General features: G+C 39.7%; 1 protein-coding gene and 1 non-coding gene across 2 annotated transcripts; both read left to right on the top strand.

Moving 5' to 3' along the window:
- The first annotated feature begins 42,394 nt into the window (after nucleotides 1-42,394).
- Nucleotides 42,395-42,500, top strand: LOC122003103. The gene has a single exon (XR_006117775.1). It is a non-coding gene; the product is annotated as a small nucleolar RNA R71 (small nucleolar RNA).
- A 7,111-nt stretch (nucleotides 42,501-49,611) lies between these two features.
- Nucleotides 49,612-50,219, top strand: LOC121999509 (60S acidic ribosomal protein P2B-like). Its single transcript, XM_042554180.1, has 2 exons — nucleotides 49,612-49,871; nucleotides 49,939-50,219. The coding sequence occupies exons 1-2, from the start codon at nucleotides 49,784-49,786 to the stop codon at nucleotides 50,217-50,219; spliced, it is 369 nt and encodes a 122-aa protein (XP_042410114.1). The 5' UTR covers nucleotides 49,612-49,783.
- Nucleotides 50,220-72,089: the final 21,870 nt, after the last annotated feature.

Raw genomic sequence — 72,089 nt, 5'->3', positions numbered from 1 at the left:
TGTACAGTTTTGCATACCATACCTTATAGGCATCTTTTTAATATAGGTATATTGTGAAAATCTAAGAATGCCTCTTGAACGAACACGATAGATCTGTATGTCTAAAACAAATGATGCTTCACCTACATCTTTTATTTCAAAATTACTAGATAGAAATGACTTGGTTTCATGCAACTAACCCTTATTATTGCTCGCAAGCAATAAATCATCCACATATAGAACAAGTATAACAAACTTACTCTTACTGAACTTGACACATATGCACTGATTAATAGGGTTCTCTTTAAAATCATATGAGGTAACCACTTGATCAAATTTCTGGTACCATTGACGGGATCCCTATTTCAAACAAAAAATGGACTTCTTTAATCTACATACTAGGTGCTTTGAGTTCGAAGGCTCAAAGTTCTCCAATTGCACCATATATATAGAATCCTCTATGTCTCCAATGAGGAATGTAGTCTTTACGTCCATTTGGTGTAACTCTAAATCATAATGAACTACAAGTGTCATGATTACCCTAAGGGAGTATTTCGCCGACATAGGTGAGAAAGTCTCCTTGTAATCAATGTCTTCCTTTTGAGTGAATCCCTTTGTAACAAGATGAGCCTTATACTTTTTGATATTGCCTCTTAAATCCCATTTGATTTTAAAAATTCATTTACATCCAATGGGCTTCTTACATTTAGGAAATTTAATAAGTTCCCAAACATCATTGTCTTCCATAGACTCCAACTCTTCTTGCATAGAGTTAATCCACTTTACAGGGTTAGAGCATTATTTGACTTCTTAGAAAGATGTAGGTTTACTTTCCAACCGTATGTAAAAATCATACTTTTGGAGATAAATATAATCATAAGAATTCGTAGTTCTCCATTCCCTTGTGGATCGCCTTAAAGACACTGTGTTTGAGGTGGTTGAGGTACTTGCTCATCAATATGAGGTAATACTTCAATTTTAGTGGCAACCTCCACCAATTACATTAGAGATGTCATGGGAATATCTTGGTTCACTATGCCAACTGGATGTGTGATACCCATAATGTATGGTATGATAACCACACCACTACTGATCGCACTAGTAGTGATCACAGGAGGATTGTGAACGTATTCCTTAAAAGATACTTCCCTGACCTTATCACTTCCACTATCCTCAATGAATTTGGTGTTTCCAATTTTGAAGAAGGATCTATTAGAGGGATCATAAAATTTATACCCTCTTGACTTCTTAGAGTAACTTATAATATTACAGCTAACTGTTCTTGAGTTCAGTTTCTTTTCATTAGGTCTGTAAGGCCTAGCTTCAGCTAGACAACCCCAAATGTGTAAATGCCTAATACTTGGCTTCCTACCTATCCACATCTCGAATGAAGTTTTAGTTACTGACTTACTAGATACTCTATTGAGTAGGTAAACTGTAGTCTTGAGTACTTCATCCCATAAAAACTTTGGTAGAGAAGTGAAATCCAATTTGACATTCTTTTAGGGTATCATTGCGACATTCAACGACACCAATTTGACTGGGAGTACCATGCATGGTATACTGAGGCATAATCCCACACTCAACAAAGTAATTTGTAAAAGGTCCTGAACGTTGTTCACATGATCCATCATATCGACCGCAATATTAACCTCCACGGTCAGATCGGATGACTTTAATTTTCTTACCTAGTTGAAGGCCAACTTCAGATTTAAAAATTTTGAACATGTCCAAAGATTATGACTTCTCATGAATAAGGTATAGATAGCCAAATTTGGAATAGTCATCTATGAAGCTAATAAAATATGTGTGTCCATTCCAAGATGTCTTAGAGAATGGTCCACAAATGCCCGTATGTATTAGCTCCAAAATGTTAGCACCCTTGTTCCTTTTGTTAGCAGTCTTTCCCTTAACATACTCTATGCAAACATCAAAGTTTGACATGTCAAGAAAATCAAGAATTTCATGTGACATTAACCTTTTTAAGTGTTATTTGGATATATGTCTTAAACGCCTATACCATAATATGAAAAATTCTCATTGGTCAATTTGTGTTTCATACCTACACTATGCATTATTACATTGTCAACCGTAGGAGTAAAAGTGTTCAATTTATAAATCTTATCGACCAAGAAACCATTACCAACCAATGCTGAATTTAAGAAAATATTGAAAATTTTATTTCTAAATGAACAAGAATAATCTGATTTGTTCAAACAAGAAATTGAAATTAAATTTTATCGAAAAGACGATACAATAAATGTATTTTCTAAATATAAAAAGACATTGGTTCCTAAACAAAGGCTAAAAATACCAATCGACTCAATTTTAGTCTTCTTTCCATTTCTTGTATAAATATATCTTTCACATCAAGTTGAAGACGACTCTCAAGATAACCTTGCATACTAACACTTATATGAGTAGTAGCACCAGTATCTATCCACCAAATGTTTATGGGTACAATAGCCGAATTGACTTCTAAATTAATAACGTTGTGGAGTTTATATTTCTTTACATGCCATTGGCACATTTGGGGCAATCTTTTTATTGGGATATGCCCAATGAGGGTGCGTGCTAGAACACATTTCGTAAACATGCACAGCGGAAAATAAAACAATAATAATTCCTAATTATTACACACACACACCACACACATATAAGGATCTAACATGCCAAACATGATCGCATAATTAAAATTTTACAGAAAGTAAATTTATGCTAGGTATACCTTACGGATGACTTGTAAAGAGAAGGGCATCAACCGTAGAGACATTGTCAAACCTCGCCTCTATTCATATCTAGGCTGAGCTCCTTAAGACAACTCCTTGAGTACAAGCCTCTCCTTCAGAAGTTACTAGCCACGAGCGAAGAAGAGGGATCAAGAGGAAGAAGAAGAGAAGCATACAAGGGAGAGTTTTCACCCTTATGGTGGTTACGACATCAAGAGGGAGCACCCTCTTGTTGGTGGTGGGAGAGAGAGGAGAGGGAGAGGAGGATTGTGTTTCCAAAAGCCAATTAACCAAATAATGAAACTTGTATCTAATTCTCTCTTAATTACATCTATATATAATCCTCTATAATAAGTTAAATTAGAAAGCCCAAATCCAACCCATTATCCCTTAACCAAAAATTAGTCTATTAACCCCTTGGAATGGTTTACAAGTAAACCAAGTTGGTTCATGACTAATTTATGATTAAACTAAATATGGTTCAACTCTACCATAAGAGATGTAGCCCATCCATGCTTCCATTATGATAAATATTTCTATATTTGTCTTATGTATGGTCCAACCAAACATTTATCTCTTGATATAAGAATTCTATTCTTTAACCTATTTTATGTCTTTTAGAGACTCATTAGTGCGTGTGACCCAATAGGTTTCTGGTTTATCTTGACCATCCATAATTAACTACTTAATTATAGAATGATCATAAGTGACACATAGTAGTACATCATGATCTCCAATTATCCAGAAAATTATAGTTGATTTTAGAACCAATTCTAAACCCTTTAGCAGCTATAGTGAGTCGTGCCTTGTTCCTTTCACTCATCTTATACCCACTTGGTTTAGGATATGGTCTATGTGTCTGCCCCCACTAGACTGACTATGTCACACCTGAAGGGTGCTGGAATTCTGTTTTGTTTCAATTTCTATGTACAAAAATTATACAAGAACAGAACTTTTCCTAGCAACTTGCATGTTCGATCAAATATGTGTTTGATCAATCAAGCAAGTTCTTGAATGATCAAAGTACACCTTGATCGAAGTAAAAGATCGCTGGCCTCTTGTGTTGATATTCCAAAAATGATACAAAGAAAACTAACTAATTACGCAGCGGAATTAAAGAACTAGTTGTACCTTTTGTTTGTAGCTAAAGACCTCTTGATCTTCTGTCATATTCCTCTCCTCTTCTTGGATGTTGTGTGGGCGACGATCTACCAAGACAACACCACCCTCATTCTCTTCTCGGTTTGCAAACCGCTGGCTACAAAAGGAGGCTCTAGGATGGGACACCTTCTAATCTTCTTCCTCTTCTTCCTCTTCTCTAAGCCGCTGGCCACTAATGGATTGCTAGGAAGGGGCGTCGACCCTAGCTATGAGAGGAAGGGGGCGTCGACCCTAAGCAAGGAGAGGAAGGGGGGTGTCGACCCTAAGCAAGGAGAGGAAGTGGGCGACCCTTCCAAGGTGAGGAAGGGGCGGCCCTAGCAAGGTGAGGAGGGGCGCCGACCCTAGCAAGGGAAGAGGGGCACCGACCATAAGGAGAGAAGAGGATTGTGGAGAATTAGAAAATTAGGTTTTAAGAGCCACTACATACTCCTTTTTATAGGCTTGCCGTCGGTTACAAAGAAAGAAAATAACAAAATTATGTTTAAAAAAATCTCTTTTTCTATAACTGAATTCTGTTTAGAAAAAATCTCCCTTTCTATAACCAAGTTAAACCAAACCAAGTTAAACCAAACTAAGTTAAGTTAAACTAGACCAAGTTAAGTTATACCAAACCAAGTTAAGTTAAACTAAACCAAGTTAAACCAAATCCAGTTAACCCAAACCAAGTTATGGATGGGTGGATGCGAGGCTTTATATAGAGACTATAACAGGGACTTAAAGGAGGAATTGATTTAGGTCTCTTGATGGGCTTGAGCTTCCTATGTTCGACCCGAACACCTAACTCAAGTCCATCAATAATAACCTATACCACTAAAGGGTTATTATTGAGCTACCGCACCAATCCCATATTATAATATGGGCTTCTTCTTATCATGATTACGTTAATCTCCCCATGTTTAAGATATCGTATATCCGTTAATTAAATGAGTTACTGACAACTCAATTAATCAACATCTGATTCCAAGAGTAATACCATTCAACTTTATTATCATGCCAGACTAAGTCCACCTGCAGGGTTTACATGATAATCCTTACGAGCTCTTCAAGGAGATATCATTAGCCTAAATATTTAGGACACAGTTTCCTTCTATAATCAACAACACACCATATAAATAATACTATCTCCCAACTCATCGGGTCTATTGATTTAACGAATAAATCTCACCTATTGATAAGTTAAAGAAATAAATACTAAGTATACGTGCTTGTTATTATATAGGGATTAAGAGGACACATATCTATAACAACAGAGATTCTGTTCTTTTATGTAGTTAGTACAAATCAAACAACCTCAAATGGTCCTACTCAATACACACATAGTGTACTAGAGTAATTTTATAATCAAGACAGACTAATACGAAATTATACTACAACCGTTCCAATGGTTTGTCCCAATCCATCTTGGTTGTGAGCTACTATTTATAATTTATAAGGAACCGATAATATGATCTTCTGTGTGACACCACATGTAACGACCACCCTTCTTACTATACTATACTACTCTCTAAGGTGACTCTTACTTAACTACTAACTCTACTTAACCGGTATGATCGAAACCACGAAGAGTCTCTACCGAAAAATTTTGACAGAGTCTCCCCTATACCGGTGACCATAAATTGAGATACAAACATAGTATACATCAGCCACAGGCGGCTGGAACATTTATCAAACACCCACGCAGTTAAATAAGTATCAAACACACAAATATCTACTTACTAAACTAAACTCATCCTACATGCAACCTAGAACAAGAATAAACTTGAATGACACGGAGTGTAAAGTACAGTCTCAAATGTTTACAATAACTAAAATGCGGAAAGTAAAAAAAAAGAATAAGGAAAGAAGACTAAAGGAACTCCTTTCTAGTCCCAAGACTTTCATAGTCCTGACATCACACATCATCCGCGCCACCTTGTCGTCTTCCTTTATCTGCAGTAAGAGGAAATGCAATCTATAAGCAAAATGCTTAGTAAGCGCTATCTAACTCACAAAATCTCGATATTCATGTGAATATATTGAAGACTAAAACTGAATGTTAAAGGAAAACTACTCATGCTCATCTACTAGTAAAAGAAACAAACATACTGAAATGCTAAACATGTAAAGCTACTCATGCTCAAAAAATAGCAAAGAATAGTAAGCTAATCTAAATAACATGCTAGCATAAAAGAAAACTCAATTTGCTGCTTTTAAAACAAAATGAAACTTATTTCATTTGTTCTAAACTTATTCTTTTATTCCACTTGTTTAAAACTTTTACTTTAACACTTTTATACTTGTGTGAAACTTGTTTTACTTGTTCAAAAACTTATACTTATAATACTTCAAAATAATAATCAACTTTCTTCTTGGCCCCAGGAGTAGTACCATCTTATGCGCGTTCCCTAATAGGTTGGGGTAGCGAGTCACCAATCCTAAAAGAGCAGACCTTGGTCTACCAGGGCCAAGACCTCGGAATTGGACACCTGGATTTGTTTAACGACAACCTCGGATGTCGTGTACTAGCCTCTTAAATAAAGTAAAATATCTTATTATCTTATTTACTTCTTTAAATGCCTTGACATTTTAATAAACACCTTGTGTGCCAAAATCCCTAAAGTCTTGACTTTGGTATCTACTTAAGGCCTTGACCTTTTTCTTTCCTTTCTTTATCTTTCTTATACTTGTTAATACTTCTAAAAGAACGTCTCATATAAGATTGATCTCAAATACTTTAACAAACCAAAATTGAATACTTAAACAAACTAAAATTGAATGCTATAACTACTAAAACTGCTGTGCTTGAGAAGTTCCAAAACTACAGTTTAAACAGAAATAAATCTGCATACTATGCTAATCAGAATTATGCATGTTAAGCTAGCAGAAATCTGCATACTGTGCTAAACAAAACTGCACTATAAGTTTAACGAAACTGTACTTGAAACTCTAAAGAAATCTGAACTATAAACCTTAAAGAAACTTGCACTATGAGTTCTAAAGAAATCTGCACTGCAATGCATATTAAAAATCTACACTAATACTTAATAAAATCTGCACTTCTATTAGCAATAGAAAACTACTCATCTAATAGTAAAAGAAAATCTTCTTGTGCCCAACTAATAACAAAATAAAAATCTACTAAAGTTTGTATCCTATGTAAGGCTCGAGCATCATGTGTTGTCCCCAAATTTTGGATAAGTTTGGCAATGTTGAAAGATGTAGAGGAAATCAGATAATTGAAACTTCTAGTTGTCAAACCAAATCAGATAATTGAAACTTCTAGTTAATACATTTTCTCTACATTAGAACACACGGATATACAGATCTTGTGAGAATAGCAACTAGAATTGACATGAAATCGCAATGATGAACAAGCCAAAACTGTCAAGAACAAAGCAGAAGAAGATATGTTCATCACTTTATCTAGCAACGGGTTAGCGTCCTGCAGATAGAACTTTCAATGTGTCGATCTATAGCCCACAAACTAAAATTATATCATTATGCCTCATACATCTTCATGCCGTATAAAAAAAAAATTCACAGGACAAGAACTTCATGGTAGCAAACTCAAAATAGTAACCTTTACTACACGATTCAAAAACAAGGAGAAGCAAAATCCGAAAACCAGAATACAATCCCCTTGTTCAGTGGCACGGTAGGAAACCAACAGAATACTCCTTATGCTTAACCCTTCCATGTTCTTCCTTTGAAATCTCACAGCAGCAATCATCTAAAACAACAAGATGGGTATAGAGCCACAACAAAAACCTTCACTGAATTACTAAAGCCACGACACAACCGGAAACAACGGAAGCAATCAAATCTCAAAACTACTCTAGGGTTTTCAACAAACTCCAAAAGGAACAAGTAGCTAACAAGAAATCCGAACTACTCCTACTGCAGGTGATAAAGCGCTTACATTGCGTTCTTAGACTCTCTACCGGAGGAGAAAAGGGCTTCTAGGGTTCGGATAACTCTAGTTTTCTGGCCTCTCCTTGCGCCTATAGCTTCTTCTCAGTGAGAGGATATTGGGAAGGCGAAGAGCTCTCGGATGAACCTTGGCTGGCCGTCGGAAAACTATGCCCTAGCCGCGACTTTGTTCTTCGCCCGAGAAGTCGCCGTCGGCTGCGCGCAGAAAAAGGAGAGGAGAAGGATTCTGATCGGGGTAAATCAAGCCCTAAGTTAAGTTCCTCTTTTATAACTCAATATTCTGTTAACCTCTTTAAATAAATTTGCTTCCCTTTTTAAACAAAACCGGCCGCGTGAACACTTGGTCAGCCGGGTTTTGACCGAGCCAAAGGCCGCAGGTTCAAATCCCCAACCGTGCCTTTTATTCCCCTTTTATTTTCCATTCCCTCACTGCTTAAATCTATTTCGTTCCATATTATTTCACAAAACATTTGCGGAACAGTTGGCTAGCTGGATTTGGTTAAAGTCGGGTTCGGCTAGAGGTCTCGGGTTCGAATCTCGACTTGGACATTTTTTGTCAAGACTTCTTTCGTCTAGTAAAAATACCAAACGACCTCCAAAAATTGTATAAAAATACTCTAAAAATTTATAAAAATCTCTAGAATATTTCTAAAATAGTTCTAAATATTTTTAAGAACTTTTAGAACTCCTAATGAGGAAAATTAGGTCGTTACAATCCGCCATACCTTATAAAAAGTTCGCCCTCGAACTTAGAATAATTCTGGACAGTGGGTACTTGTTAAATTTGACAAAAGAAATTGACACAAAAGAGTGGGTAGCCCCAGTATCAAATAAGAAGATAGCTTAATGCTAAAGGGGGGTATTTGACCTATGACTACCGTGGAGGCACCGACAGCTTCTTCCTTAGTAAGAGAAAATACTCTGGCATCGGTTGGAACGGGTGGGGCTTCCAACCTTCCCTGACTGAGATAGGGTCTCTCTAGTAATGTTGTCATGTGATGTAACTGTGCAGGCTTGCCTCCATATTGCACTAACTGTTGTTGAGGTGCCTTAAACTTGTTAGGACATGCTCTAGCTAGATGTCCTTCTTGGCCACATGAATAACATCCGGTTGTACCTAAAAGACAGGTTCCTGGATGTACTCTTCCACACTTAGGACAGGGAGAAAACTTGGTCTGCTTGTTTGCTGGACCTTCCTCTTGGCTACCTCCAAAATTCCATTGTTTCCTTTTGTTACCCTTGCCCTTCCAATTCTGATCACTTGACTGGGGTCTCTGATTCCCCACTGTCTTGTCCTTTATCTTGTCTGGCTTGTGTTGCTCTCGTTGTGCCTTGATGCTGTTCAGATAATGCTCAGCGACTAATACTCTGCTGACCAGCTCTTCGCCAGTCTGAGGCTGGTGTGTTCCACTACTCACATTAAGTGCTATCACTGGTCTCAACATCCTAAGCATCAGTCTGACTCGTTCCTTCTCCGTACTTACTAGCTCTGGGCAGATACGAGCTAGCCTGTTGAACCTCTTGACTGCTTCTTCCACTGACAGATCACCTTGTCTGAATTCTATAAACTCCTTATAATGCTTGTTGGTGATTCGTTAATGAAAGAATTCTTTGTAAAACTCCGTCTCGAAGTCAGCCCAGTTCATCTGATTGACTATTCTCTTGCTCTTCACTCTCTCCCACCACATACGGGCATCTCCAGATAAGCAGAAAGAAGCACACTTGACCTTCTCGACTTTTGGCCAGTCAAGAAGCTCCATGGTGCTTTCCAATGTTTTGAACCAAGCCTGAGCATCCCAGGGCTCAGTCGTGCCTGAGAAACTTTCTGGCTTCAGCTTCAACCACTGTATCAGGTAGGCTTCTTGTCTTCTAGGTGCTGTGGGGACTCCCAGAGCGGCTGGTGGAACCTCAGTCACTACTGGAGTCTCCACATTAATAGTTGGAGGAGTGGGAGGGACTGGCTGCTGATTTGCCATCAGATTGACAATTACTTGTTGCTGCTCCGCCACTTGTCTCTGGAGTTGAGCAACAACTTCAAAGAGATTTGGTTCAGCTATTCTGGGCTCTTCGTTCTCCTGTGCTCGGTCCTCAGTACGAACGGTACAGGGACGTCCTCTTCTTGACATCTAATTATGTAGGAGAGAAACAAAACTAAAATCGTCTCTATTCTTCCTAAGCATATGTATCCAAACATAGAAAAATAAAACAAGAATTTTCTTCTTACTTAAGCGCATATAAGCAGATACTCTATACCGCAATTAATAAGCATAAAATAAAAATTAAATACTTTCTTACTTGAAGACGGCAAGGATGGTGCTGATGTGTGATGCTGGAGAATGAGAACTGCTCTGATACCAACTGTAACGACCACCCTTCTTACTATACTATACTACTCTCTAAGGTGACCGTTACTTAACTACTAACTCTACTTAACCGGTATGATCAAAACCATGAAGAGTCTCTACCGAAAAATTTCGGCAGAGTCTCCCCTGTACCGGTGACCATAAACCGAGATACAAACATAGTATACATCAGCCACAGGTGGCTGGAATATTTATCAAACACCCACGCAGTTAAATAAGTATCAAACACACAAATATCTACTTACTAAACTGAACTCATCCTACATGCAACCTAGAACAAGAATAAACTTGAATGACACGGAGTGTAAAGTACAGTCTCAAATGTTTACAATAACTAAAATGTGGAAAGTAAAAAAAACAAGGAAAGAAGACTAAAGGAACTCCTTTCTAGTCCCAAGACTTCCATAGTCCTGGCATCACACATCATCCACGCCACCTTGTCGTCTTCCTTTATCTGCAGTAAGAGGAAATGCAATCTATAAGCAAAATGCTTAGTAAGCGCTATCTAACTCACAAAATCTCGATATTCATGTGAATATATTGAAGACTAAAACTAAATGCTCAAAGGAAAACTACTCATGCTCATCTACTAGTAAAAGAAACAAACATACTGAAATGCTAAACATGTAAAGCTACTCATGCTCAGAAAATAGCAAAGAACAGTAAGCTAATCTAAATAACATGCTAGCATAAAAGAAAACTCAATTTGCTGCTTTTAAAACAAAATGAAACTTATTTCATTTTTTCTAAACTTATTCTTTTATTCCACTTGTTTAGAACTTTTACTTTAACACTTTTATACTTGTGTGAAACTTGTTTTACTTGTTCAAAAACTTATACTTATAATACTTCAAAATAATAATCAACTTTCTTCTTGGGCCCAGGCGTAGTACCATCTTATGCGCGTTCCCTAATAGGTTGGGGTAGCGAGCCACCAATCCTAAAAGAGCAGACCTCGGTCTACCAGGGCCAAGGCCTCGGAATTGGATACCTGGATTTGTTTAACGACAACCTCGGAAGTCGGGTACTAGCCTCTTAAATAAAGTAAAATATCTTATTATCTTATTTACTTCTTTAAATGCCTTGGCATTTTAATAAGCACCTTGTGTGCCAAAATTCCTAAAGTCTTGACTTTGGGATCTACTTAAGGCCTTGGCCTTTTTCTCTCCTTTCCTTTCTTTATCTTTCTTATACTTGTTAATACTTCTAAAAGAACGTCTCATACAAGATTGATCTCAAATACTTTAACAAACCAAAATTGAATACTTAAACAAACTAAAATTGAATGCTATAACAACTAAAACTGCTGTGCTTGAGAAGTTCCAAAACTACAGTTTAAACAGAAATAAATCTGCATACTATGCTAATCAGAATTATGCATGTTAAGCTAGCAGAAATCTGCATACTGTGCTAAACAAAACTGCACTATAAGTTTAACGAAACTGTACTTGAAACTCTAAAGAAATCTATATTATAAACCTTAAAGAAACTTGCACTATAAGTTCTAAAGAAATCTGCACTGCAATGCATATTAAAAATCTGCACTAATACTTAATAAAATCTACACTTCTATTAGCAATAGAAAACTACTCATCTAATAGTAAAAGAAAATCTGCTTGTGCCCAACTAATAACAAAATAAAAATCTACTAAAGTTTGTATCCTATGTACGGCTCGAGCATCAAGTGTTGTCCCCAAATTTTGGATAAGTTTGGCAACGTTGAAAGATGTAGAGGAAATCACATAATTGAAACTTCTAGTTATCAAACCAAATCAGATAATTGAAACTTCTAGTTAATACATTTTCTCTACATTAGAACACACGGATATACAGATCTTGTGAGAATAGCAACTAGAATTGACATGAAATCGCAATGATGAACCAAGCCAAAATAGTCAAGAACAAAGCAGAAGAAGATATGTTCATCACTCTATCTAGCAACGAGCTAGCGTCCTGCAGATGGAACTTTCAATGTGTCGATCTATAGCCCACAAAATAAAATTCTATCATTATGCCTCATACATCTTCAAGCCGTATAAAAAAAAATTCACAGAATAAGAACTTCATGGTAGCAAACTCAAAACAGTAACCTTTACTACACGATTCAAAAACAAGGAGAAGCAAAATCTGAAAACCAGAATACAATCCCCCTGTTCAGTGGCATGGTAGGAAACCAACAGAATACTCCTTATGCTTAACCCTTCCATGTTCTTCCTTTGAAATCTCACAGCAGCAAACATCTAAAACAACAAGATGGGTATAGAGCCACAAGAAAAACCTTTACTGAATTACTAAAGCCACGGCACAACGGGAAACAATGGAAGCAATCAAATCTCAAAACTACTCTAGGGTTTTCAACAAACTCCGAAAGGAACAAGTAGCTAACAAGAAATCCAAACTACTCCTACTGCAGGTGAGAAAACGCTTACATTGTGTTCTTAGACTCTCTACCAAAGGAGAAAAGGGCTTCTAGGGTTCGGATAACTCGAGTTTTCCAGCCTCTCCTTGCGCCTATAGCTTCTTCTCGGTGAGAGGATCTTGGGAAGGCGAAGAGCTCTCGGATGAACCTTGGTTGGCCGCCTGAAAACTATGCCCTAGCCGCGACTTTGTTCTCCGCCCGAGAAGTCGCCGTCGGCTGCGCGCAGAAAAAGGAGAGGAGAAGGATTCTGATCGGGGTAAATCAAGCCCTAAGTTAAGTTCCTCTTTTATAATTCAATATTCTGTTAACCTCTTTAAATAAATTTTCTACCCTTTTTAAACAAAACTGGCCGCGTGAACACTTGGTCAGCCGGGTTTTGACCGAGCCAAAGGCCGCAGGTTCAAATCCCCAACCGAGCCTTTTATTCCCCTTTTATTTTCCATTCCCTCACTGCTTAAATCTATTTCGTTCCATATTCTTTCACAAAATATTTGCGGAACAGTTGGCTAGATGGATTTGGTTAAAGTCGGGTTCGGCCAGAGGTCTCGGGTTCGAATCTCGACTTGGACATTTTTTGTCAAGACTTCTTTCGTCTAGTAAAAATATCAAACAACCTCCAAAAATTACATAAAAATACTCTAAAAATTTCTAAAAATCTCTAGAATATTTATAAAATATTTCTAAATATTTTTAAGAACTTTTAGAACTCCTAATGATGAAAATTGGGTCGTTACACCACACACCATGTTATCTACAATATAAATTAAATGGACAACTGCATTGACATATATATAAATATAAAATGCAAACATTTGACCAAGGTGATTCTCATTTCAAAATATCTCAAAATAGATGTTCATACAAAAGCTAGGCTTATAGTATACATCCCAACAATCTCCCACTTATACTAAAAGACTATGCAGCCATAAATGCTGCCATACATCTGATTCTCATCCCCTCAACATGCCTATCAAAAGCTCTCACCGGAAGGGAGTTAGTGAAAGGATCTGTCAGGTTATCTGCTGATATAATCTTGGCGACAACAACCTCTCCTCATTTTACGATGCCTCGTATCAGGTGGTACTTATGCTTAATGTGTTTACTTGCCTTATGGGCTTTTGGTTCATTCGAATTTGCTACTGCACCACAGTTATCACAATAAATTATGATAACTTTGGGCAAAGTAGGCATCACATCTAAGTCCATCAAGAAGTTTCTAAGCCATAAAGCTTATTTGGCTACCTCAGAGGCTGCCACATACTCAACTTCCATGGTGGAGTCTGAAACGCATTTCTGTTTAACACTCCTCCATGCTATGGCTCCATCTCCCAAAGTAAACATATACCCCGAGGTTGATTTACTACTATCCCTATCTGATTGGAAGTCCAAATCCGTGTAACTCATAGAGAGCAAATCATCTGCCTGGTAAACCAGCATATAATCTCTAGTCATTTTCAGGTACTTTAATATATGCTTTATGGCAGTCCAATGTCTCGGTTCTGGATTACTTTGATATCTGCTAACCATGCCCATGGCAAAATAGATATCTGGTCTCATACATAGCATCACATACATTAGGCTTCATACAACCGAAGCATAAGGAACTGCCTTCATCTCCTCTATCTCCTTTGATGTCTTAGAACACATCTCTTTAGATAAAAGTACTCCATGCCTAAAAGGTAGAAAACCTTTCTTGGAGTTTTTCATGCTAAAATGAGCTAAAACCTTTCTTGTGATAATTTTGGGCAAACCAGGAATCACATCTAAGTCCACAAGAAGTTTCTGAGCCATACAATTTCTTTGGCTACCTCAGAGGCCGCCACATACTCAGCTTCCATGGTGGAGTCCAAAACACATTTCTGCTTAACACTCCTCCATGCTATGGCTCCACCTCCCAAAGTAAACACATACCCTGAGGCCGACTTACTATTGTCCCTATCTGATTGGAAGTTTGAATCCGTGTAACCCACAGGGAGCAAATCATCTGCCTGGTAAACTAGCATATAATCTCTAGTCCTTTTCAAGTACTTCAATATATGCTTTACGGCAGTCCAATGTCCTTGTACTAGGTTACTTTGATATCTGCTAACCATGCCCACAGCAAAACAGATATCCAGTCTCGTACATAGCATCGCATACATTAGGATTCCTACAACCAAAAAATAAGGAACTACCTTTATGTCCTCTATTTCCTTTGATGTTTTAGGAGGCATCTCTTTAGATAAAGGTACTCTATGCCGAAAAGGTAGAAAACCTTTCTTGGAGTTTTGCATGCTAAAACGAGCTAGAATAGTATCGATGTATGAAGTTTGGGATAAGCACAACATTCTTTTCTTGCGATCCCTTATTACTTTGATCCCAAGAGTATGTCCACATTCTCCCAAATCCTTCATATCAAACTGCTTGGACAACCATACCCTTACGTCTGAAACCACTTTAACATTATTGCCAATGAGCAAAATGTCATCTATGTATAGTATAAGAAATACCACCACGTTTTCATCACTCTTCTTGTATACACAAGACTCATCCAGATACTAAATAAATCCATAAGACTGGATCACTTCATTAAACCAGATGTTCCAAGATCTCAAAGCTTGCTTCAATCCATAGATAGACCGATTGAGCTTACATACAAGATGTTCTTTGCCCTTCACAATGAATCCCTCTGGTTCCTTCATATGGATGTTTCTTCAAGACTTCCATTAAGGAAAGCTATCTAGACATCCATTTGCCAAATCTCATAATCCATATGAGCAGCAATAGATAAAAGAATCCGGATAGACTTAAGCATGGCTATCGGCAAAAAGGTTTCCTCATAATCGATTCCCTCTTTTTGAGTATACCCTTTTGCAACAAGCCTTGCTTTGAACGTTTCCACCTTTCCGTCTACCCCTCTTTTTCTTTTGTAGACCCATTTACATCTAATGGCTTTTACACCATTTGGTAGTTCTACAAGCTCCCAGACCTGATTAGAGTACATAGATTCTATTTCAGAGTTCATTGCACTTTGCCAAGATGCTACATCTTTATCTTGGAGTGCTTCATCATATGTCTAGGGATCATGTTCATGTTCACCAGGGATCAAGTCCAAAGATTCTCCCAAAAATATGAATTTATCAGGTTGCCTAACAACCCTCCCACAACGACGAGACACTACTTATAATTGTGCATCATTTGTGACACGTGTTGTAATTTCTTGTAGTATCTCATCTTGTACCATTGGTACTAAAGTAGACGTGTCTTCTCTTATTTCCTCAAGAACAATTTTACTCATGGGCTTATGGTTCATTACATAGTTCTCTTCTAAAAATTGGGCATTGGTGCTAACAATGTCCTTGTAATCTTTAGGACTATAAAATAAACCACCTTTCGTTCCTTTAGGATAACCCACAAATAAGCAGACTTTTGTACGTGATTCCAACTTATCAGCGTCTCCCTTCAGCACATGTGCTGGACTACCCCAAATCCGAATATGTTTCAGACTAGGCTTATGCCCATTCCACAATTCTATGGGAGTAGAGGTTACTGACTTAGAAGGTACCAAGTTCAGAATGTACATTGCCGTTTCCAGAGCATATCTCCAAAATGAATTTCGTAATTCTGAATAACTCATCATTGATCTAACCATTTTCATAAGAGTCTTATTCCTTCATTCTGTCACATAATTTTGTTGGGGTGTACCAGGTGCAGACAGTTGGGATTGATGCCAAAGATATGTTTGATTCATTTCCGAAAGTTCCTTTCTCTTATTAGAATTAGTTGATGTGCTATTAATTTCCATTTATTGCTTTATGGGAGTTATTGGATTTAGAGTATTCAAATTGTCAACTAATGTACCAGAACAGATAATTACCCTATTTTTCTTGACAACCACTTTGTCATCAAAAGAAATAGTATATCCATCCACAAACAGTTTAGAAATTGAAATTAAATTCTTTCTAAAAGTTGGTACATAAAGACAATTTCTCAAAACCAAAGTTCTATTCCTATCGAATGATAAGTAGACGTCTCTCACTGCAATAGCCGCCACTTTCGTAACATTGCCCATGTAGACGGTTATCTCTCACTCATATAGTCGTCGGGTTTCCTGGAACCCCTGCAATGTATTGCAGACATGATCAGTGGCTCCTGTATCTACACACCAGGTGCTGGTAGATAACACCGCTAAACATGTTTCAACTACTAGAGAATAAGATATACTTTTATTGTTCTCTCTCCTTCGAGGATAGTCCGCCTTCCAATGTCCAGACTGCTTGTAGATGAAGCACTTGCCCTTTGGCTTCTTCACTCCAGCTTTAGGTCCAGTACCTAGAGATCTATTCACCTTCTTTGCTGAGCCAGCCTGTTTCTTCTTCTTCTTGCCTTTTGACTTAGAAGTAGAAACATTTTCAGCAAAGTGAATCTGAGAACTATGACGAAGTATACCTTCTGCTGCCTGAAGTTTTGTCAGAAGTTCCGCCAATGTATAAGCCCTTTTGTTCATGTTATAGTTCAGGCGGAACTGCTCAAAACTTCTGGGTAACGTTTAGAGAATAATATCGATCTGGGTTTCCCCATTGATTTCAGCTCCAAGGATTTGTATTTCGTTCAAATAAGCCATCATCTTTAGGATATAATCCCTTACGGATGTCCCCTCTGATATGGTGGCTGTCATTAATTTTTTCATCGCCTCTTGCTTAGCAGCCTAATTTTGGTATCCGAAGAGTTCCTTGAGATTGTTCATCATATCATAAGCAGTTGGTAAGTCCTGATGCTGATATTGCAACACATTTGACATTGAAGCCAAAATGAAACACCTCGCCATCTCATCTGACTTTACCCATTTCTTATGATACTCAATCTCCTCTTTACTAGAATCACTATTAAGCACATTAGGGCAGACCTCTAACAGTACAAACTTATAGCCTTCAGCAGTTAGGACAATGTCCAGGTTTCTTTTCCAATCTATGTAATTGGGACCAGTAAGTTTGTTCTCTTTCAGTATAATAGCCAGTGGGTTGAAAGTCATCCTAAGAATCACAAAATAAGTTTTGGTCAATACTCTAAATTTAGAATAATATTGATTCCTCAAACAATGCTATTTAAATTTACCAACACTTCAAAACACCATGAATTTTGCATGCCACATTAGTGTGGACGTATACAAATTCAACATTTGTAAGAGGATGTTTTACCCATTAATTTTATTATATTGTCATCCTAAGTTTATGATAAATAAAATTAATAGTTGGTTTTCCTTTAGTCTCACAAATAATAGAAGTGGCTCCATTGGGGAGGATACTATTAAATGCGCCTAAGTGTATACAATTACTTGATACTTAGTCCATTAAATAGGATTGCACCCCTTCAGTTGGAGAAGATCATACGCTCCTAAATAATTTCCTATAACCATCCATAAAGGAAGTTTGATCTAGTGATCCGCAAACAAACTCATCCGTTGTGGAGGGAGGCATTGAGAGCCAACATGCAAGTTTGTTGCATCACTTACAAACCAGTAATGGAGACCGTGGAATTTATTTACTAATCCCTCTCCCACTTGGTTATTTAAGGTAAGGAATTTTAACCATGCACACACACATCATAGCAAATAAAGCAATAAATATGGGAAAACAATTTTCCAACTATTATAGCCTTTTCCATCACTATCCTCCATGTGCTGCCAACCCTAGCTACTGCCATCTTTAGCCAACGCAATCGGGTCTAGTCGTCGCATCTATCTTGCTTCTTTTTCTGCTGCACCTCTGGTCCACAAATAGTACCATGCCTTGCAAGGATACGATCCGCGACAAAAATTGAATTATATATATATCGATCCTATATTCTACGAAGGAATGTACATGTAATCTAGATCGAAACAAAAATATAAAATCCTAAAACTAATACAACTCCTGCTGTATTTAATACATACAATCATGCACACACATAAAATGCCCTCGACATGTCCGAGGGTCCAATCACACACAATCACATTAGGGCTATAATAGTTGGATCTAGGATGCCTGCAACCACAGAGTTAAATCTATTTGCACATCCTACTATTATCCTGCCTAAAATATGTATGACATATGCATAATTAAACTGAAAACCAAACACACAGAGGCAAACCCTAGCTCTGATATCAATTGTTGGTTGCTACTAGGAATATTATACTGGTTCCCCTATACAAAAATTTTGTACAAGTCTTGAACCTTTCCTAACAACTTATTGTGTCTTTAGAAATTAAATTTGGAATCGTAAATCGAACTTAACATTATTGATTCCAAATTCAACTTATATGTTCTTAGAGGTTTAGCATTGGATTGCAAATGATGCTTAACATTATTGATCCAAATCCACCCATGTTACAAATTCGATCAAATATTTATTTAAGAGATTGGCTTCCAGGTTAAACATGGTGAGGCACTAGGCCTTCTTGGGTATGGAATCATCCACCACTTCCTAGACAAAGTCTTTCAATGAAATTCAATATTTAATCTCCTTATAGTAACCCTAGGTTTAACGAATAAGAATAATCGAATCACAAGATCGAAAAACAAAAGAAACACAAATCGAATCATAAATCCGAAAACCTAGAATCACTAGCCTCTTGTGTTTGGTATTCCAAGATCTAAACAAAAGGATGAACTAGTTATAATGCGGAAACTAATAACTAGTTATACCATTTATAGCTTATAGACCTCACGATCTTCTGTCGTATTCCTCTTCTTATCTCGGACGTCGTGTGGGTGATGATCTACCGAGACGAGAATCCACCCAAGCTTCCTTTTTCTCTAAGCAAGTTTCGGCCACCAACAATCTTCAAGAGATGAAGAACTTTTGGCCACCAACCAAGCTCCAAGGGATGTTAAGAAACAAATCTCCTATCTCTCCTTCTTCCTCTAACAAGATCCGACCACCACCAAGCTCCTTGAGATGAAGATGCCGTCGGTCCACACAAGGAAGAAGAATAGGAGAAAAGGAGGAAGAGAGGGCCGACCACCACCAAGGAAGAGAAGAGAGGAATACTAGATGATATGTTGTGAGGTGAGGCACCTTTACCCTCTCTTTTATATTCCTTGGTCTTGGCAAATAAGGAAAGTTTTATAAATAAAACTTTCTTATATTCCTTGCCAATGTTTAAGAAGGAAAATTTAATTAAAAATTTCCTTATAAACCCTTAATGGCCGGCCACCACCATCTCCTCCAAACAAGGAATGTTTTAAACACAAAATTAAAACTTCCTAATTTGTTTCTGGAAATTTTTTAAAATAAAAATTTCTCTTTTAAAATTTCTTTTATGGTTGATTATAAAAGAAAAGGTTTATAAATTAAAATATCTCTTTTAAAACATGTGGGTGATTACAAAAAGGAAAGTTTTATCAAAAATTAAAATCTTCCTTTAAACTACAAATAAGGAAAGATATCAAACCTTTTCCTTAATCCTTGTAGAAAGCTATAAAAGGAAAGATTTAATTTTAAAACTCTCTTTTAAAATCATGTCTTCCACATTAGGACAGATTTAAATTTAAACTCCCCTTTTATTTTATTTTGGCCGGCCACCTAAGCTTGGGTTCAAGCTAGGGCCGGCCACAACTTGACCCATCATGCCTTGGTTTGGCCGGCCCTAGCTTGGGCTCCAAGCTAGGCTTGGCCGACCACCTTAAGGTGGGTAAGAAGTTGGGTATAAGTGGGTATAAGACTTTATAAATAAGAGGCTACAACAGCGACCGAGAGGAGGAATTGGTTTTGGTCTCCCGATGAACTTGAGCTTCCCTGTGTTCGCCCCGAACACCCAACTCGAGTTCATCAATAATAACTCATACCACTAAAGAGTTATTATTGAACTACCGCACCAATCCTATATTACTATATGGGCTCCTTCTTATCATGAGTGTGTTAATCACCCTGTGTTTAAGATATTGATTGCCCACTAATTAAATGAGCTACTGACAAATCACTTAATTAATATCTAGCTCCAAGAGTAGTACCACTCAACCTTATCGTCACGTCGGACTAAGTCCACCTGCAGGGTTTACATGACAATCCTTATGAGCTCCTCTTGGGGGCATCATCAACCTAGATTCCTGGGACACAGTTTCATTCTATAATCAACAACACACCATATAAATAATATCATTTCCCAACTTATTGGGCCTATTGATTTATTGAACTAAATCACACCCTTTGATAAATTAAAGAAATAAATATTAAGTATATGTGCTTGTTATTATATCATGATTAAGAGCACACACTTCCATAATAACAGAGGTCTTATTCTTTTAAAGAGTCAATATAAAAGAAACTACCTCAAATGGTCCTGCTCAATACACTCAAAGTGTACTAGTGTAATTTTATAATCAAGATAAACTAATACCAAAATACACTACGACTATTCTAATGATTTGTTCCTATCCATCTTTGTCGTGAGCTACTATTTATAATTTATAAGGAACTGATAACATGATCTTCTGTGTGTGACACCACATACCATGTTATCTACAATATAAATTAATTGAACAACTACACTTAGCATATAAATATAGACATTTGACCAATGTGATTCTTTATTTCAAAATAAATGTTTACAAAAGCTATGCTTTTAGTATACACTCTAACACCTATATGGTCCAATAACCCTTGTATGGAGGAACGGTGAAGAAGTGGCCAAGGACATGCTCATTCGGGCTTTGGCAGAGGAACTTCTGCTGGATGGGGCTAAGCGCATATCCCAACTAATGATATTTGGCCAGAGATACCTAAGCGATAAGAAGATAACCCCGATTCTGACTAGACAACGATCACCCAACTGAAGAGGGGGATAGTAGAGACAATGATAGAAAGGATTAACTTGGTTCATAGTGTGAGTCAGTTGCAGGTAGTGATAAACACATTGACAGCTACTGCAACTAACCACCAAATGGAATTGGAGACCGCCACATCCAAGGAGGCGACCATTCGTGCTTATTTTGAGGTCATCCAGAAGGAGTTTAGGTTTTTAAAAGTGGAACTGGGTGCCACTCAAGGGGAGAACAAGCAAGCCAAGGCACTGGTAGAAGCCCGACAATGTGATTTAGAGGTTGCCCTTATCGTAGTCGAGGATTGGAAGAATTGAACTAAATCTAGATTCATCTAAAATTTTTAAGTTTTATGTTAGACACATGCAAAATATCTTAATTGCACTCAAGAGGAGAGGCAAGCTGTCTGTGAATAATGGTCCACTCCTTGATGAACCACTAATAACTAATACTGGCTAACTAGTCCCATTTAACCTATTAAAACAAGGAGCTCCTCTGCCACCAAGAATGCTTGTATTTCTTATCTATCAAGAATGTGGTACACTAAATGATAATGCTTATTCTAGATATTTTAATTAATCTATGAATAAATATGCTTGAAGGGGAGTTTTGGCACAACAGTAAAGTTGTTGCCATGTGACCTGGAGGAGGTCATGGGTTTGAGTTTTGGAAACATTTTTTTGAAAAACATGGTAAGATTGCATAGTCTAGGCTGAGGCACAGGGACAGGAGGCCTCCCTGGCAGAACTACAGGACTTTATAGCAATTCTAGAGGACCAGAAGGACCAGTTGGAGGATCAGGTGTCCAAGCTTAAGGAGCAACAAGCGGGAAAGGATGAACGTTGGACACCAAGAAGAAGGAATTATTGCGATCAGAGGAGTTTCATGATATGGTTAGCACCGACCTTGTCTGAATGGTGTAACATGGAATTAATGGCACCCTTAAGTAGCTGGTGCAGAATAGAAAGCTTCTCGCTAACTTCCCCTCTCAGTCATTGACTTGATGAAGATCAATGAGAGCATCCCTGATGAAGATGCTACTGGTTTTTGAGACATACTTGGCATTTATCTTTTGTAACATCTTTTGAATCACAATGAAAATTTGAAAAATTTGTGTTGTTTTTGGCTACCATCATAGAGTTGAGGTCATGGTGTCCAAATTGGGAGAGTTTTGGGCCTTGAAAAGGATAAGATGATATAGTACTCATTCGATCCTTGTACGAAGGAGAGTTCACTACCACAGCTTGGAGGATCCGACCTTGACTAGCTTGGAGGATCTCGACCTTGACTATGTTGAAGTCAAGGGAGTTTTGGCCCTAAAAATGACAAGGAGATATAGTACTCACTTATTCTTATATGAAGGGGAGTCCGGTACTGCAACCTGGAAGATGTAGACCCTAACTATATTCGAGTTAGAGGAGTTTGGGCCTTAAAAAGTATAAGACAATACGGTACTTGCTCGACCCTTTTACGAAGGTGAGTTAACTACCATAACCTGGAGAATCTCGACTCTGACTATGTTCAAGTCGGGGGAATTTGAGCCATAAAAAGAATAAGGCAATATGATACTCGCTCTACCCTTGTACGAAGAGGAGTTCGCTACCGCAACCGGGAGGATCTCAACCCTGACTATGTTCGAGTTGGGGGAGTTTGGATTCTTAGAATTACAAGACAGTATAGTACTAGCTTGACTTGTGTATAAAAAGGAGTCCACTACCATAGCTTGAAGGATTTTGACCCCAATTATGTCTGAGTCGGGAGAGTTTGGGTCCTAAAAAGGACAAGGCAATACGATACTCACTCAACCCTTGTACGAAGAGGAGTTCGCTACTATAGTATGGAGGATCTCGACCCCAACTATGTCCGAGTCATGGGCTCTGAAAAGGACAAGATGATATGACACTCGCTCGACCCTTGTACGAGAGGAATCCGCTACCTCATCCTAGAGGATCTCGACCTCGACTATGTCCAAGTCGAGTGAGTTTGAGCCCTAAAAAAAAAAGATGATACGACACTCACTCAACCTTTATACAAAGAGAATTCCTCTACCATAGCCTGGAGGATCTCGACTCTAACTATATCCGAGTTGGGAGAGTTTGGGACCAAAAAAAGATAAGATGATATGATACTCGCTTGACCCTTATACGAAGAAGAGTTTGCTACCACAGTTTGGAGGATCTTGACAATGACTATGTCCAAGTCAGGGCCTGAAGGGTCTCGACCCTAACTATGTCTAAGTCAGGGAAGTTTGGACAAGACCTAAGTCTAAAGAGAAATAGTTATTTATTTGATAAGAGAAATATAAAACATAGATTAACCTAAAATAATTTCAAGGATATCAAAATTGTCTTTAAGAAAAATAAGGTTTTAGGTGGTTGGCCTCCATGGTCGATCAAGGTTTTTGCAATTGCATCTTCGAGGTAGTAGGCTCCTGAGCTTTGCTTGCTAATTACCCAAAATGGGGCTCCCCATTACGGTTCCAATTTGCTCACATCCCCAATCAGTTTAACCTTCATCTAGACTAGGTCTCTCACTTGGATCACTCGTTTATTATACTTGATACACATCTGGTATTGATACGCCTTAAGTTGAGTAGCCACTCGCTCTTGAGTCTCAATTGTCATGCTCCAACGGTAAGGTTTGTTGGATCGATCGCACGTGAGAGGGATGGAGGGGGGGGGGGGTGAATCACGTGATTTTCAAAAACTCTTCTTATCTTTTTAAAATTTGAAGTATATAAACGCAGCAGAAAAGAAACAAACAACACCAAAAAAACATGAGCGGTTTACTTGGTTCGGAGCCTTTGGCGACTCCTACTCCAAGACCCAGGTCACGTGGACCTATCGATGGGTAATTCACTATAAGCCTCTTTCAGTACCTCCAGAAGAGGAATCGAGTATAAGAACGGGGATAGTGTAACAACCTACACTTCCCTTTTAAAGTAGTAGAATTAAAAATTGCAACACTAATAACAGGTTACCAACAAGTTAGAGAGTTTGGTGTGTTGTTGTTGGTTTGCCGGAGATGATCGGACATCCTGGAAGCATAGCTCAAAGGAAAACAGACTTTCTAGAGTAGCAGCAGGAAGCAAAAATAGTTGGAAGCCCAATCGAATGATTAGTAGTTCCTATATCTATGTTATCTCGATGTTTTCTTGAGCTTGTCTTATATAGGGCTTGGAAGGCACCTTCCATAGGCATTGAAGGCACCTCCAACCTGTGAAATTTGATCCCAAACAGCCTGACACTCATCCGCGTTGAAGTCAAAAATTTATCCTACGGAAGGCGCCTTCTATGAATAGTACGAAGGCGTCTTCACTGCTTGAAGGCGTCTTCGGACACTGTTTATTTGAAGGCAATTTTGCTCTCTTTTTTTGCAAAACAACGTTAGTCCAAATAACCTGCAACATACGTATTTGAATAATAATAATTAATAACAAAGAGTAGTGATTAGTTCTTGTCCTCACAGGACTAGGAACTAGTCAAGGTCTCATTCTAGGGACCTTAAATGGACCTAAATTAGCTCGACATCTAATGTTTGTTGGTCCGGATAGGCCGGTTGGAGAGGGTTGAGTTGCCTGAAATACTAAAATAAACCTTTCTCATCATTCGACTTAGATTAGCAAAGCAATTAAAATAAAATTAAATAGAAATAATAATTTAAATAAAATCAGTAAAAGGCCAAGAATTACTTGGTTACAACCTAGATGGTTGTTAATCCAAGGCAATAGAAAGCTCACTAAGAATCTCCTTCACTGAAGGTGAAGAAGCTTTTTATACACAATAAGAGCTCAGAAAAGACTAGGAAAGTGAATACACAAGTTATTACTTCTTTCCTAGTTCCAGGGGTCTTTTTATAGTCCCTGGAAAATCTTATCCGCAGGTTGTAGGCGCCTCTAGCGAGGCGCTTGTGGATAAAACTTTATCCATGGCCAACGACTTATTTCAGCCTGGTTGAAGGTGCCTTCCATAGCCTTGGAAGGCGCCTTCACACTGTTCATTGAAGGTGTCTTCCATAGAAGGCATGGAGGCACCATCAATAACCTTTGAAGGCGCCTCCAACAACACTTGCAGCTCCATTTCACTCCTTTACTGCTGTGATCTACTGGGTGACTTCAACCACTGAAATAGGGCTTACCCAAATCTAATTTCTGGTTTTCTCCTCGAGCAGCCTTCCTCCCTGGCTTCTCGTCTCTCGGACCGCCGCGCGTATCCTTCTCGTCCGCCGATGTACTCTTCCGCGACACCTTGTCCCTCAGACACACTGAGCCCGTCAGCTCTCTCCCATGTCATTCTTCTCGCTAGCCACGTCTTCTGCTCGAGTTCCTGTGCTCCTAAGCTCCTGTACACTCAGACACAGAGATTAAAACATAACAGGACCTAACCTAACTCGGTTGATCACATGAAAAACAACCTTGGAGTTCCAATAATCTCCCCCTTTTCTGATGTGAGCAACCTAAGTTAAGTTAAGGTAAATCGACCATAAAGTAAAGATAATAAAATTGCAATACCAAGATAATAAAATTTCAATTATGCGACAAAGTACAAAAAGATTTTCAAATTTAATTTTAATTTGAAATTTAACTACTACCTCCCCCTAGACTTAATCTTCCTTTCTCCCCCTTTGATCACATAAAAAATTGGGGTACCAAAAAAATCTAAAGGTATTTTTTTTAGAAAAAATTCAGATTTTTCAAAAAAAAATTAAAAAAACTTATCAAGTTTTTGACAAAATTTTGAAAATAGTTTTGTTAAAAAAATTCAACGTCAATATTTTTAGAAACTCTAAGTTTTTAAAAAAAAATCAAAGTTATGCAATTGAAAAGATTGAAAGCATTAATTTAATTAACTATTTCATGCTTATCAGTTTGTCAATTAAATATTTAATTCAGTAATTGACTTTCAGACTGTGGCGAGGCACTAGGCCTTCTTGGTTATTGGATCATCAACCACTTCTAGACAAAACCTCTTAAAGAATTCAAATATTTAATCTTCTATCTGAAAACATGCAGTCCAATTTTACTTTTAATTTATACAAGTTTTTGGAACCCAATATAGGTTCCTTCCTACAGGATTAATCAAGAATTTTGGGGGTACATAACTGATATGAGTTAGGTTTCATGGGCCCCCGATAAGGAAGGGAAAGGAGATGATCAAACGAAGAAGATAGGTTAATATTGGCCGAAATATCCTCAAAGGAGGTAGGCCAATATCGGCCGGGATATACCTCCAAAGGAGGTAGGTTTATAACGACCGAAATATGCTTCCCAGGAGGAGGATCTACATACCTCAAAGGAGGTAGGCTAATATCGGCCGAGACATACCTCAATAAGAGGTAAGGCTATATCGACCGAAATATACTTCCCAGGAGGAAGATCTATATACCTTAAAGGAGGTAGGCTAATATTGGCCAGGACATACCTCAATAAGAGGTAAGGCTATATCGACCGAAATATACTTCTCAGGAGGAAGATCTATATACCTCAAAGGAGGTAGGCTAATATCGGTCGGGACATACCTCAATAAGAGGTAAGGCTATATCGACCGAAATATACTTCTCAGGAGGAAGATCTATATACCTCAAAGGAGGTAGACTAATATTGGCCGGGACATACCTCAATAAGAGGTAAGGCTATATCGACCGAAATATACTTCCCAGGAGGAAGATCTACATACCTCAAAGGAGGTAGGCTAATATCGGTCGGGACATACCTCAATAAGAGGTAAGGCTATATCGACCGAAATATACTTCCCAGGAGGAAGATCTATATACCTCAAAGGAGGTAGGCTAATATCGGCCGGAACATACCTCAATAAGAGGTAAGGCTATATCGACCGAAATATACTTCTCAGGAGGAAGATCTATATACCTCAAAGGAGGTAGGCTAATATTGGCCGGGACATACCTCAATAAGAGGTAAGGCTATATCGACCGAAATATACTTCCCAGGAGGAAGATCTATATACCTCAAAGGAGGTAGGCTAATATCGGCCGGGACATAAGAAGTAAGGCTATATCGACCGAAATATACTTCCCAGGAGGAAGATCTATATACCTCAAAGGAGGTAGGCTAATATCGGCCGGGATATACCTCAATAAGAAGTAAGGCTATATCGACCGAAATATACTTCCCAGGAGGAAGATCTTTATACCTCAAAGGAGGTAGGCTAATATCGGCCGGGACATAAGAAGTAAGGCTATATCGACCGAAATATGCTTCCTAGGAGGAAGATCTTGTAACACCCACGAAATTATAAGATAAGTATATGGGTACCATTTTTCTTTAGAGCATAGAAATAAAAAGAATAAGAGAAAAGGGAAAATAGAAACCAAAATAGAATAAGAAGAGGTGAGGTCAAGGATTGAACCTTGAACCTCCTACAAATAATAGAGGTAATTGATGCATGATAACCACTAGAATAATGAATAATATATGGATAGAAAAGAATGAAATTTTAGTTAAAGGTGAGAAGAAAATAAAAGAAAACTAAGCAAAAGAGCAAGAGAAAACCAAGTTGCTTACTTCCTCTTCCTCTTGGTTAAGAGAAGAAGCAAGCAAAAGATAAATTGCCTACTTCCCTCCCTCTCTCTATTTTTGTGGGAATTAAAGGAATGAGGGAAAAGAGGAGTTGAGGGAATGAATGAAGACATGTTCATTTACAAAGGAATAAATTGATTGAGAGAAGAAAAAAAAACAAGAGATTAAATTCCTTTTTCTTCCTCCTTCCTTCTCCTTCTTCATTCTTCACCGAAACCAAGAGCCCCTTCCCTCTCCTTATTCCAAAAGCTAAGCTAAGTTCCTCTCCAAGAAAACTAAATTTCGAGAAGAAGCCTTCAAGTTCTATCCCTTCCAAGCAAAAGAAGCAAAAGGAGGTACAAGAAGAAGAAGCTTTCTCCTTCCTTGGCACTTAGGATACCTTTTTCCTTAAGAAAAATCACAAGCGAAAGGATGTAAGTTTCCCTCACCTGTGGTACAATAGCTTGTGTATTTTCTATGAGATTTGGTTGCCTAAAAACCTAGGATACCTTCATGAAATTTTCGGCCAAGACAAGACCAAAAAGAAGGATCTAGGAAATGTAAAGACCTAAATTTTGACATGCTCAATATGCTTCTTGTAACATGTATCTTATGGTAGGGATTTATCTAATGTTCATATGCTAGAATGGTTGGTTAGAACTTAGGGTCATGCCCTAGACTCTCGGCCAAACATGAATAAAGGAAATAGGTAAGTTAAGACTCAAACCAAGCATGCTCCTTTTTGTTTTATGATATGTGCCTCATGATGAGAAAGTTATTAACATGATATGCTCATATGATGATTAAACTTTATTCCATGCTCATAAGTATTCGGCCATGATAGGATTAAGGGCCTAGAAAATTGTTAAACCTAAACTAATCATGCCATAATCCTTCTTAAGACAAGTTATGAAATTAATATGACATGCTCATGCTGTAGTGTGGTTAGAACTTGTTTTCATGCCCCATTAACTTTCGGCCACAACAAGTTTAAGGGCCTAGGAAACTTAGAACTCAACCTAATTATGCTCATGATGCTCTTTGTAATAATTGCTATGATATTGGTTTAGGGTTCCTATGTTTTTATGATACTTGAAACCTAGTTCCAAGCTTTAAAGGGGTTTCGGCCACAACAAGTTTAAGGGCCTAGGAAACCTAATTATGCTCATGATGTTCCTTGTAATCATTGCTATGAAATTTGTTTAGAGTTTCCATGCTTTTATGACACATGAAACCTAGTTCCAAGCCTTAAAGGTTTCGGCCACAACAAGTTTAAGGGCCTAGGAAACTTGGAACCTAACCTAATTATGCTCATGATATTCCTTGTAATCATTGCTATGAAATTTGTTTAGGGTTTCCATGCTTTTATAACACATGAAACCTAGTTTCAAGCCTTAAAGGTTTCGGCCACAACAAGTTTAAGGGCCTAGGAAACTTAGAACCTAACCTAATTATGCTCATGATGTTCCTTGTAATAATTGCTATGAAATTTGTTTAGGGTTTCCATGTTTTTATGACACTTGAAACCTAGCTCCAAGCCTTAAAGGTTTCGGCCACAACAAGTTTAAGGGCCTAGGAAACTTGGAACCTAACCTAACTATGCTCATGATGTTCCTTGTAATATTTGCTATGAAATTGGTTTAGGTTTCACATGCTTGAATGTTGTTTTTAACCCAATGTAATGATTGATAAGATTCAGCCATGATAAGATTTATAAGCTTAGGAAACCTAGAACCTAACCTAAAACATGCTCATGATGTTTCCTTATGGTATATGATATGATATTGGTTTAGGGTTCACATGCTTGTATGTTGATTTCTAACCTAAGTCACATCTATATGTTTCGGCCATTACATGACATTAGGGTTAGAAATCTAAATATGATTTCCCATGTATCTCACATGCAATGTTTTATAATGTGGTAAGAGCTTGTTATGTTTCTATGTTTAATTATGTATACTTATGATCTATGTATGTTGGTAACCCTTATGTGCTGTGTGCCCAAGATATGCATGCTATTTATGATGAGTTGTGTGCCCAATTTATGCATGATATTATGATGAGCTGTGTGCCCAAATTATGCATGCTATTTATGATGAGCTGTGTGCCCAAACTATGCATGTATTTATGATGTGCTGTGTGCCCAAATTTTACATGCTATTATGATGAGTTGTGTGCCCAAATTCTGTATGGTATGATATGATAAGAAATATGATGTGCATGAAATAATAAGAACCATGATATGTATGATATGCTACTTTACTTTATATGGCTTGTACCAAGGGTGGGCTCCATAAGCGCCCCGGGGTCGATGGACTAAGAAATGGGCCTAATTAGGGATGGACTCCTAAGTGCCCCTAGGTCGATGGACTAAGAAACGAGCCTAGTATGTATGCCTTGTAGGGTTCAAGACTTGCTACCTTGGACCTACATAGGACGCACACATTTATGTATGTGGTACAAGCCGGGGCCCTAATCATGTTATGATTATGTTTAAGTATGTATGTAATAAGTTTTCAAAAGACATGTTGTATATATTTTTCATGATACATGTTTTTGAAAGTCATCTCGCATAACACCTTATGATTATGTTACGATATGCCATGATGCTTATGTTTATGATATGTTATGCTAGGATGCACTTTATGATTATGTTATGATATGCCATGATACATATGATTATGTTATGCTAGGATGCACTTTATGATTATGTTATGATATGCCATGATACATATGATTATGTTATGCTAGGATGCACTTTATGATTATATCATGATATGCCATGATGCTTATGTTTATGATATGTTATACTAGGATGCATGTTATGATTTGCCATGATACCTTACGATTATGTTACGATATGATGCTTCTATACATGATATGATTAGTCGTCTTTATGCTTTATGCCTTGGAGAGTAAGTTATTGTAACGACCCGCCTTCTACTACTAAGCTGTAAGGCCGATCGCTACATTATGCTGTGCTAAATGCTGTGCGGAAAGCTGGGCTAATTAAAATTTTGCTAACTATTATCTTTTAAAAACTAATCTGAATGTTCTAGGTGTACCTAGGAGTTGTACACATGCTAGGGGAGGGAAACTGAACTTCCCAACTGAGCTAGGGACTAGAAACTAACCTTCCCAACTACCTACAAACCTGCCGATCGATCCACAGATCGATCGAAGCTGGGGAGCATTCTGTTCCCAACTGGATCGGTCGGCAGACCGATCCAGGAACGTGGAATTCTCCTGGGACGCTACTGTATCGCGCTGGATCGGTCGGCTGACCGATCCAGGAGGATACAGTAGGTACTGTATCCGTCTGGATCGGTCGGCTGACCGATCCAGTGGCACTACTCAGGCCCTGATCGGTCTGGAGACCAATCAGAGTTCTGATTTCGCCCGAGAACTCTGATTTCAGCACTTGTTCGTGCTAAAACATCACACAACAGTTATAGAATGCATGTAAAACGTTCTAATATCTATTAACTAGCATTCTAACATGATATAGTGCAAAGCTTATTAATTCATAGCATTCAAAACCACTAGAACTGCATAAAAGTATCTTAAAACAAAAACTAAGTTCTTAATCTGCTAAACTCCCTAAGGGTCTTTTATTCCAGTTCCTGCCACACACACCATCCTTTGCATTGTCCTCCAGCTCCCTCTGCTAGTCCATCTTTCCTTTACCTTTATCTGCAGTATAAGGAAAAATAGTATCTGTAAGCTTAAAGCTTAGTAAGAAACCATCTACCTCACAAAAACATGCAACGATGCAAATATGATTTTAAATCATGCTGTTTAAAACATATGCTGGATATACTGAATAAACTAAGCATGGCATGGCATATAAGCATACAATCATGGCATATCAAGAGCTGAACATAAAGTCATCATGCATATTCGCAGGGAAAAACTAAACTGGAGCATGATACTGAAACTGAGCTACGCTAATACTGAGCTATTGCTAGAGCTGTACTGAGTTCACGAACTAATTTGTGAAAGGTTGAAAACCGTATACATATAATAAGTGAAAATACTAAACATGCTGCTGAGGGGCCCGGTAACTGTACGTGCTATGCGCGCATCTCTAACTAGACCCGGGTTGCAAGTCCCGAATTTAGTAGAGCTACTAGGTTATCTAAACCTAGGTACCGACTATGGGATATCTAATCCAGTACAGTGCCAACTGAAAAGTAAAATACTGAGTATAGCTAAACTGTTCTAAATTGCTCTTTCTAGGTTATCTGAACCTAGAGCTAGGTTGTCTGAACCTAGAGGCGACTGTGGGAGCCCACCCATTGGACCGTAGTCCTACATAAGTCGAAGTAAATCTAATTTGCTGTTTTAAATGCTTCTAGTGCATTTAATAAGTTACTTTAAACTGTCTATTACTGAGTTAGACCTTTAATCGAGCACCTAGGATGCTCTAACTCTTCTCCCTATTAGGGAGACCACCTCTAGGCACCCGACAACGTCTAACCTCCTATCTGAAGAGGGAAAACGCATCCGGCCCGTCTAGAGGTGCTCAACTAAATCCCTAATCTGCGAAGAGAATTAAAAACACCTTAGATATCGATAAAAAAATCTGCATACATCCTAACTAAAGCATAAAAACTCAAACGGAAGCTATTATACTGCAGGTGAGGGGTTTCTTACCTCCTATTCGTAATTTCTTACGATTCTATTTGCTAGAATTCCGGTGTAGATGACCTTCTCGATGATCCGCTCACGTCTTCGCGTTCCTCTCGCGGAGAAGAACCTCATTCGTGTTGGAGTCGTCGCCGGAAGATGTTCCCTTGACCCTAGGGATGGAACCCTGGTGTTGGCTTGGTGTGGCGCCGAGAGAAGGAGGAAGAGGAAGGTGTCGGCGTGAGGCTTTGGAGAGGAAGGGTTTTGCCGAACCAATAAAAGAAAATAACCCAACCCCACTTAAACCTTCTATTTATATTAAGTGGTAATTCCGGCCCCACTCTAATATAAATTAAATCATCTCCCTTTCCTTTCAGCACGGCCCTGCTGGGTTCAACTGGTTCCCAACATTATCCCTAAGCCATAGGTCTCGGGTTCGATTCTCGTCTAAGCTATTTTGCGGTTCTAATTATTTTTGCTGCTTCCGCTACTCGGAAAATTCTGGAAAAATATCTAAAAATTCCAGAAAAATCATAGAATGTTTCTAAAAATAATTTGAGAATTTTCGGGAGTTACAACTCCCCATACCTTATAAAAAGTTCGTCCTCGAACTTAGAATAATTCTGGGTACTTCTGTCTCATGCTGGCTTCTGTCTCCCAAGTTGCCTCTTCTGCTGTGTGACTGTGCCAAATGACTTTGACTAATGGTACTTCCTTGTTCCACAATTTCTTAACTGCTCGGTCTATTATCTGAATAGGCCGACTATCATAGCTGAGGTCTTCGCGGATCTGTACCGACTGGGGCTCAATCACCTGGGTGGCATCTGGGGTATGCTTCTTCAGCATAGAGACATGAAATACGTTGTGGACAGCTGACATTTCCTGGGGTAGCTCTAGCTCATATGCTACCTTGCCCACTCTTCTGCTGATAAGGTATGGTCCCACATATCTGGGACTTAGCTTGCCCTTCTTCCCAAAACGCATTACTCCCTTCATGGGAGCTACTCTGAGGAACACTGAATCCCCAACTGAAAACTCTAAGGGTCTGCGCCGTGTATCAGCATAGCTCTTCTGGCGGCTCTGAGCTGTCTCTATCCTCTGGCGGATCTGCTGTATAGCTGTTGTGGTATCTGCTACTAGATCTGTCTGAAGCTCTAGTTCTTTCTGTTCACCACTCTCATACCAGCAGATTGGAGATCTACACCTCCGCCCATAGAGAGCCTCATAAGGTGTCATGCCGATAGTGGCCTGATAGCTGTTGTTGTATGCAAACTCTGCTAAGCTCAAATATTTGCACCAACTTCCCTTGAAGTCTAGGGCACACGCTCGGAGCATATCTTCGAGTACCTGATTTACTCGCTCTGTCTGACCATCTGTCTGCGGATGGAATGCTGTGCTGAACTTTAACTTCGTGCCCAATGCTGACTGTACACACTCCCAGAAGTGTGATGTAAATCTGCTGTCTCTGTCTGAAATAATGGTACGTGGGACTCCATGAAGTCTGACGATCTCCTGGAGATACAACTGAGCTAGCTTCTCCATGGAGTAGGATATCTTGATAGCTAAAAAGTGGGCTGATTTAGTCAACCTGTCGACTATTACCCAGATGGCGTCAAAACCATTCGTGGTTCTGGGCAGTCCCACTATGAAATCCATAGAGATATCCTCCCACTTCCATTCTGGAATCTGTATAGGCTGCAGAACTCCTCCTGGTCACTGATGTTCTGCCTTGACCCTCTGACAGGTGAGGCAGATGCTAGCATATCTGGCGATGTCTCGCTTCATCCCGGGCCACCAAAAGCGTTTCTTCAGGTCTTGATACATTTTGGTGGAACCTGGATGCATCGCATAGGGAGTCTTGTGAGCCTCATCTAAAATCTGTCTCCGTAGCTCCTCCTGATCTGGAACACAGAGTCTGTCACCAAAATACAACACCCCACTATCGGACACTCTGAATTCTCTACTTTCTGATTCTGCTAGCCCTTGCTTGATTTTCTGAATTTCAGGGTCCTGCTCCTGAGCTGACTGAATATCACCAAGCAAGGTAGACTCTAAGGTCATAGTAGAGAGCTGTCCAACGATGAGTTCGAGACCGAAATCTACAATCTCCTTCTGTAGGGGTGGTGACACGGTTGTAAGAGATAATAAGGTAGCACTGGACTTTCTGCTGAGTGCGTCTGCTACCTTATTGGCTTTTCCGGGATGGTAGAGGATATCAATATCATAGTCTTTGACCAGTTCTCGCCATCTGCGCTGTCGCATATTCAGATCCTTCTGAGTGAAGAAGTACTTCAGACTCTGATGATCTGTATACACTCTGCACTGAGCTCCATATAAGTAATGTCTCCAAATTTTGAGGGCGAACACTACTGCTGCAAGCTCAAGGTCATGAGTAGGATAATTCTTCTCATAATCCTTGAGTTGTCTGGAGGCATAGGCAATCACCTTGCCGTTTTGCATCAGCACTGCTCCTAGTCCCAACTTAGAGGCATCACTATAGATGTCAAAGCTGCTAGTGTTGTCTGGTAGAGCCAAAATGGGAACACTGGTCAATCTCCTTTTTAGCTCGCAGAAGCTGTTCTCACAGTCCTCTGTCCACTGAAATTTTCTGTTCTTTCTGGTGAGAGCTGTCAGTGGGGAGGCTATCCTGGAGAAGTCCTCTACAAACTTCCTGTAATATCCTGCTAATCCCAGAAAGCTCCTGATTTCGCTGGCGTTCTTAGGTCTCTTCCAGTTACTTACTGCTTCTATCTTGCTGGGATCTACCATAATACCATCTTTTGAGATGATGTGACCCAGGAAGGACACCTGATCTAACCAAAATTCACATTTCGTGAACTTGGCGTATAGCTGGTTCTGCTGAAGGGTCTGCAATACTAGTTTCAGGTGCTCTGAGTGTTCTTCCTGAGTTCCTGAGTAGATAAGAATGTCATCGATAAATACAATAACAAACTTATCTAAATACTCTCTGAATACTCTGTTCATGAGGTCCATGAATGTAGCTGGAGCATTTGTCACGCCGAAAGGCATGACTACGAACTCGTAATGTCCGTATCTGGTCCTGAATGCTGTCTTCGGTATGTCCCCTTCTTTGACCTTCACCTGATGATAACCTGATCTGAGATCTATCTTAGAGAACACTGCTGCTCCCTTCAGCTGGTCGAACAGATCATCGATTCTGGGAAGGGGATACCTGTTCTTGATCGTGACTTGGTTCAGTGATCTGTAGTCTATACACAGTCGCATGCTTCCATCCTTCTTCTTCACGAACAATACAGGCGCTCCCCATGGCGAGTGACTCGGGCGTATGAAACCCTTGTCGAGCAGCTCCTGTAGTTGCTCCTGAAGTTCCTTCAGTTCTGCTGGAGCCATGCGATAAGGCGCTTTGGAGATAGGATTTGTACCGGGAATGAGCTCTATCTCAAAGTTAATCTCCCTGTCTGGTGCTAAGCCTGGTAACTCCTCAGGGAAGACTGCTGGGTAGTCACATATGACTCGAACCTCTGCTAGCTGTTGGTTCTTGTCCTGGCTGGCGTTGACTACACGTGCTAGGAATCCCGTACACCCTGAATCCAGTAGCTTCTGTGCTTTCATAGCTGAGAGAAACTTTCTGGCTTTTCTCTTTGGTTCTCCGATGTACTCGAACTGTGCTTCTGCTTCGGGTTGGAACACGACTTTCTGTTTACGGCACTCTATGGAAGCACCGTATCTGATCAGGAAATCCATTCCAAGGATGACGTCGTAGTCAGTCATTTCTAGCAGGATCATATCACAAAAGAGCTCCCTGTCTGCTATAATGACTGGCACTGCCCTGAGCCAGTGCGTGGACGCCATAACTTCTCCCGAAGGTAGTGTCGTCAGAAACTGACCACTGAGTACCTTTGGGGGTATTTCTAATTTTTCGGAGAACATCCTGGCTATATATGAATGGGTTGCCCCAGTATCAAATAATACAGTTGCTACTTGCTCAAAAATGCTAAGCTGACCTGTAACAACTGTCGAGGCATTAGCTACGTCCTCTCTGGTGAGTGAGTAGATCCTCGCATTTGCCATAGCTGGAGGGGCTTCTAATCTGCCCTGGCTGATAAGTGGACCTTCTAGAGCGGCCTGCATCTGATATAACTGAGCTGGCTGGCCTGCATACTAAATCTGCTGTGGCTGAGGAAGACCGGTCTTGTTCGGGCACTGCTTGGCCATGTGCCCTTCTTGTCCACATTCAAAACATCCTCGTGTGCCCTTGCGACAAACCCCTGGGTGGAATTTCCCACAAGTAGCACACTTTGGATAGCTGGGTCGCTTGCCAGATGGTCCTCCTTTTGGTTCACTCCCTGATTTGCGCTTGCTGTTGGAGTTCCCTTTCCAGTTAGAGCTGTGGCCTTGCTGTTTTTGAGTGTGAGAGTTTCCTTGGCCTTTGGACTCTGAGGAGACTTGCTTCTGCTTATGTTGTTCGTAATGCTCTGTGGTCAAGGCACCGCTCACTAACTCCTCCGTGGTTTGTGGCCTATGTACGCCAGCCACGTTCATCGCTATCTCCGGCCTCGGCATCTTGAGCATCAACCGGATTCGTTCCTTCTCTGTGCTGACTAGCTCGGCACGACGAGCCAACTGTTGAATTTCTTCACGGCTTCCTCAACCGAAAGGTTGACGAAACTCGGTGAACTCGTCGTAGTGGCGGTTTGTAACCCGTATGTGGAAGAACTCCTCGAAGAACTCCTTCTCAAGTCACCCATGACATCTGGTTCACGGGCGCCGCTCGATTCTCTCCCACCACATGCGTCGTCTCCTGTCAGAATGAGGCACACTTCACCTTCTCGTGTTACGGCCGTCCGGAAGCTCCATCGTGCTTCCAGTGTTTTGAACCAGGCTTGTGCATCCCATGGTTCACTAGTGCCCGAGAAGTTCTCTGGCTTGACCTGCCGCCACTGGATCAGATAGGCTGCTGGTGCTGGTGCTGTAGGCTGAGCTGGTGGAACCTCCAAGACTACTGGAGTCGTTAAATTAGGTTCCGGGGTGACTGTGGGGGTATTATGCTGATTAGCCTTTAAGGTGGCTATTTCCTGTTGCTGTTCAGCTAGCTGCTGCTGTAACTGAGCCACTAGTGCTGTAAGGTCTAGAGGAGGCACTGAACTACCTGCCTCTTGCTGGGGCTCAGTAGCTAGTGCCCTTCTAGCTGGGCGTCCTCCTGCCATTTCTAAAGACATAGAGAACATAACATATCTAAAGTAATTACAGTTATATAACTACTGATATCATGTTTAAAAGCTATCACACGCTAACAAACAGTAGGCATATAAACATGAACTGTAATAACAAAACAAGGAGCATAAATTAAGTAGAGGTATTCTTACTTGAAAGCTGCAGGTTCAATGCTGATGTGTGTGTAGGAAGTTGTTACTCTCCGCAAGTGTACGAAAATGTCGCAAGTAATATAAAAGATTATCGTATCCACAGGGACTGGAATAAGCACTAGAAATGTCTCAATGTGAATTAGCTAAACAATTATCCAATCGTTTCAAAAGCAAAGTAAAGGTAAACAAATCTAATATTAAAGATCAACAAACAAGAGTTTAGAGTTTTGGGTTATGATAAAGGAAGATTCTAGGAGTTTCGGTTTCTTTGTAAGATTTCTTGAATGTAAATGGTTCACTAATTCTTATCCCTCAATTGCCAAACATGTAGAAAGTTGCCGGTTCCCTCTTGCAATAGACAACCGGCTAAGGACTGAGAAATGTATCTAAATAGGATTAATTAGACATGAACCTATGTTGTCCTTACACAGAAGTGCACCTATTACTATGCCTTCCTCGGATATCAACGTAGAAGCCCACGACTCATTAATCTATCAAGATACAAGAAGCTAATCATAAAATCCATCCTACTCTCTTGAATATCCCTATTTCCTCTTCAAGATTATCTCTCAAACGTCCTTACACGGGCTTGCACCTGTCACGTGGATCCCTCGGATGATCGAGTGAGAGTTTATCTTTACAAAGTCCATAAGAAATCCAAACAATCAATCAAGAATGAGAATTAAGCACAAATCACCATCAATCATTCAAGATCTAATTGATACAAGCAAGATAATGTCATTGAAACAAGAAAATGGCAAATCCATAAGAGATTACATCAATCCATCATACAAATACTCCCTTAATCCTAGAATACAAGATCTACTCCATGAATCGAGGAAGAAAATCCGAAGAAATAGAGATTACAAGCTTTCCTTGAATCCCCAATCCAAGAAAACAAGAAGAGGGGGAAAGAGAAAACTTATCTACGAAGAAGCCTTGTCTTCGGATCCAATCCTTGCTCCGGAGTCGAAATCGTCGAGATCTCCCTTAGAATCGCCCAGAAATCCTCCCAAGAATGGGAGGAAACACCAAATCTTCCTTTCTCCCAAAGGGGGAGAGATCCCCTTTCAATTCATGAAGATGGGTTTAAATAGAGGAGGGAATCGGGCGCCACACGGCCCCGTGACACGGCCGTGTGAGATTCACACGGCCATGTCCAGTTCCCTCTCTGCCAAAGCTGCACGGCCGTGTGACTCCACACGGCCAGAACCCTTCTGCTCTCTGGAAATGCTACACGGCCGTGTGGTGCACACGGCCACAGCCTGCTTGGTCTCTGGAAGTCTCACACGGCCGTGTAGATCCACACGGCCCTGTAAGGCTTCTGCTCTGGTTGGCTTCAAATCTTGACACGGCCGTGCGAGGTTCACACGGCCATGTCATCTTCCTCTTCTGTTGGTGCCAAACTCCACACGGCCCGAGCTCCATACCAGTGCAGGGCCGTGTGAGGTACACGGCCCGGTGCTTTCTCCCTTCGTTTCCTCCAATGCATGCCCAAAGATGTAGATTCTTCACCAAATCGCCTCCTGTGTACAGAAAATGCACAAAAAGCAGATCTCCGAACCAAAAGAGTAAATATGCTAAAAGGAAAGCTGGAAGTATAAAAATGCATAGATCAAGCATGCTCAAAGTATGTAAATGTGCGTAAAAACATGCATAAAAGAGTATATAATCTACGCACATCACACCCCCAGACTTAAACCTTTGCTTGTCCTCAAGGAAAATGCTGCAGTCTAAATTCATATGTTCTACAACACATTCATAAAACCCAGTGCACTTTCCTAACTCTATCAAAAAGTTTCATTAGCAAGCTTGATCATGGAAACAAGTAAAGTATGGTTCAAGCATAAGAATCTTGTGCACAGTGTAAAAGTAACTCAACACCCTTCAAGTTTCAATCCATGTCCTAGTCAAGTCGTCATCAAATTTGAATTCCTAATGTTTCCAGTGAAAGACAAGTAACCAGTGATAGGCACTTACTCACCATTCACTTGGTTCATATTTCTCAACTAACCCAAGGTCTCAAAGGTGTGCTCAATCTCAAGAGAAACTAAACAGTCATTTCCCCAGTAACCTAACTCGGTCTCAAAGGGGTGACTTGCTAGATTCCACTCATGACAACTGTTTTTTTATATCCCTCTTGTTTTTTTTTTAAGTGTTTGCATTGTGCAAAACTTATTCACAAATGTACTTTTAGCACACATGTTGGGATATTTTGATTTTTCCAAATGAGCTTTAATGATTTGAGCCTCATCCAGTAACCAAAATGAAAGTTGAGAAATCACCATGGAAACCAAGTACTAAGCAAACAAGATGAATCATGACTATTTCAATGACATCAACTTTTCAAGCATCAAGCACAAGTGTAGTGAAAATAAAATCCTTAAGGTTGAACCAAAACTAAAACTCATCACCATAAGATTCTTAGCTTATTAATGCTTCCCAAGATAGAAAAAAGAACTACACAAAGTTTACTACTAACATCATTCGAACATCATGAATTAAGACAATAATCGTGCTAACATTTCACTTGAATCCAAGAAAGCATATAAGTGAAGATTTGATGTTCTCAAAAATTTTTTTGCCATAAAAAAAAATCAAAACAAAATGCAAGACATAAGCAAAAAACAAAAACAAACAAAGCAAATCAAATGCATCATCCCCCCAGACTTAAACTTTTCATTGTCCCAATGAAAACTAAAAACAATGTGGAGGAGATTTTAAGAGAAGTTACCAAGTGATGAGCTCCAAATGGTTGACATTCATGTTTTTAAAGATACTCCTCCATCCAATACTCACATTCCTCCACAATTTTGAATTCTACAACAATAAGATAGACAAGAAAAATTAAGTAGAGGATACATGTTTATTATAAAGAGAGAACTAAAGACATAAAAGAAAATAAGGAAAATGAACTTGGGTTGCCTCCCAAGAAGTGCTTGTTTAAGGTCATTAGCTCGACCACCTCATTAGATTCATCTAAATCTTGCTCTTGGAGGGGTAAGATATTTTAGAACCCTCCTACCAAGGGCTCTTATTATGGAAGGAGCTTTCAATATTGGAGTTAAAAAGTAAAGTATAACTCTCTCCATCTTCGTCTTCTTGGAAATTTTTTCAGGTGGTCGAAGACGGTTCAGATTGAGCTCCCAATTATTGGCCCATGCAAAATCTGCACATCCAAAAGAAAAACAAATCTCCCACAAGCATATTATATAGTATAGAGCTAGAACCATATCAAGATAAGATGAATAAGTAATAAAAACTGAATCACATCCAACAAAGTCATTTATAGGTACCTCCATAAAGTTTTCCAAAAGATCACAAGAAATACTAACCTTACTTTGTTGAGAAATACCTGAAATTTCTAAACATGTAAATGTGACTTCCTCTGAATCAAATGATGGTTCTGGCTCTAGCTTAGGTGTTGATGATATCAATGATGGTGATTCTTGAGACTCTACTAGCTCTGTATAAGTCCCTACACATTGTTCCACAACATGATCAATTCTTAGATCCTCTAAGGGTTGTCTTGACAAAGGTGGTGATCCTTGAGATGCTGCTTCCACAACACAGCTCTCTACACATTCTTCCATATCATCATCATCAACACATACATCAAAAAATAAACCAACATCTATGTCCTCAATAGGAGAATCAATAACAAGAGGATCAATAACTTCACTTACAGTTTTAAGTTGATCTACCACATCACATTCATCATCTGAAAATTCAATGTCACTATAACACCTTATAAAATTTTGAGATAGATCTGAAAACTTATTTACCACTACATTATCAATAAAATCCTCATCTGAAAAATCTTCATCTTCATATATATTTAAAAATCTACACTCAACCATATTAGTGTCACAGGATTTGCCGAAGTCTTTATTTTCATTTACCCCCACTAACCTTTGTGGAAAAGGAACCCTTAGTGAAGGTCCCGGGAAAGACTGAACTCCCTTTTTCCCGAATTCCCTTTGAGCTTTTGGAGGAGGTCCAACTTGCTTATTTAATGTTGGTGTGATTAATCGTTGAGGGAAAGGTACTTCTGGCCTTTGGGAACTTCCTAGATAAATGGAATTGAGTTCTTGTGATCTTCTATTATTCTTCTCCTCAATTCTAAACATGTCATTCTTCAGAAGTTCTTCATGATTTTTGCCACTTCTCAACCCCACATCATCACACTTTTCATTGGATCTTGACTGTGTAGGAGGGGGATCTTCTTTAAACCATTTTGAAACAATACTATCAAGCTTTGCCCCCAAATGTTTGAACTCCTCACTCTGTGACTTGTGAATTTCAACATTTTTAGGTGGTTGAATTTCATTTTGTTTGACAGGCTCTCTTACATTTATCGCTTGCACTTTTTGAATATCTGAGGGAAATTCCATCCAACTTTTGTTCGACCATTCATGGAGGTTCAATGTCACTTGATCAATTAACGAATAAGCTTCATCTACACTTTTGTCCATAAAAGAACCTCCAGCTGATGAATCCAATAAAGTCTTGTCTGAGAAAGAAATTCCCCCATAGAATATGTGCAAAATCAACCATTTTTCAAAACCATGATGAGGGCACTGTCTTTGAAGACTCTTGAATCTATCCCATGCTTCAAATAATGATTCTCCATATGCCTGAGAAAAATTTGTTATGCAATTCCTCATATACACCGTTCTACTTGGAGGGAAAAATGATTCAGAAATTGCTTCTCCAATTGTTCCCAACTTGTGATGCTTTGAGGACAGAGAGAATATAGCTAAGTCCTTGCTTTATCCTTGATACTGAAAGGAAATGTTATCAATCGAACTGTATTTGCTGATACTCCTTCGCATTTCACCAAATCACAAATCTCTAAAAATGTTTCAAGATGCAGATAAGGACTTTCTGATACTTCTCCTCCAAATTTGTGACCTTGTATCATGAAAATTATCTCTGGGTCTAGTTGGAAAATTTCTGCTTCAATTTGAGGTTGCACAATGGGAGATAAAAATCTTGCAAAAAAGGGTGTAGAAAAATTTCTCATGGTCCTGCTTGACATGTTAGTGCTCATGGATATTCAAGAATCAAAAACAAGAAATAAAATGCAATATGAAAAGCAAGAAAGCAAATGCAGAATTTAAATTGCAAGAAAGAAAGTGCATAATGAAAACAAGAAAGAAAAGATAAAAGGAAAAAGAAAAATATCTAGAATAATTCATATGCTAAAAATTGCAAGATATGTTTACAAAAGAAAAGAAGAAAGAAACTAGATCAAAAGAGAAAACAGAGAAAAGTTAGATTAGAGTGCTAGAAATCAAGAATGCAAAGTTAGAATTAGAATTAGAATTGCAACAAAAAGAATTGTCAAGAATGTTATTCAAGAAAACAAAAGCATATAGAAACAGAATTCTAAAGTTACAACTATGAAAATGTAAAGAAAGAAAGAAAAGTTATGTTTAGTCTAACTCAATTGATAATTTCTAATGTTATAGCGCAGTCCCCGACAACGGCGCCAAAAACTTGTTACTCTCCGCAAGTGTACGGAAATGTCGCAAGTAATATAAAAGATTATCGTATCCACAGGGACTGGAATAAGCACTAGAAATGTCTCAATGCGAATTAGCTAAACAACTATCCAATCGTTTCAAAAGCAAAGTAAAGGTAAACAAATCTAATATTAAAGATCAACAAACAAGAGTTTAGAGTTTTGGGTTATGATAAAGGAAGATTCTAGGAGTTTCAGTTTCTTTGTAAGATTTCTTGAATGTAAATGGTTCACTAATTCTTATCCCTCAATTGCCAAACATGTAGAAAGTTGCCGGTTCCCTCTTGCAATAGACAACCGGCTAAGGACTAAGAAATGTATCTAAATAGGATTAATTAGACATGAACCTATGTTGTCCTTACACAGAAGTGCACCTATTACTATGCCTTCCTCGGATATCAACGTAGAAGCCCACGACTCATTAATCTATCAAGATACAAGAAGCTAATCATAAAATCCATCCTACTCTCTTGAATATCCCTATTTCCTCTTCAAGATTATCTCTCAAACGTCCTTACACGGGCTTGCACCTGTCACGTGGATCCCTCGGATGATCGAGTGAGAGTTTATCTTTACAAAGTCCATAAGAAATCCAAACAATCAATCAAGAATGAGAATTAAGCACAAATCACCATCAATCATTCAAGATCTAATTGATACAAGCAAGATAATGTCATTGAAACAAGAAAATGGCAAATCCATAAGAGATTACATCAATCCATCATACAAATACTCCCTTAATCCTAGAATACAAGATCTACTCCATGAATCGAGGAAGAAAATCCGAAGAAATAGAGATTACAAGCTTTCCTTGAATCCCCAATCCAAGAAAACAAGAAGAGGGGGAAAGAGAAAACTTATCTACGAAGAAGCCTTGTCTTCGGATCCAATCCTTGCTCCGGAGTCGAAATCATCGAGATCTCCCTTAGAATCGCTCAGAAATCCTCCCAAGAATGGGAGGAAACCACCAAATCTTCCTTTCTCCCAAAGGGGGAGAGATCCCCTTTCAATTCATGAAGATGGGTTTAAATAGAGGAGGGAATCGGGCGCCACACGGCCCCTGTGACACGGCCGTGTGAGATTCACACGACCATGTCCAGTTCCCTCTCTGCCAAAGCTGCACGGCCGTGTGACTCCACACGGCCAGAACCCTTCTGCTCTCTGGAAATGCTACACGGCCGTGTGGTGCACACGGCCACAGCCTGCTTGGTCTCTGGAAACCTTCTACTCTGGTTGGCTTCAAATCTTGACACGGCCGTGCGAGGTTCACACGGCCATGTCATCTTCCTCTTCTGTTAGTGCCAAACTCCACACGGCCCGAGTTCCATACCAGTGCAGGGTCGTGTGAGGTACACGGCCCGGTGCTTTCTCCCTTCGTTTCCTCCAATGCATGCCCAAAGATGTAGATTCTTCACCAAATCGCCTCCTGTGTACAGAAAATGCACAAAAAACAGATCTCCGAACCAAAAGAGTAAATATGCTAAAAGGAAAGCTGGAAGTATAAAAATGCATAGATCAAGCATGCTCAAAGTATGTAAATGTGCGTAAAAACATGCATAAAAGAGTATATAATCTACGCACATCAGAAGTATGGAACACTGCTCTGATACCACTCTGTAACGACCCGCCTTCTACTACTAAGCTGTAAGGTCGATCGCTACATTATGCTGTGCTAAATGCTGTGCGGAAAGCTGGGCTAATTAAAATTTTGCTAACTATTATCTTTTAAAAACTAATCTGAATGTTCTAGGTGTACCTAGGAGTTGTACACATGTAGGGGAGGGAAACTGAACTTCCCAACTGAGCTAGGGACTAGAAACTAACCTTCCCAACTACCTACAAACCTGTCGATCGATCCACAGATCAATCGAAGCTGGGGAGCATTCTGTTCCCAACTGGATCGGTCGGCAGACCGATCCAGGTGTGGCTGGATCGGTCGGCAGACCGATCCAGGTATATCTGGATCGGTCGGCTGACCGATCCAGGAACCTGGAATTCTCCCGGGACGCTACTATATCGCGCTGGATCGGTCGGCTGACCGATCCAGGAGGATACAGTAGGTACTGTATCCGTCTGGATCGGTCGGCTGACCGATCCAGTGGCACTACTCAGGCCCTGATCAGTCTGGAGACCGATCAGAGTTCTGATTTCGCCCGAGAACTCTGATTTCAGCACTTGTTCGTGCTAAAACATCACACAACAGTTATAGAATGCATGTAAAACGTTCTAATATCTATTAACTAGCATTCTAACATGATATAGTGCAAAGCTTATTAATTCATAGCATTCAAAACCACTAGAACTGCATAAAAGTATCTTAAAACAAAAACTAAGTTCTTAATCTGCTAAACTCCCTAAGGGTCTTTTATTCCAGTTCCTGCCACACACACCATCCTTTGCATTGTCCTCCAGCTCCCTCTGCTAGTCCATCTTTCCTTTACCTTTATCTGCAGTATAAGGAAAAATAGTATCTGTAAGCTTAAAGCTTAGTAAGAAACCATCTACCTCACAAAAACATGCAACGATGCAAATATGATTTTAAATCATGCTGTTTAAAACATATGCTGGATATACTGAATAAACTAAGCATGGCATGGCATATAAGCATACAATCATGGCATATCAAGAGCTGAACATAAAGTCATCATGCATATTCGCAGGGAAAAACTAAACTGGAGCATGATACTGAAACTGAGCTACGCTAATACTGAGCTACTGCTAGAGCTGTACTGAGTTCACAAACTAATTTGTGAAAGGTTGAAAACCGTATACATATAATAAGTGAAAATACTAAACATGCTGCTGAGGGGCCCGGCAACTGTACGTGCTATGCGCGCATCTCTAACTAGACCCGGGGTTGCAAGTCCCGAATTTAGTAGAGCTACTAGGTTATCTAAATCTAGGGACCGACTATGGGAGCCCAGCCCAATGGATATCTAATCCAGTACAGTGCCAACTGAAAAGTAAAATACTGAGTATAGCTAAACTGTTCTAAATTGCTCTTTCTAGGTTATCTGAACCTAGAGCTAGGTTGTCTGAACCTAGAGGTGACTGTGGGAGCCCACCCATTGGACCGTAGTCCTACATAAGTCGAAGTAAATCTAATTTGCTGTTTTAAATGGTTCTAGTGCATTTAATAAGTTACTTTAAACTGTCTATTACTGAGTTAGACCTTTAATCGAGCACCTAGGATGCTCTAACTCTTCTCCCTATTAGGGAGACCACCTCTAGGCACCCGACAACGTCTAACCTCCTATCTGAAGAGGGAAAACGCATCCGGCCCGTCTAGAGGTGCTCAACTAAATCCCTAATCTGCGAAGAGAGTTAAAAACACCTTAGATATCGATAAAAAAATCTGCATACATCCTAACTAAAGCATAAAAACTCAAACGGAAGCTATTATACTGCAGGTGAGGGGTTTCTTACCTCCTATTCGTAATTTCTTACGATTCTATTCGCTAGAATTCCGGTGTAGATGACCTTCTCGACGATCCGCTCACGTCTTCGCGTTCCTCTCGCGGAGAAGAACCTCTTTCATGTTGGAGTCGTCGCCGGAAGATGTTCCCTTGACCCTAGGGATGGAACCCTGGTGTTGGCTTGGTGTGGCGCCGAGAGAAGGAGGAAGAGGAAGGTGTCGGCGTGAGGCTTTGGAGAGGAAGGGTTTTGCCGAACCAATAAAAGAAAATAACCCAACCCCACTTAAACCTTCTATTTATATTAAGTGGTAATTCCGGCCCCACTCTAATATAAATTAAATCGTCTCCCTTTCCTTTCAGCACGGCCCTGCTGGGTTCAACTGGTTCCCAACATTATCCCTAAGCCATAGGTCTCGGGTTCGATTCCCGCCTAAGCTATTTTGCGGTTCTAATTATTTTTACTGCTTCCGCTACTCGGAAAATTCCGGAAAAAATATCTAAAAATTCCAGAAAAATCATAGAATGTTTCTAAAAATAATTTGAGAATTTTTGGGCGTTACAGTAATGGTATACGGTTTTTGTGAGTAGGAAAGGATCTTACTGAGCCTTGTGTGCTCACAGCTTACTTTCCTTGTACCACAGATAACGGCAAAGAATGGATGTAATAAGGGAGCAGCAGGAGGGGGGGGGGGGGGGGCAAGAAGGACGTGTGTAGTAGTGACTCGGCTAAAGAGAAAGACCTGCTTCTAGTTAATAAGAATTATGTTTATGTCGTTCTTTTATAACTCCATGACATTTCATCATGCTCTTTAATATTATGACTTAAATTTATGTTAAGCATGTTATGTGACTCATATGATAGGTAGTTAGTGATGATGATTTGAAAAGCAAAGAAAAAGTTTTAAAGGAAAAAAAAATACTATAGATAAGACTTCCGCTGTTTTAAGAAGAAAAAATAAGTAACCCCCGTCAGCTTAAGCAGGAAGGGGCGGGGCGTTACAGATCTATATACCTCAAAGGAGGAAGGCTAATATCGGCCGGGAGATACTTTTGAAAGCATGTAGAATAGTATCGATTGCGACATGCCCTGAAGAAAGAAGGTTAATATCAGCCAGGTCAACCAACACCTTGGAAAAATACCTGATAAAATGTGGCTTATTGCTAGGTAGGATAAATAACATAGAGGGGCGCAGACAGAAGCCTCATGAGGAAAAATAGAGATAAATATTTCAAATAAGATAATTAATAAAGATATCCACAATACATGACTCTATGACTGGTGTTATATATTTTGGCGGGAAATGTATTTTTATATTATTTTACAGGTACTAAACGACAAAGAAGGTACATCTGGGGTACAAAAAAGATTCCTTAAAAGTCATTTACTACAAGTACATAGCTGATGTCATCTCATAACAAACTCTAACAAATCGGGGTCCACTTCATGACTACAAAGGTTATATGAAGTGGTATAAAAAGGGGAATCCTCTCCGTTGGCAAGGTAAGTTCACATTATCGCGCACACTCATAACCCTATTTTGGCGGACTACTGTTCATCTCCTTCTTCCTTCTTCCACACTTAGAGAGATCACTGACTTGAGCGTCGGAGGGCCTAGCTAGGGATTCCCACCCCGGTCTTAGGTCACTGACGATAGTGTTGATTGGTCTCTTGTGCGCAGGAAGTCTTGGAAGTTTCGGATCTGGGTTTCTTCTCTTCAGATTTGGATTTCTTCTTCGTCATCGGGTCTTCGTGCGAGGAAAACCTTCGGTGACTCTATTTTTTCCCGATCCGCTTTGGATTTCTCGGATCGGTATTCTGCGGACATTATTCTTCATCAGCACGGTGGGTTTCTTTCTTCCGGATCTCCGTCGTGTCTAGCTTCTGGTCAAATTTGGCGCCATCTGTGGGAACTTCACCTGAATCTGAGACTACAGGATGGAAGAAGTCGGAAAATCAAACCTACTCACTATCAGTTGTGAGGATTTGGATTTCCTCATCAATTCTCATGTTCAGAAAGCCTTACAACAGCAGCAACAACAACTTCAAGCCCACATCGGAGCTACTCTACCAACAGCTCATCATCCAGCAATATCGACTACTGAGCATCGGAAAGGAAAGGAGTTGGAAGAAGAAGAACATGCGTATTTCCCTCCAGCTGCTGCTTCTCCGACAAGGCATCCACGAGCCTTTCTTCCACTACAAGAAAAACCCTCATATACATCAGTGGAACAACAACAGTTTTAAGTAAAAACCGATGTCTTTGAGTATTTTACACCGATTTTTCCAAAAACCGGTGTCTATGAGCGCAGATTTTCGCTCATAGACATCGGTTTTTTTAGCCGATGTCTATGAGCGCCTTTTTTTCATTAATAGACACCGATTTTAACCGCAGTTTTTAAAACCGGTGTCTATGAACCAAAATTCTGGCGGACTTTCTTAGCGCCCTTTCTTTTGGGTTTCTCCTCGCCTTGGATGAAGCAACCAGCCAATTTATCTTCCCAATTTTGAACAATTCGACATGGCGAAATTAGCACTCCTCTTCCTTTGATCCCATTTCTCGCTCCCTCTTCCCCCTTCCTTTGTTCCTTTTCATTCCATCAATCTATTGGCCAGATGAAGAAAGGCCGAGTTCTGGTGGAGCCGGCGGCGGCAGTAGCGGAGACACGGTTCCGCGGCGTGCGGAAGCGGCCTTGGGGGCGGTTCGCGGCCGAGATCAGGGACCCTTGGAACCTTCGACTCGGCCGAGGCTGCCGCTCTGGCCTACGACTCCGCCGCTCGTGCGTTCCGTGGTTCCAAGGCCAAGACCAACTTTCCCCTAGCCGCCGCCGCTGCTGCGTCTCCCACCCCTACTCCTGCATTCCGCTGCCCTCCCTCCGCTGACCCAACCCTAGGGTTTTGATAAGATACAAATTGGAATTAAGCCGACCCACCTCATTCTACGCACTCATCACCGAGAGGTCCGAGACCTTGCAACAGCGGCATCGTCGTCTGCAAATCTCGAAGCGAAGATGAAAATTGTGGCGGCTTATCTCCTGGCCGTCCTCGGTGGCAACCCCAACCCCTCCGCCGATGATATCAGATCCATCCTTGAATCAGGTCGAACTCTCTTCCCTCTCATATTTATCTTGGTTTCATTTCGGTGATCCTTGTTTCTTGCTTGTAGTGGGAGCGGAGGCAGAGGATAAGAGGATCAACCACTTCCTCGCGGAAGTCAAGGGCAAGGATATAACGGAAGTCATCGCTGCCGGCCGGGAGAAGTTCGCTTCCGTGCCCTCCGGTGGCTCTGTGGCTGCCATCGGGGTCGCCGCCCCTGGTAGCGGCGGCGCAGGCGGCGCCCCAGCTGCAGAGGAGCCTAAGAAGGAGGAGAAGGTGGAGGAGAAGGAGGAATCCGACGAGGTGAAACTCCCTGTCTTTCCCTCCCGCAAATTTTCGTTTCCGACATAAATTTGTAGTTTTTTTTCTTTCTCGTTTCCAATTTCTGTTTTTGGAAAACACAAGCTATGGAGATTGGTTTGATTGCTATTTGTTGTAAGTTTTGAAAGTAATGGCAGTCTTTTTTATTTTATATACTAGCATATCACTTAAACGGCTACAAGTATGCCACTTTTTCCAAATTTACTAGCACATGGTAAAGTCCTATCTTGTGATCAAGGTTCACAAAGCATATACAAAGGCTTAAAGTCATGCAGACAAAGACTGAATATTGTTAGTAAAGTGCATAAACTCTCAAGTATTTGGATTAATTAGAGTTGAAGATGTAAGGGGTGGAGGGAAAAAGGAAATCTTTGTTAGTATTAATGATAAGTCGCCATGATGATTACCATTGTTATTGCTAAATTTGTTGATCTCCTATGTTTAACTCATACCTCAAGTATGTAATTAAATGGTTTAATTTCATACTTTTTCGTATTGTTGTGCATACATAGGATTTTGTTTCTCTGCAGGGAGTTAGATGAGTGGTTTATAGACACCTAGTTGCATCTCTTATTTTCCTCTACATGTATGCACATTTTTTGACATCGGTTGGCAATTCATGTGTATTTATCTTTATTTTAACATACTTCTAACTTTTAACTATGACCAGTGCTTCTTGAATTATCTTTGAAGGTTTGGAATCTTCAACCCAGCAGTTGTGTATGATCACCTAGGAGAAATTTATTCAGCACTTATTCTGGGAAGCTTAGTGTTCTGCATTTTGTTATACTTGAAAGTGAGCTTCTGTAAATTTCAATCTAGCTTTTCCTATGGTTATTACTGTCCTTTGTTCCTAATTTGAGATGATTGTTTTTCTCCAAAGGGTCATTTGGCACCATCTTCTTCGGATTCTGGTTCATTAGGGAACTTCATAATTGATTTTTATTGGGTGAGCTTTCTTAACCAGACATCATTTGCAGAGTTGTTGTGTCATTGTTTTTTTCTGGATTGATTGCACATAAAATAATCAGATAAATGCATCTGATTGATAATTTGAGATACTATGGAGTATGCAAGGGCCTTGCAAATATCTCAAAAAAAAAAAAATGAACATATTACAATGGATTTGTTGATTTATTTTTTAATCACTGTTACCTAATCATGGCAGGTTATGTGCCAATGCTTAAACTTTTATTAGCTATATTTGATAGTGAAGGATTTTCTCTGTTACTTGTTCCCAGATGTATCACTATTTTTACATATTACAATTATGTTTGCATGGGTGCACTCTATTCTTGCATTTCCATTCTCTGTACTAATGGTTACATGAGATTTCTCCAATCTGCATATAGATTAAACTATATTTGTGTATGTAAGTGTACTTTGTAGAATGTGTAGCAGTCTTACTTTCTTCTGGTTGTCTCTTTAACCAATTGATTCTCTTTGGCTTCTTAACTGTGCATGTTTATCCTCAACAAACATTAAAAAAGCACGTCTATTTGCTAAAGTCAAATGTCATAAATTCAATGTAGCCTCATTCATTTTCTTTTTTAGTATAGAAAGTAATATATGCTCTTGATCACAGACTTAAACAGGAAAATCACTCTGTGATTTGTTTTGTGATTTGTTTTGCTGAATAGTTAAGTCTCAATCATTAGCCAACACCAGGGAGCAGAACTACCCAAGACTAGTAGTTAATGCTCTAGATATTTCCATGGGGAATTGTGCTATAACATGTTTTGGTGTTGAGGGTTTTAGTCGTAAAAGGAGTACCATGAGATCAAATTGCATTGGAAAATGCAATTTCCTTAAAAAAAATTAGTTAAATATTTATGTTTGGTACAAATGAATAACCTTATTTGTGACTTCATTAGTATTTTATTTTCAAATGTTTCATTGCCTACTCTATATGTGTTTGTTCGTGATCCAAGATATGTTGACTTAAGAGTTCAGAGGACATTTTCTAACCATATCTACTTGTGGAACCAACTGAATCACAAAAAACCTTCAAGTATTTTTTCCATTATGTGAAATCTTATGAAATGATTTATTTAGAAATCTAAAACACTTGCCCACCAATATTCAATGTTGCCATATATTCACCGTCATGGAAAAAAAATTCTCTCACATCCTTGGTCTCACTGCCAACTATAATACACATATGCATGTACTTCTTGTTAGTTAGAGCCCTAGAGCCAATCATTTGATGATTGTATGGACTCATGTATATCATATTCTTGTATATTAATAAAGACATTTGTTTGGTTATTATACTTATTTATATTAGTGCCAAATAGACTAAGTATAATAGCGTCCTTGAGTAGAAGGTTCATACCTATATCAATCGATTAGTTGAATCGATAGTGAGATAATATAGGGAATACTACTCTAAATCATTCCTAGTTGAGTATTAGCATTCAGGGACAATGTTAATACAATAAGACTAGCATGTAGGTCAGCTCGATGACTTGATCTCACAAGTCATGGATATAGAGATATCAAGCTGACACATGGGTATGCATTAGAGAATGTATACTGAATGACCCGCCATGAGAAAGTATCATGGATCGTTATATGAGTGTCATATACTTTCTCATGTGGCTATTAGTATGACTATTAGTCCTTAGACCTGAAGTCACCATGGATCCCTACATAAGGAGTTATGTACTTTGGTTTCACCAAACGTCACCCGTGACTGGGTGGACTATAAAGGCGATACCGGGTATATAACGAATTATGTAGAGGGATGTGAGTGATGTAGATGGGATCTATCCCTCCCATATGACGGGAGTGACATCGGTATTCTTGATAGAGTGAGACCACTAAGTGCATGGCCATGCCCAAATGAGTCAACATTAGATGTTGAGCTCATTTGATCGAGTGAGTCTACTTGGAGTTTAAGATTTAGATTGATTAGAGGATGACACGGTCTATGCCTCACATTGATCAATCTAGATGTCTAGGATAGAAGGACACTTGTCATTATTTTGTGAGGAGTCACAATTGGTAGTCACAAGGTGATGTCGGATCTCGACATTCTTGTAACTTGGGTAGTAATGATGTGTTGCTAGATACCGCTCATTACTTATGCTCCTAAATGGGTTTAGGGCATTACCAACGTTACAAGAACCTATAGGGTCACACACTTAGGACAATTAGATGGAGATTAGGTTCATATGATGAACCAAGAGGATTAGATTCATTTGATGAATCAAATTGGATTAAGAGTAATCCTAATTGGGCTAACTTGAGTTCGACTCAAGTTGATTCATGTGTTCAATGAGTCTAATTTAGATTTTGACTCATTGAATCAATTTAATTTAATGAATTAGATTCATTATATTAAGTTGGCTCGAATCAAATGGTTAGATTAGATCAACCATGGTTGAGATTGAGTCAAGTTTGACTTGACTTGAGAAGGAAGACCAAAGGTCAATTTTGACTTGACCTTTTGCCACCTCATTGGTGAGTTGGCATTAGGTGGACCAATAATGATGTTCCACATCATCATGGGTGCCACCTCATGGAAGTTACAAAGCCACTCTCTTAATGGTTTCATATTAATTGCAATTATGCAATTAATTTGGGTGTTTTCACAAGGGAGAGTGGCCGGCCACTTTGTGATTAGTGTGGATTTCATTTTCATTCAAGTGGTGTAACTCCTTCTTCTTCCTTGGGTTCTCTCCTTGCTCTCCCTCCTCTTCCTTGCCTTGCCGTGACCTATCAAGGTGCTAGCACACCTTTGTTTAGGTTTTCTCCATCAAGAATTGTTCGTGTGGATACTTCTAGAGGACCGACACTTGACGGTCTAGAGATCCGGCAACTTCTTGGACGAGCGGGAACGCGAAGGGCTTCGCTTCGAAGGTATAACTCTCATCTAGTGTAGATCGAAAGGTTTTTCAAACTCGTACAAGAAAAGGTTTTTCGAAAAGTTTTGTTTACGAATCTTTGCACGGATCTACGGCTTTGGGTGACTCGGGGTTTCCGCGACGCGAAAAAGCGGTTTTCGCGGCCCGACGAACCTAACAGTGGTATCAGAGCCACGTGCAAAGACTTGTACGAGTTCGTTTGTATTTTTATGAAAAATATAGCTTCTGTAATTTTCTGTAAAAATTGAGTTTTTAGAGTTTTTATAAGTAATTTTTCCGTAGAAGCGAAGCACAAGTGTCTCGGCACTTGTAGGCTTCGGCTACCGGAAAGTTTTCTTTTAAACGGCTTCGTTTTGCCCCAAATTCGTTTGGGACAGCGGGGTCGGGTGCCATTAGATCGCAAAGGAGCAACTCACGATGGTTAGATCGTGGGTAGGGGAACTGCCCCTAACCCCGCAAGGGGATTTGCTCCGCGGTTGCACCCGAAATCGCTAAAAACGAACCCGCTGGGAAGATTTTTCCGAAACGGCAATGTCTCGGCCCAAATCGTTTTGGGCCAGCGGGTTTAGGCGCTGTTGGATCGCAAAGGAACCCTCGCGATGGTTAGATCGCGGGTAGGGGCGCTGCCCCTGGGCCCTGCAAGGGGATCCGTTCCGCGATTGCGCTAAACGGGACCGCCGGGAAATTTTACTCGTAAAAATTTTAAAAATTAATTTTAAAATTATAGAAAATTATGAAAATATATAATTTTGAATTATATATAAATTTTTTGATAGTCATGGCCCAAAAACCCAATATGATTGGTTGTGTTGTAATTCATAATACGGCCTGCGTGCCGTTATGTGTTTGCGCGTGTTGTATGTTTTATTTATTCGCGACCTGCACGTCGTGCCTTCTCTTATATTCTTGTTGTAAATTAGATTTAGACTTGAATGTAACTCGAGTTTCAAATTGTAATGTACAAATTGGAGTGGTGGAGGGTCCACACGAGACGGAGTTCCGAGGCGGGCACGAGCAACACAAGGTGGTCAAAGGGAGCCGCTTGGAAAAGCTGTTGTCCCTAGGTTGACTAATCGATCTTCTCATTGGCTTGAGAAGATCGTAGTAGGGCCATGACTAAATCACAAATAGATTAATTAATTATTTGTTATGTATTTGATGCATGTTTAATAATTAATTAATTAATTAGTGCCTTAACGATTAGATTAGATCTAAGTCATGCACATGATGCACCCTTGCGATTAGATTAGATCTAAGTCGTGCACAAGATGCATCCTTCTCGATTAGATTAGATCTAGATCGAATCAACTCTAAAATGCCTAACCGTGCCGTGATACCTATCACTACCTCGATCACATGTATTGTTGAATCTGCCAAAGCAGAGCAATACATATTATCTTGGTAGGGTACGGAGGGACAATCTTGGTCCCGCCTATCAACGCATGGGTGAATACAAACTCAATTAGATTGAGTATTCCTAGTTGCTCGGTTAGATCGAGTCAACTATAGGCATTATTCCAACGGTTGGAAAAGATAGGTCAAAATCACATCTATATTAACTCTCGGGCGTATTAGCCAAAGCTAACTCGAGTTTTAATATAAATGCGGATATTGATTTTATAAATAAGAGTTGCATAGAGATGTAATTGGTAATCGTTACCTACCGATCATACTAAGCCAAAGCTAACTCAAGGGTTATTATGATGTGGATCTTGTCCCACAAGAATTATAGAATTTAGTGGGAGCATCATTTAATTAAAGGCCTAATTAAATGATTTTTAAAGAATATGATATTTATTTCTACAAATTTTCTGTTGTAGATAACCATGACGTCGAACACGAATTCCTTCTCCCTGCGATCTGTCCTTGAGAAGGACAAGCTCAACGGAGCGAATTTCCTGGACTGGTACAGGAACTTGAGAATAGTTCTCACCCAGGAGCGTAAGCTGTACGTTCTAGAGCAGCCCATTCTGGAGGCTCCTCCTGCCAATGCCCCGCGAGCCGACAAAGATGCTTACAAGAAGCATCAAGACGACGCATTAGATGTGTCCTGTCTAATGCTCGTGACCATGAACTCAGAGCTTCAGAAGCAACATGAGTTGATGGGCGCTTTTGATATGGTTGAGCATCTTCGCCAACTATATCAGGGACAAGCGAGGCATGAGAGATTTGAGATCTCGAAGGCACTGTTTCAGTGCAAGATGTCAGACGGGGATCCTGTAGGTCCTTATGTACTCAAGATGATTGGGTACATAGAGAACCTACAAAGACTGGGGTTCCCACTTGGCCAAGAGCTGGCCACTGACTTAATCTTGCAATCCTTGCCGGATAGCTATAGTCAATTCATTCTGAACTATAACATGAATGAGATTAACAAGCCACTGCCCGAGCTCCTTAGTATGTTACGAACTGCTGAGATTAACCTTAAGAAGGTTAAGCCCATTCTGATGGTCCAGAAGCACAAGGGCAAGGGAAAGCCCAAAGGTAAGGGAAAGTCCCAAACCAAGGGCAAAGGCAAGGCACTGAAGCCTAAAGGAGGGGTCGCCAAGGATGCTACCTGCTTCCACTGCGGTCAGACCGGGCACTGGAAGAGGAACTGCAAGGTATACTTGGAAGATCTTAAGAAGAAGCGAAGTGAGACTTCCACTTCAGGTATATATGTTATAGAAGTCAATCTATCTATTTCTACATCATGGGTATTAGATACTGGATGTGCTTCTCACATTTGTACTGATGTGCAGGCGCTAAGAAATAGCAGAGCATTGGCAAAGGGCGAGGTGGACCTACGAGTAGGCAATGGAGCACGGGTTGCTGCTGTTGCTGTAGCTATCTCTGCCCTCTGGGCTTGTACTAATTAGATGATTGTTGTTATGTGCCTGCTCTTACTAAGAACATAGTTTCAGTTTCTTGTTTAGACAAGAAAGGATACTCTTTTATAATAAAAGACAAATGTTGTTCTGTTTATTTAAAAGATATGTTCTATTGTAGTGCACCACTAATAAACGGACTCTATATTCTAGACCTTGAGAGCCCTATCTATAACATTAGTACCAAGAGGTTCAAGTCAAATGACATGAACCAAACCTACCTCTGGCACTGTCGCTTAGGTCATATAAATGACAAGCGCTTATCCCAGCTCCATAAGGATGGTTTGCTGGACTCATTTGATTTTGAATCATATGAGATATGCGAGTCATGCCTACGAGGCAAGATGACCAAGACGCCCTTTAGTGGGCATAGCGAGAGAGCAACTGATTTGTTAGGACTCATACATAGTGATGTATGTGGCCCTTTCAATGTTGCTGCTAGAGGCGGTTATAGGTACTTCATCACATTTCCTGATGATTTCAGTAGATACGGTTATGTGTACTTGATGACACATAAGTCTGAATCCTTTGAAAAGTTCAAAGAATTCAAGAATGAAGTACAGAACCAGCTTGGCAAGAGTATTAAGATACTTCGATCAGATCGAGGTGGTGAATACTTAAGCCATGAGTTTCGTGACTACTTAGCTGAGTGTGGGATTTTATCTCAACTCACTCCTCCTGGAACACCACAGTGGAATGGTGTATCCGAAAGGAGGAATCGTACCTTATTAGATATGGTACGATCTATGATGAGTCACACAGATCTTCCGACATATCTATGGGGATATGCTCTAGACACGGCAGCTTTCATACTCAACCGAGTTCCATCAAAGGCCGTGATAAAGACACCATATAGGATATGGACTGGGAGAGATGCCCAGGTGTCTTTCATGAGGATTTGGGGTTGTGAGGCTTACGTTCGATGTCAAGTCTCAGACAAGTTAGGACCCAAATCCGACAAGTGCTATTTTATCGGATATCCCAAGGAAACTAAGGGATATTACTTCTACATTCCCAGTCAGCACAAGGTGGTTGTGGCAAAGACTGGGGTCTTTCTAGAAAGGGACTTTGTTTCTAGAAAGACTAGTGGGAGCACGTTCGATCTTGAAGAAGTTCAAGATGCGAACAATAGCACTGATGCCTCGATGGAAATTGAACTAGAACCACAAAGTGTTGTGGATGATGTTGTTCCACAAAGAGTTGAGGAACAACAACCAGTTCAAGTAGACATACCTCTTCGCAGGTCTGATAGGGTACGTCGTCAGCCTGAGAGATACTCATTTCTCTTGTCTGACCATGACGACATTGTGCTCATAGAGGATGAGCCTACCACCTATCAAGAAGCTGTGATGAGACCAGATTCCGAGAAATGGCTAGAAGCCATGAGATCCGAGATGGAATCCATGTACACTAACCAAGTATGGACTTTGGTTGATCCACCTGAAGGGGTAAAACCCATTGGGTGCAAGTGGGTCTTTAAGAGAAAGACTGACATGGATGGACCTATCTATAAGGGTCGCTTAGTAGCTAAAGGTTTCAAGCAGATTCATGGTATTGACTATGATGAAACCTTTTCTCCAGTAGCGATGTTTAAGTCTATTCGGATCATGCTTGCTATTGCAGCCTACCATGACTATGAGATATGGCAGATGGATGTCAAAACCGCGTTTCTGAATGGAAACCTACTCGAGGATGTGTACATGACACAACCTGAGGGTTTTGTAGATCCACAGCATACTAGTAGAGTATGCAAGCTGCATAGGTCCATTTATGGACTAAAGCAAGCTTCTCGGAGCTGGAATCTTTGATTCGATGATGCGATCAAACAGTTTGGTTTCATCAAGAACGAAGATGAGCCTTGTGTCTACAAGAAGGTTGTAGGAGACATAGTTGTCTTCCTCATATTGTATGTGGATGACATACTACTCATTGGGAAGGACATCCCTATGCTTCAGTTTGTCAAGACATGGCTAGGGAGTTGCTTCTTAATGAAGGACTTAGGTGAGGCATCCCGCATTCTAGGGATACAGATCTATAGAGATAGATCTAAGAGATTGCTTGGCCTAAGTCAGAGTACATATATTGACAAGGTACTCCTTCGGTTTGCCATGCAGAACTCCAAGAAGGGATTTCTGCCGATGTCATATGACGTGAGTCTTTCGAAGACTCAAGGTCCCTCTTCTAGAGAAGAGAGAGACTGCATGGATCAGATCCCTTATGCCTCAGCCATAGGATCGATCATGTACGCCATGTTGTGTACTCGACCTGATGTCTCGTATGCTTTGAGCATGACGAGCAGATACCAGTCAGATCCAGGTGAAAGTCACTGGATAGCGGTCAAGAATATTCTTAAGTACTTACGTAGGACTAAAGAATATTTCTTGATATATGGAGGCAATGATGAGCTAACTGTAAAGGGTTACAGTGATGCCAGCTTTCAGACCGATCAGGATGATTACAGATCGCAGTCAGGGTTCGTATTTTGCATTAATGGTGGTGCTGTCACCGGAAGAGTTCAAGCAGATACGATGGTGATTACAGGCCGAGTATATTGCTGCATCGGAGGCAGCAAAGGAGGCGATTTGGATCCGCAAGTTCATCATCGAACTTGGGGTGGTTCCTAGCATCGTGACCAGTTGAGCTCTATTGTGACAACAATGGAGCTATAGCATGAAGGAACCTCGCTCACACCAGCGGACCAAGCATATACTACGGCGCTTCCATCTCATTCGAGAGATTATCGATAGAGGAGATGTGAAGATTTGCAGAGTACCTACAGAGGCTAACATCGCAGATCCCTTGACCAAGGCTTTGGCACAGAGGAAGCATGATGGTCACACTAAGTCTTTAGGCCTTAGAGCCTATACTGATTGGCACTAGTGATAGTGGGAGATTGTTAGTTAGAGCCCTAGAGCCAATCATTTGATGATTGTATGGACTCATGTATATCATATTCTTGTATATTAATAAAGGTATTTGTTTGGTTATTATACTTATTTATATTAGTGCCAAATAGACTAAGTATAATAGCGTCCTTGAGTAGAAGGTTCATACCTATATTAATCGATTAGTTGAATCGATAGTGAGATAATATAGGGAACACTACTCTAAATCATTCCTAGTCGAATATTAGCATTCAGGGACAATGTTAATACAATAAGACTAGCATGTAGGTCAGCTCGATGACTTGATCTCACAAGTCATGGATATAGAGATATCAAGCTGACACATGGGTATGCATTAGAGAATGTATACTGAATGACCCGCCATGAGAAAGTATCATGGATCGTTATATGAGTGTCATATACTTTCTCATGTGGCTATTAGTATGACTATTAGTCCTTAGACCTGAAGTCACCATGGATCCCTACATAAGGAGTTATGTACTTTGTTTCACAAACGTCACCCGTAACTGGGTGGACTATAAAGGCGATTACTGGGTATATAACGAATTATGTAGAGGGATGTGAGTGATGTAGATGGGATCTATCCCTCCCATATGACGGGAGCGACATCGGTATTCTTGATAGAGTGAGACCATTAAGTGCATGGCCATGCCCAAATGAGTCAACATTAGATGTTGAGCTCATTTGATCGAGTGAGTCTACTTGGAGTTTAAGATTTAGATTGATTAGAGGATGACACGGTCTATGCCTCACATTGATCAATCTAGATGTCTAGGATAGAAGGACACTTGTCATTATTTTGTGAGGAGTCACAATTGGTAGTCACAAGGTGATGTCGGATCTCGACATTCTTGTAACTTGGGTAGTAATGATGTGTTGCTAGATACCGCTCATTACTTATGCTCCTAAATGGGTTTAGGGCATTGCCAACGTTACAAGAACCTATAAGGTCACACACTTAGGACAATTAGATGGAGATTAGGTTCATATGATGAACCAAGAGGATTAGATTCATTTGATGAATCAAATTGGATTAAGAGTAATCCTAATTGGGCTAACTTGAGTTCGACTCAAGTTGATTCATGTGTTCAATGAGTCTAATTTAGATTTTGACTCATTGAATCAATTTAATTTAATGAATTAGATTCATTATATTAAGTTGGCTCGAATCAAATGGTTAGATTAGATCAACCATGGTTGAGATTGAGTCAAGTTTGACTTGACTTGAGAAGGAAGACCAAAGGTCAATTTTGACTTGACCTTTTGCCACCTCATTGGTGAGTTGGCATTAGGTGGACCAATAATGATGTTCCACATCATCATGGGTGCCACCTCATGGAAGTTACAAAGCCACTCTCTTAATGGTTTCATATTAATTGCAATTATGCAATTAATTTGGGTGTTTTCACAAGGGAGAGTGGCCGGCCACTTTGTGATTAGTGTGGATTTCATTTTCATTCAAGTGGTGTAACTCCTTCTTCTTCCTTGGGTTCTCTCCTTGCTCTCCCTCCTCTTCCTTGCCTTGCCGTGACCTATCAAGGTGCTAGCACACCTTTGTTTAGGTTTTCTCCATCAAGAATTGTTCGTGTGGATACTTCTAGAGGACCGACACTTGACGGTCTAGAGATCCGGCAACTTCTTGGACGAGCGGGAACGCGAAGGGCTTCGCTTCGAAGGTATAACTCTCATCTAGTGTAGATCGAAAGGTTTTTCAAACTCGTACAAGAAAAGGTTTTTCGAAAAGTTTTGTTTACGAATCTTTGCACGGATCTACGGCTTTGGGTGACTCGGGGTTTCCGCGACGCGAAAAAGCGGTTTTCGCGGCCCGACGAACCCAACACTTCTGTTGCAACAATAGGATTATTTTTACTATGATGATGGGATCTTATATAATATCACATACATGTAAAAACTCTTTTAACATGGCTTAGAATATGATGTCTTTGATTTCGGCAACCACATTCTAGCTTTCATTATAAGGAAATACCCAATGAATTGGGATGTCACAAGTCAATTTGAATATGGCGCATTGGAATACTTTCCTGCCTGGTCTCTATTTAATCTTTTCAAGCTAGTTCTGCAGTTCCATGAACTTTTCAATCTCTAAAGCTCCATTCATGTTAAGTTGTTGGGAAAAGAGCATCTTGACAGAATTGAAATTCTCCTCTTTTTATCAGTAAAGTTTGATTTCTGGCTATACAATAAACACTTGCCTCACACTGCTTGTTCAATTTTCTTGCACGGAGAAGTATATTCACTGATATGAGGTCCTGGCAGAGGAAACCTTAGGTGGAATAGGTTATTCTTTGCTTTTAAATAATTGCCATTAAAACCACATGAGGATCTTACCTCTTGTTGATATTGTTGGACTTCCTTTTGCTCAACCATTTGGTTTGTGCCTTTCTTCATGCTAGTTTTTCTAGCTATGTGTTGTTATTATGCAAGTTGTATCTCATGTATTAATATCCTTCTATAATGAACAAATGAATTACTTGGCAATGCTTTTCAGCCTAATTTTTCCTATCAATGTAGCTGCAATTTATACAGTTTGTGGACAATTTTTTTTTTTCTTGTGCAGGGCATAGAACTGTATCCTCGTATCGGCAAAAACTTTGACATCAAGGTTTTTACAAACTGCCGATTTGGTATGATGTCCTGGGCTGTTCTTGCCGTCACATATTGCATCAAACAGGTCAATTTTATCTTTACATCTGTTCTTTGAGCTGTTGATAAATATAGCATATGAGGAAAGCACTAATATGTCAAACAGCATCTGGAACAATAAAGAAATTAATTGAGGAAGAAGATGCTGACTTTACAGATGTCTGTATCCCTGGTTTTAAGCTGGGTGATAGTGAGAAATTTTTCTAATTTTCTTAGTTTAAATTGCAAATCCTTCAGATGTCAGCCTACACTTTTTTTTAACTGCTATGGGTTCCTGTAGGTATTACTTACTTGGGGTTAAAAGGCCAATTGATCTTAGTTTTGCCCATCAATGCCTCAGCTTCACGTCCAGTTTGTTAAAAGAACTTTTGGTGGCTTACAAGAGAGTTACAGTTACCCTAATATTTCCAAATGCAGTGTTTAAAGGTGCGCCTTTATAGTTGGGCGTTGCTCTCATGCGAACCATGCTCCATATGACTGACTGTAGTAACCAATAAAGAACAAATGATCATTTGGGGAGTAGGTATTTATTGCCATCGACTTGTTATCTCAAGCAATTAGGCACCTGGATGTAATGCCTTATGTCAAAGGATGGATTCCCCAAGTCGACCTTAAAAAAACATGAGAAAGACAATAATGACTGAAGGTTGTACAGTTGAGAGATTATTTGAAGCAAAACATGTAGAGTTTTCTAGTTAATTCACCTATGATGCTGATATCTGGATCAAAAGACAAGACAAAAAGGATAAATACACATCAACTCTAACTTGTTTGAGTGTTCTAGTTTGAGTGTTCAAAAGGAAGCTCTAACTTGTTGTTTTGGGTGCTGAACTAAGGAGGCAGCTGCTTTCTTGCCGCATTCCTTGCTGCTGTGGTTGGTAGCAGAAATCACAGAAAATAGGGGGCTTAGTGCAGGATATTCAGGATACCAAGATGGCATCAGAGGTAGTACAATAAATAGTATATCTCTTCATCAGAGGTAGCTTTGTTCTTCTATGCTTCCTTCACTGGATTTGTTGTGTAGTCATATTTCTTTGTTCAACCATTATCATGCCTAGTAAGTTGTTATATGATGCTGTCGGTTCTTATCAATCTGTACACTTGAATTAGAAGGAGCAAATTATCTATGTTATATTCTAAGCAGCATATACTAAGTGTCATATATGAAAGTTTTAGATTCTATGTTATATTCGTTATCTTCCACAGCAGCCTTTAAAAACTCAGTATTCTATTTTATTTGATACATGTACACATTTGTTTTAGTTATTTGACATATGGTGGATATATGTGTTTTTACAGTTTACAAATCTCAAGTACTCCAGAGTTGAAATTGATGAAGTGCGGTTCGAGTGGGCTGAATGCATGCTAGATTACATTTGAAGTGCGGTTCTACCTTGATGTCTTAAAGGAATGTTCTACCTTGATTTTGATATCTATTAGCTAGCTTTTGATGTAAAAAGAATGTTTGGGTATTTTATAGATATTGTTGTAAGAAGATTATTTATATAATTTGTGAATATTTATGTATTTTATAGATATTATTGAATGAAGAATATTTGTATAATTTGTGAATATTTGTGTATTTTTTTTTTGTTATTGTCGGTTTTTCATTGTTTCGGAAATCAAATTGTGCTGTTAAAAAAATATACATATTACATCGGTTTTCCACCGCTGTAAAACCGGTGTTATTAACTAATATTACATCGGTCATTTACCGCTGCCAAAACTGGTGTTATTAACATACAATATTACATCGGTTTTACACCGTTGATGAAACAGTGTCGTTAAGTGATACTACACCGGTTAATAACCGATTCGAAGACCGGTGTCGTTAAGTGATACTACACCGGTTTTAACCCGATGTCTAAAATGGCAGACTTTTAACATCGGCTTCATAGACATTGGTCGAAAATGAAATAGACACCGGTGGAAAACCGATGTCTATGAAGGTTTTTGTTGTAGTGTTCGTACTCCCATGGATCAAGGGGGCAAGAGGCCCGTGTTTCAAGAGTCCTCTGGCGAAGCACCAGATAGAGAAAAGCGTAAGATCAAAATGATAACTAGTGATAGCTCACCAGAGAAGGTCATCTCCCCATTCTCTCAAAGTGTACTAGATGATCCGCTTCCTAAGCGGTATCAAAATCTTCAGATCAGGGAATACACTGGAACAACATATCCAGAAGATCATTTGTTGAAATTCGAGAACGTAGCATTATTACAACAATTCTCTGACGGGGTGAAGTGTCGGATGTTTCTCACTACCCTTGGAGGAGCTGCACAGCGATGGTTCAAGAGATTGCTAGAGAAGTCTATTCGGAAATTTAAAGACTTCAAGAAAGTCTTTCTACACCATTTCTCCAGCAACAAAAGATATCATAAGACTCCTTGGAGCCTGTTTTCAATTAAGCAAGCATCTAAAGAGTTTATCCGAGCATACATCAAATGTAACGACCACCCTTCTTACTACTACTACACTCTAAGGATGACCGTTACTTAACTACTAACTCTACTTAACCGGTATGATCGAAACCACGAGGAGTCTCTACCGAAAAATTTCGACAGAGTCTCCCCTGTACCAGTGACCTTAAAATGAGATACAAACATAGTATACATCAGCCACAGGCGGCTGGAACATTTATCAAATACCCACGCAGTTAAATAAGTATCAAACACACAAATATCTACTTACTAAACTGAACTCATCCTACATGCAATCTAAACAGAATAATCTCAAATGACATGAACTTAAAATACAACTCAAATGTTTATAATAACTAAAATGCGGAAACTAAAAATAAGGAAAGAAGACTAAAGGAACTCCTTTCTAGTCCCAAGACTTCCATAGTCCTGACATCACACATCATCTGCGCCACCTTGTCGCCTTCCTTTCCTTTATCTGCAGTAAGAGGAAATGCAATCTATAAGCAAAATGCTTAGTAAGCGCTATCTAACTCACAAAAACTCGATATGCATGTGAATATACTGAAAACTAAAACTGAATGTTCAAAGGGAAAACTACTCATGCTCATCTACTAGTAAATAAACAAACATACTGAAGTGCTAAACATGTAAAGCTACTCATGCTCTTCTAATAGCAAAGAACAGTAAGCTAATCTAAATAACATGCTAGCATAAAAGGGAACTAAACTTGCTGATTCTAAAACAAAGTGAAACTTAATTCATTTGTTCTAAACTTATTCTTTTATACTTTTATACTTATGTGAAACTTATTTTGTTTGTTCAAAAATTTATACTTATAATACTTCAAAATAATAATCAACTATCTTCTTGGGCCTGACAATTGTACTTACTATGCGCGCATCCCTAACTAGACCCGAGATAGCTGGTCCCAAATCTAGTAGGGTTTACTAGGTTATCTAAACCTAGGGACGACTATGGGAGCCCAGCCCAAGGACTACTGAGAGTCCTGCATACTAGGTTATCTAAACCTAGGGATGACTATGGGAGCCCAACCTAAGGACATCTGAGAGTCCAGTACAGTGCCACTGATAAAAGTAAAATACTTGTTATCTTTTAATACTTCTAATATATAATGCCTGGGTATTTTTCTTTAGCACCTTGTGTGCCAAAATCCCTAAAGTCTTGACTTTGAGATCTACTTAAGGCCTTGGCCTTTTTCTTTCTTTCCTTTATCTTTCTTATACTTTTCTTTATCTTTCTTATACTTTTCTCATAAAAGAATGTCTCTTACAAAACTGAAATGTTTAAACAAATTCTAACACTGAAATGCTTAAACAAAAATCTGTATACAAAGCTTAACATAAATCTGCATGCAAAGCTTAACAAAAAATCTGCATATTAAGCTTATCTAAAATCTACATACTAAGCTTAACAAAATCTGCATACTAATCAAAGATCTGTGCTGCTATAGCACTAGTTGCTTAAAGGAAACTACACTAAAAATGAAACACTGAACACATCTACTACCACACCTAAATCTATTCCTTCTAATCTGTCCAGAAATCTGTAGTCAACCCAAGGAATACAATGCACACTAGAAACCATCTTTAACACTTTGAAAATCCATTTTATCTGGTACAAATCGAAACCTCACAGCAGGCTTCAAAAAAACTATTTGTGCATGGTAGAATATAGGCTACAATTCTAATTGTTCATGATACATACAACATGGTTGCTGGACAAAAAGATGAAACTCCAAACCTAGCATTCTTCACATAAACAACACAGTTGGTTTCGTACTCATTACTGATTGGAATGCCTTTGCAACAGCTGACGATAAACTAGAATTGTATGCTTTCTTAGGGTGTATACTGATCTAGATGCATAAAGCAATCCCAGGTATTAGTTAATTCTAGTTTCTTCATTTACCATCTTATAACACAAACATCAATTCCAATTGTCCAGCACTGAAACCAACTCAGAAAACAACTGGAAACTTCTCAAATCTGGAATCAAAAGACAAATTGAAACCCCATGAAAACTAGAGGACTTCTTCCAAATCGCTTTGCACACCTACTCCTATTCCTTTCCCTGGAAATCCATAGCTACTGGAAGAATTAGGCTTGCAACATAATGCATACTATTTGACCATGTATTTACAAAATAATTCACGATCTTCCTAAATCTATTCAGAATTCACAGCTATCATACCAAAAAGGAAATCACTTTGAGGACAATTTAAAGTCTTAGATTCTACTCCGAATTCAAGGATAATTTAAATAAACAAGACATCAACAAAGTCTACTACAGATCAATCAAAAATTTGTATTACAAGGAAGAACTAGAAACTTAAAGAGGAAGATCTCTGTCCAAAATCTCAGTTTAATAACACAATAAAGCAACCTTGTAATCATCCAAAAACATACGACTACTATGTCTCGCACTAAATCTCCAAAATCCGCAGCCATACATGGGAGCAGTTCAACTTATCATTAAATCCAAGCTATGTTCTCAGCAATCAGGAAACAAAACAATCCCGAAACTACTCTTACTGCAGGTGAGAGCACTTACCTTGGGTTTCTTGGACTTACAACCGAGAAGGAGGCTTCTAGGGCTTTCGGCGAGCTCGAAATCCCGACTCTTCTTCGTGCTCCCGACTCCTCCTCGTCGAGAAGAGCTTAAGGAGATGGAGGAACCCCTTGGAGAACCTTGGCCGACTGCCGGATCGAAGCCCTAGCTTCGGCTACGATTTCGCCCAAGCAGGAGCCGACGCCGTCGCCGCGTGCGAGAGGAGGAATTTTTGAGGGAAAAGAAAATAACTAATCCCTCTCTTAACTTATCCTTTTATAACCTAGGGCATTCTGTTATGGCTTAAGAATATTTCGTGCCTTACTCTTTCACGAAACATCAGCGTGCGCGCTTGGTCTGCTGGAAAGGCGAATTCCCGAAGGTCTCGGGTTCGAGCCGCCCTCGGCTCCTTTTTAAACGGAAATTTTATTTCGTTTCTTAAGACCGCTTAACTATATTTAATTCCCTTATATTATAACAAAACAGCCGTGGAACAGTTGGCTAACTGGATTCATTTAAGGCTTGGCTTAACCTAAGATCCACGGTTCGAATCTCGGCTTGGACATTCTTTTTTTTTGCAACTTCTTTCGTTTAGTAAAAATATTAAACGATCTCCAAAAATTACATAAAAATACTCTAAAAATTTCTAAAAATATATAGAATTTTTCTATAGCATTTCTAAATATTTATAAGAACTTTTAGAACTCCTAATGAGGAAAATTGAGTCGTTACATCAAAAGGTTCAATCAGGTAGCTATTGATGTACCTAATGTTACTACTGAAATATTAGTTAGCGCTTTCTCTCAAGGTTTAAATGATAATGATTTCTTTAAAGATTTAGTAAGGAATCCTCCTGTTAATTTTGATTCCTTGATTGAGCGTGCCACCGAGTTCATTAATGTGGAAGAAGCTTAAGCTGCTCGTAGAAAGGAGGGTGTTATCTCTTCTCCTACCTAGGTTAAGGAGAAAGCTCCGGCCCCTGTGCCTCCACCAAGAGGTCCTAGAATAACTCATCCACCCCATCGACAACCAGAGTATCGTCCACAAGTTGTACAACATGTGGAGATACAGCCAGAGGCACCAAGGAGATGGTGCACTTATCATAAAACTAGCAGTCATCATACTGAAGACTGTTTTGTCTTAAGAAATAAACGAGCTAATTGGGAGCGTTATCAGAGGCAGAACTATTATCGACAGCAGTACCCCAGACAGCAAAGTCCACTCAAATTGGAATATCGCCCGGTCGAGCCTCGACAGGAGGCAATACCAGGCCCGGCCGGTACCAGCCAAGTGTTAGAGAAAGTACCTTCTGAAGCTGGGACGACTTGGCAGGAAGAAAACAAGAGAAATGCTGCTCGAGGCAATATCAATATGATTACGGTCGGATCCACTGATGGGGATTCTAACAGAGCCAGAAAGGCACATGCCCGAAGACTGGAAATTCATGCTGTGGGATGTAGTAGGGAACGAGCGGCCGGTCCCGAAATAAGTTTCGGGCCTAGAGATCTCGAGGGGGTAGAAATACCCCATGATGATGCCCTGATCATCAAAGTTGTGATAGCCAACTACGCCATTGCTCGTACCTTCATAGACACGGGCAGTTCTGTTAATATTATATTAAAGAAGGCTTTCGATCAACTGCAAATTGATCCGAGTGAACTTCAACAGATCGTTACTCCTCTATATGGATTCACAGGCAACGAAGTACAACCGTTAGGCCAAATAAAGTTGGCCATATCTCTGGGAGAAGAGCCTCTGATGAGAACAAGAAGATCTTATTTCATGGTAGTAGATGCTCCGTCCTCTTATAACGTGATACTGGGTCGACCCGCCTTAAACGAGTTTACGGCGGTCGTTTCTACTTTTTGTCAGAAGATTAAATTTCCGGTGGATGACCAAGTTGGGGAGGTGCGGGGTGATCAGAAAACAGCCCGAAAATGTTACGTAGAAATAATTCGAACTGAAGCTAACACCGCTCGAAAGATTCAAAGAATGGAGGTTAATGCCATTCGGGAGAAGCAGCCCGTCCTAGTTTATGAAGAGAAGGAAGAAGTTCAGATCCAGGCCGGTCGGCCTGAAGCTACTACATATATTGCGGCTGATCTTGATCCTACTCTTAAAGCCGAATTGGTGCAATGCCTGAAGAAGAATAATGATGTATTTGCCTGGACTCCCAAAGAAGTCTCGAACGTTTCTCCTACAGTCATGGAGCATTCCTTGCATGTCTTCCCAGATGCCCGCCCGGTCATGCAAAGAAAAAGGAGTTTTAGCGCGGAACAAAACCAGATCATCAAAGAAGAAATAACTAAACTTATGGAAGCCGGTTACATCAGGGAAGTACAATTTCCAAGCTGGCTAGCTAACGTGGTGTTAGTCTCTAAGCCTGGAAACAAATGGCGAGTATGCATTTATTTCCGGGACCTCAACAGAGCTTGCCCAAAAGACTATTATCTGTTACCCAGGATCGATCAATTGGTAGACTCCACTGCGGGATGCGAATACATCTCTATGCTAGATGCTTATTAGGGCTATCATCAGGTTCCCTTAGCTAAAGAAGATCAAGAAAAGGTCAGTTTTATAACATCTGAAGGTACTTATTGTTATAATGTCATGCCTTTCAGACTAAAAAATGCAGGAGCAACCTATCAAAGTCTTATGAATAAAGTCTTCCAGAAGCAGATTAGTAGAAATATGGAAGTATATGTTGATGACATCTTAATTAAGTCTCTTCAAGCTGCTGATCTATGCAGGGATGTAGAAGAGACCTGCAAGACATTAAGACAATATGGGCTCAAATTAAATCCGAGCAAATGCTTATTTGGAGCAAAAGGGGGAAAGTTCCTGGGATATATGGTGTCCGAACGAGGGATAGAGGCCAACCCGAGCAAGGTCAAGGCATTGCAGAACATGGAGCCACCACGCAACATGAGAGAAGCTCAAAGACTAATAGGCCGGATTACAACCTTGTCTAGATTCATTTCTAGGTCGCCGATCGTAGCTTCCATTTCTTTAAAATACTTAGAAAGGCCAATAAATTTCAGTGGAATGAGGAATGTGATAAGGCTTTCCAAGAATTGAAAGATTATTTGTCTACTCTCCCTATATTGGCTAAACCTATAGTAGGAGAAACTCTTTGGGTATATTTGTCGGCTAATGAAAATGCTGTGGGCTCTGTATTAGTCAGACAAGAAGGAAAGGAACAACAACCTGTATATTTTTCTAGCCATTTATTAAAAGGAGCTGAGTGTAGATACACTACACTAGAAAAATTAGCTTATGCCCTAGTATTAACTGCTCGAAGGTTGCACCCATATTTCTTAGCACATGAGATTATTGTATTAACCAACAGTACTCTTGGACGAGTGTTACTCAATCCCGAGGCATCAGGTCGGTTGATCAAATGGACAACTGAACTTGGGGAATATGACATTCAATATCAACCTTGCTCGGCTATCAAAGCACAAGCCCTAGCAGACTTCATCATAGAAGTTCCAAGCCCCGAGGAAGAAAACATTTGGAAAGTTTATGTAGATGGTTCTTCAACTAGACAAGGCAGTGGAATTGGTGTTCTTCTTATATCTCCAAGGGAAGACAGACTTCAACTCTCCATCAGATTGAATTACAGAGCTACCAACAATGAAGCAGAATATGAAGCCCTGATAGCAGGATTGCAGGCCGCTCGGCATATAGGGGCGGCTCGAGTCCTTATCTATTCTGATTCTCAGTTAGCAGCTCAACAACTATCAAGTAATTTTGAAATTAATAATGGCAGGCTTAAGTTATATGCTGAAGCATTTGATAAGTTGAAGTCCCAGTTTCAAGAAGTAAATATACAAAAGGTTCCTAGATCTGAAAATCAAGTAGCGGATGAATTGGCTAAATTGGCCTCTGCTATAGTGCCATGGAGTCTAGATTGGCCCGTAGAACAAACTCTGTTAATATCTTGTATTGAAAGACAGGCTGAAGTAGAAATTCGAGGTGATTGGAGGGCTCAAATCATATTGTATTCGCAGCAAGGTATTCTTCCCAGTGATACAGAACAAGCAAGGGTATTCAAGAAGAGAGCTACTCAATACACTATGGTAGGAGAACAGTTATATAAAAGAGATTTTTCTAGACCTTTGCTCAAGTGTATTGGCACAGAAGATATACAGTTTATTTTATGAGAAGTTCATCAAGGTTCGTGTGGTAGTCATATAGGAGGGAGATCTTTGGCTCGTAAAATTCTGCTAGCAGGATATTTTTGGCCTACTTTACATGAAGATGCTAACAAGTTGGTAAGAACTTGTATTTCTTGTCAAAAACATCAAAATATCTTACATCATCCTACACAGTTATTGAGAACCTCTATAGTTGCATGTCCCTTTGATCAATGGGGCATGGACATAGTAGGTCCATTTCCTATGGCAGTTGCACAGAGAATGTTCTTATTGGTAGCGGTGGATTATTTTTCTAAATGGGTGGAGGCAGAACCACTTGCTCGAATTACTGAAGATGCAGTTATTAAATTTTTATGGAAAAATATAATCTGTAGATTTGGCATTCCTCATAAATTGGTCTCTGATAATGGAAGGCAATTCCAAGGGGATAGGATCTTAGACTGGT

Source organism: Zingiber officinale, chromosome 7A, assembly GCF_018446385.1.
Source record: "Zingiber officinale cultivar Zhangliang chromosome 7A, Zo_v1.1, whole genome shotgun sequence".
In the NCBI taxonomy this organism is placed as follows: domain Eukaryota; kingdom Viridiplantae; phylum Streptophyta; class Magnoliopsida; order Zingiberales; family Zingiberaceae; genus Zingiber; species Zingiber officinale.
This window is presented reverse-complemented; position numbering and strand designations above follow the sequence as displayed.

Bases quoted from the DNA above. Each gene is read 5' to 3' on its own strand.
- LOC121999509 (XM_042554180.1), top strand. From the start codon at position 49,784: ATGAAAATTGTGGCGGCTTATCTCCTGGCCGTCCTCGGTGGCAACCCC. The intron at 49,872-49,938 runs GTCGAACTCTCT...TCTTGCTTGTAG, and splicing joins CAGATCCATCCTTGAATCAG to TGGGAGCGGAGGCAGAGGAT.